Below are 60,948 nucleotides of genomic sequence, written 5' to 3' on the forward strand. Positions count from 1 at the left end.
ACCCCTTAAAAAACAGTTTTCTCACACCCACTAGCAGGTGCATCTGTTCTAGTGGTGGGTTGTGGTCTTGTTTGGGTGGATGCTCACAGAGGTGACGGAGTAAAGGGTAGGAAACGGTGAGTAGTTAATGACCATCTTACTAAAGGACTGCTTTGGGTTTGGCAGGATTCATCTTGGGCTAAAACCGATGGTATCTTACAGTTGTTTTGAATATTGATTAGTCTTTTGAACATTGATTAGTCTTGGAAGTACCATTATTAGACTATTATGTTATGATGTGGTTATCTTTGCATGGAAGGCAAAGAAATAGGTAAAAACCCTATAGATGGAGGATGGTGTTCCTATTGAAAGAACTAAACATTGCCCTTGTCAATTACCCTGGCAAGATCCTAGGACAGGAGAGAAGGATTGAGAAGATAGACCCTGATCAGACTAGCAAAAAGGAGAAACTCCTTTCTTTCTATGGGACTGGTCATGCTTTGGGTGCTGTCCTAGCAGTGGGCATGAGTGACTTCTTTGTAGGTAAGTCAATATTTGGGTGACTGTAAGGCAGTGGGTTGGTCTGTCCCTTCATTAAAAATCACATCTTATATTAGTGCTAAGTTGTCTTCTTGTGCTTCCTCAATGCTTGAATCAATTTCAGTCCAGACTTTCAGCCTGGCCTAAGCAAGGTGGTAAATAAAGAACAGGTCTAGGACATGTTTGGGTTCCGGTAAGAGAAGGGCAGGGCAGATCCCCTTCTGGAGGCAGGAGGGGTGAATGCCCTGGATAACAATGCCATGCACTGTGGAACAGCAGTCCCTCAGGATGGTAGGCAGTGGTGCAGGGGCATGTTGGCTTTATTATGAAGTTCCATTATTAGATATGAATAACCAAGAGAAACTATAGGTGCAGGTGGTTGCAAAAGTCATAATTTAGTAATTTAATAAAAATCATTGGAGTTTAAGCAGGCCATGGTAAGTCAGTCCTCTCTTCCTCCTTTGAATTTGGAAACATTAGAGATTTAGATGATTTTTGAAGATTAAAGCATTAGTTCTATTATTGGTAGAACTCACTTGGACACTGTCATATAAACATCTCAAGTAACCAGTGGATACATTTTGCCCTTTTGGGGCACTGCTCCTTGGGAAGATACCAAGACGGGAACAGTAGGAGGTGTGGGGGTCCCCATTGCCCACCACCTTCTAGGGCAGAAAAAAATGGTCAGTGGGACCAGACATCAAATTCTAGGAAAGGGGCTTGAACCATTGAACTGTGGAGTGTTCAAGCTACATTAATAAACAACCAGCGCTTGTCTGGAGAAATTTGAGTTCAGAGTCCTGCCAGCTCCAGGCTTGGGTCTGGGGATCATGATGGCTTCCAAGTTTATAACAGCAGGCAGTGTCCATTCCTCACCAAGGTAGTGAAACCCTGCAGCCACTTAGCAGCTCCACTCTTCTCACAGCCTGCATCCCTGGGGAAACACAGATTTTCTCCTGGCCTGCTGAGGAGGCTGGGTCCAAGCCTCAGAATTAACTGGGATTGGCCGCCTTAACTCTGTGCTGTACCTTATTTGCATCCAACTCTCTTTCTGGAAGACCTGATGAATAGGAATCTGTCTTCGACAAATGATTCAGGGCCACATCCAAGTGAGCTTCCTACTGCTTCGTCCCCATTGTCCTAACTTCCTCAGAACTCTAGGTCTGCCCAAGTGTGTCCACTGGTTGGAGGAGAAGAACACGTATGTGTCCCTAGACAGGATGCCATCAAAAAGGAAATCCAGAAAAGGCTGAACTTTTGTCCTTCTTCCAAATCACCAACCTTCTTAGCCATTCACCTGCCCTTAGGGAAGGGAGTAAAGGCTCCAGGAACCTTCAGAAACATTCCATGGATGCTGTTCCCTCCCATGGAGGGAAGCACAATGGTCTCTGTGGAAATGTGCACAGATCAGAAATGAACTGGATCTAACAGTTCTGGAGGTGGATGGACACTGGTGAGTGCTCCACAATAATGTTCCTGTTTGAATGCCATCGAACTGTACACTTGAAAATGGTTACAATAGTAAATTTTATGTTATGCATATTTTAGTAAAATAAATAAATGTAAAAAGCAAACCATGTTTTTGAGTTTTGTTTTTGAATAGTTAAAATATTCACGTGATTTTAAATTTAAAGAAAACAGAAACAGCCCCCTCCACAATCTGTTCCCTAGCTAATCCATTTTCTTCTCCAGAGGCAAACAATAATACCAGAATTTTGGTATTCTTCCAAAGAGATTTTATGCATTCACAAATAAATACATTTTTAAGAATGTCTTTACACAAGCAGTATCATATTTTACACACTCTCCTGCAATTTGCTTTTTTAACTTAATGAAATTTCTTGGAGAATGTTCCATATCAGTATATCAGAGTTTCAGCATTCGTAGCTACATATTTTGCCAGTGCACAGATTTCCACAGTTGATTTATCCAGTTTCCCCTGTGGTGCAAAACCAGATGTTTCAAATCTTTTGCTATTCCAAACAGTAGATAGCCTCTCCTATGTCCTTTCTCACCTATACCAACTCATAGAAGAGACATGGAATTGTCTAACTATGGTTTTAATAGTTTTTGATATAGGCAGACTTGACCTTAAGACTGCTGAGTAGACATCAGGAACATGCTATGAACTGACAAGGACCTCAAATCTGACAAGTTGTCCAGAAAAGCAACTATATGCATCCCACTCAGAGACTGTAGCTCCACATGTTTGTATGTATACAAAGGTAGAGAAACTACAAAGTAAACCCAAGAAGATAATGTTTATTTTTCAAAACAGCAACTCTTTCTGGCAGAGGTCTGGCTAGTCCATAACATTTAACTACCTGATTATAAGTGAATTTTGTTGAAATAATTCCTTGCATTTTCCCCACCATGATTTCCCATATTTCTACCTAGACTACTCATTTTGTCCTATGACAACAAAAGAATCCTGCTGAGTTAGCCAGAGAGCACAATAGTACCTGCGTATCATAGGTGACGAAACAGAAGAACAGAGGCCAAGGCAAGTTGCAACTTGTCCAAAGTCACCCAGCAAGTTCATAAAAGTACCTGAATTAAAATCCAGATCAACAACCAAATCCTGTGCTCTTTCCACTGATCTGTATTGTCCTTTTCCTCCAGTGCTCAAAAACAAATGAACTGAAGTGACCCCACTGGCCAGGAGAGCTCGAAGTTTGTGGGCTGTTATTTGATGCTGCTACGCAAGAAAGAACCAGAGGTGAATTTTGAGCAAAATGAATTTTTCACATTGTACATACCAAAACGTTATGAAGTATTCAAAATCTCCCCTATGCGATACAACTCAGGGTGATATCGACTAGAACAGAGAAGTCTAGCACTGCATTCAGAGACCAGAGATGCCAGATAATAGGGATTGAACTGGATGAAAGCAATTCTGGATTTTATATATGGTCAAGGGGAAATATACTCAAACTCTGTACTTAGAGTCATAGTTGATAGAAACAAAGAATTCTTAGAAGTTGGTATTCTCAACCTTGATCTAAGAGAAAGTCTATTCTGAGCATTCCAACAAATTATCCCCAGATCTCACTGAAGTAAAACAATAAAAGTTTACTTCTCGCTTCTGTTGCAATTGGATGTGGTTGTGTGGGGCGAGGGTTAGGGAGGCTCATGCAGTGATGGTTGTGACAGGGATCACATCTGCCCACATCCCATTGGCCAGGGCCCAGCACTGCCTCCCACTGCCGGAGAAGCTGGGAAATGAGTTTTCCTCTGTGTTCCATCAAAATGAGAATTTGGGTGAACACATAGCAGTATCTCTGCTTCATCAACATAAACTGGTTTGGAACTTAAATGGTACGAGTCTGAAGAAATCAGCAAATACGTGAGAACTGGGGCAGAGAAAGGAGCAGCAATCTGAACAGGACCAGAGAGAGAGAGACATTTGCCTATAGACAAGTCTGGGGTTAAAAGGGCCTGGAAATGGATTCCAGAACTCCACCGTAGATCATTTATGGCTTGTGGGACATGAAAAACGTGTTAGGGTTAACTGTGTAACAAACTGTACCTAATTCTTATTTCATAGTTGGAGCCAGTCATTCCCCATTAGCCTTTTTTTGCTGTCTTTATAAAGTCACGGGTTAAAAAGCCCCACTAGGTACTTCTGACATGCTGTCTGGGCTGGCAGAGTCTTACTGGCAACTGAGACCAAGATTCCTAGTCCAGGGACTAGGAGTTCACTGAAATGGGGCCACCCTGGCCAAGCTTCTTCCTGTCTGCGATGCCGCACGTTTCATTTGCTTCCTGGAAAAAAGCAGTGAATGAGCAAGTGTTGACCTCAGGGTCCCTGGAAGAGTTTTTTTTAAAAAAAAAAAAAAAACACAAACTGTGACAAATCTCAGGGAAGCTAAAAAACAAACAATCATAACAGAGGCAGCCCAGCCTCTATGAAAAGCGCTTCGGCTTCATTACTTCAAACCCAGATTCCTGTGAGTCTGGCAACCACCCTACATCAAGATAAATATCTGTCTGCCTGCCAGCCCTAATGCTTAAAAACATAGGTAAGCTCTATTCTCTGAAGGATAAGCCTCTAATCTCAGAAACGTGAATGTCCATAAGGGAAGGTCTGTGCCAGGGAGAGAAAAAGAGAGATTCAGAGCGGGAAGGAGGCAGCTCAAGTGGATCCATGTTATACATTAACATTATATGAAACTCTAGTTAATTGGGCTGTAGAGAAATCGGAACCCACAAGTAACTGACATCAGAACGGTTTGAAAGGCTCCCAGAAGATCTCACCCTTGCTGGCTCTGTAATCACCAGCACCTGCAAAGCTCTGTCTTGCAGAGGAGAGAGCAGAACACACCTGCCAGCTGACATCTGCCTGGAGGAAGGAAAGACAGGGCTTCAACGCAGAGCATGAGAGCACTGGCACCTCTTTTGCGCTCGGTTGTCAGGCTCAGTTGCACTGTACATGGGTCTGCCTGTCAGCCTGCACTGAATCCCACTGAACGGTTCCAGGGCTTACTATCTGCACTCTGTTCTCACAGACATGTTGCCCCTACCTTCGTGCTCCCAGAGGAGTCTGGTTTCTATAACAACAGACCTCATGCCCCCAGCCCACCCAGCGTGGTGTGGTGTGGTGTGTGTGGCCCACCTGCCAATCCACGCTGACTTACTCCAACCCTTAGCCTGGTCCCTCCAGACCTGCAGCACCTGTTTCTATCCAGGCAACATGCTGATCATCAGTATTTCCCAAGAGTGGAAAGAAGAAAATGGAGACTCAGAAAATACATAAATAAAGGCAGAGCTTCTCTAAGGCATTCTAATCTTGGAGCAGTTAGTGTTTCCTTCTCTGCTGCTTTATTTGGTACTTATAAGCTTGCAGCAGGAGTAAGAAGGCAGCTGTCATTTGGCTTGCTATGATGTGTTCCCAATCATCTTTCAGAAGAGAAGCTGAATTCAAGATTTTTAAAAATCTAAGAGCAGATTTTAATGCATTTATGGAGATATACCTTTTGTGAGTTTTCTTCTCTTCCATGTGTAGGTTTTTCTGAGAGACCAAATTGGGGGAAGAGAATAGGTAGGAAGTTGTTCTGTGGGCTTGCAACAATCTGGAAGGAATAAGAGCGCACAATAGAAACAGGAAAATCTTTAAGATCGTGCTTTTTATTTCAAGGGGATTCACATTTTCAGCTGTCCTTGTAAACAGAAGAACCACCTGACTATTGTATGCTCTGAAACAGACCTGCCTAATTCCGATGCAAAAGCAGGGGTTTCTTGCTGTAGGTTGTAAGAGCAACTTCCCCCTGCAGCTGTAAGGCCTGTTAAAAGCATTAGTCCTCTGGGGCTAGTTCCCTCTCTACCAATGGTAGTTGCTAAGAGCAGGTGACCTTACAAACTGTTTTAGCAACTTTTACTGCTGGGAAACATTCTCTTGGGAGCTTTAGAAGCTGGCACAATAAATCTTTGTACCCACTTTGTTTATATTCTGAATAAAAACTTCTGCACTGAAAATAGGAGATTTTCTTTAAGCAAATATAACTGATAGAATAGATTCCTTGCATGTAGCTTTGAAGCAGTTAAAGTAATAATAATAATTGCTTTTGTTTTGATAAGCCTTGGAGGTTCCAAAGGTCTCTCACATTTCATATTCACGGTTACCATGTGAAGTAGGCAGGGCTGACCTTGACTGGCCCCCTATCAGAAGCTCAATGGGTTAAATGGTTTGCCAATGTCACAAGGAAACTAGTTGGCATGAATTGCAACCCAAATATTCTGACAAATAAGTTAGCGGGCTTTCTATCCTTCCATTCTGCTACACTTCAAAGATAATCCTGTGGATTTAAAAAAGGTAATGGCCACTCATGCACAAGCCCCTGGAAAATCCACAGACTGATGAAAGGAAATCTATTTTGGTGATTCAAGGAAATATCGAGCTGCCAATTTTAGAAAAAGCAGCCAATGCAAATAAGCATGATATATTCATATATTCATCCATTTGAAAGAAACCTGATGGCAGGAATTTTCTCCCAACAAGGCAGATTCTAGAATGTATCAGCCTCAGTACAAATGCATGTCATTCTCTGCAACCTTCATGCCTACAGGGAGACCACAGATTCCTTGAGCATGAAGACTGGCCAGAATCTGAGATAATTTAATCCAACCCTATGTTACAGGGAAGGGAAGCAGGTTCAGAGAACAGTGCCTTGACCAAAATCACTTTTGTAATAGGTATCAGAAGTAGGATGAAACCCCAGATCTTCAGACACCACACAGTTCAGAGAGATGCCTTGAGGTTCCAAATCACTAAAGCACCACTCTATTACACTCAGTTCAGTATTTAAGCAGGTGAGTGAAGTCAGGCTTTTTAGCTGGACCTGGAGCAAGTGAAGGCTGAAATCAAAGGCCTTTGACTTGCTCAAGGTTGTTCTGACAGTGGGTGTTCCCCAAGTGCAGACTCTCTGGAAATCAACTCCATCTCTGCTTTGCCCTGGGACCTCAGGATTAGAGTGTGGAGCCAGGGCTGGCTGATGCTTGGTGTGGTATGATGTCTGGGACAGGGTTTGGCCGCGTGCTTCGGTGCTTTCTGCATTGCTTAGTTTATCAGCCAGGGCACAGTATGAGCCCCAGAAAATCCAGGCCAAAGCAATCCTAACCCATGTAGCACGGGGTTGTGGAACCTATTCAGGGGCTTTCTCAGAAGGCTTTCCAAGTCGTCACCAGTAGGTTTGTTTTCAAACCTGGGTCCAAAACCAAATCACTTATAGTTATGTCAGCAGGTTTGCCCAAGGTGTCCCTGATTTGTTGTCATCGGGCTCCTAAAAGAAACACAAAGCTCAGGACTGGCAGACCCAGCAATGGCCTGAGAACAGGGTCAAGGAGAAACTTCCCCCTCACCTCTCTGCTTTAGGAACTTCATCAAACAAAACTGTACTGGGTGGGGGATTGCCCCCACAGAGAAGCTCTGACTCCTCTACCCTAGGACCCTGGCACATGCCCTCCCACATGTCAAGAATGTGGACCATGGGTGGCCCATAGCTGAGTCCCTTCCCAGGGATTGCCCTTGGTCAAAGGTCACTGCCTCCTTCAAGGTTACCACCCCTTCCCTGGAAACAGTCTTGCATTCCACAACTGGTCAATGTAGGGGTACAAAATGTTGGTTCTTAGATTAATTTGGTATATTTTCAAATATCAAAAAGTCAAGGAGCTCTACTGTTCCATGAGGGATTGGCTGTGGGTGCAACTTTGGCCTCTACTGAGGTCTGCCTCCCAGAGCCCTTTACAGGTATAAGTGCTCCCCGGTAAACTACCTGCATGCAAATATTTGTCCCAGAATCTTTTCTCCAGAGAACTTGACCTACCAAAGACACACACACACACACACACACACACACACACACACACTCACTCTTTATCAAAATTTTGCCTCCTTTGAGACCAAAATCTTGATTCTTGTCTTCTGATGGAGACTCCTCCAACGACTTTAGAGCAGATGCCTGGAAGGCTGCTTTCAGACATCTGAAGAAATCTGTATTTGTTCCTTATGGCTGCTATAACAAAACACAACATACTTGGTGGCCTAAAACAAAACACAGGTATGTATTCTGTTATAGTTCTGGATGTCAGAGTCTGAAATCAGTTTCAATGAGCCCAACTCAAGGTGTCAGCAGGACTGGGCTCATTTTGGAGACCAGACAAAGAAACCAATCTCTTATATCTTTTCCAGCTTCTAGAGTTGAATGTTTTGCATTCCTTGGTTCCAGGTTCCCTTCTCCATTTTCAAAGCCAGCAGCATAACATTTTCTACAATGGCCACACTGCCTTATTCTTCTTTGTCAAATCTCCCTCTGCGTCCCTGTGGGAAGGATGCTTGTGACTGCATTTACAGCCTACCTGGATAATTTTACTTCTAGATGCTAGAACTTGCTAGAACTTCTCCCCCTCCTTGTTTTTATTTCTCCTTCTATTCCTTTACCCCCTAAATTCAACATCTGCACTCCCCCTGGAGACTCTGTTGTGTGTATGAAATAACATTATCAGCACACTCCGTCACTGGAGAGGAGGGAAAGGAATGAAATTGTAGTTTAAGCCCAATTGGCAGAAGCCTGTGTCACTTTTATAAAGCATCCTCTGTCGACCTAGAATGATGCTGCATGACCCTTCAGATAGGGATCTAGAAGGCTAATCTTCTCATGCTTATTGGCTGGAAATAAGGCTGATCTTAAATTCGGTTGATTCCAAGAAACGTTCTGCAATCTCATTTCTTCTCTTGCCGCCATTTTTTTCAATAGGTTGTTTCCACTTCTTTTATGGACCTATGTGAGTTTTCTGTCACTTCAATGAACACCCAAAACATATTTACTTAATAAGAGAAAAGGTTTATTTTGACTTACAATTTTTAAAGTTTCTGTCCCTGATTGATCAAGATCTGTTAATTTAGACCTTTGGCACAGCATCGTATGACCAATGTGTGTGGTGTGCCCAAACTGTCCACTTCATGGCAGAGAGAAGAGGAAGACTGGGTTCCCACAATCCCCTTTGGTGGTACATCCCCAGTGACCTAAAGACCTCCCACTAGGCTCCGCCTCTTAAAATTTCCACCCACTCCGGAAAGCACCAAACTGAGGACTAAGCCTGTAACACAAGGGCCTTTGAAGGACATTAAAGATCAGAACTAGCAGGACCATATAGCTTCATCTACATATTTGTCCCCCTTCCCCAAGAATGTGAGCTTCTTTCTACATCTTTCTGTCCCAATACAGCAATTATTCAGGATCTACCTGAGTGAACATGGCCTCTGCAGAACTCTGCTACCTACGGTCTGTGAAATGGCCTATCATCCCAGCCACCCTGGCTGTGCCACACACAAAGGACAGGCCCTCAACACCCAGTGACATTTGGCAGTCAAAGGAAACTTGTGAGGGGCTGGGGATGTGGCTCAAGCTGTAGCACGCTCGCCTGGCATGCGTGCGGCCCAGGTTCGATCCTCAGCACCACATACCAACAAAGATGTTGTGTCCGCCGAGAACTAAAAAATAAATATTAAAAATTCTCTCTCTCTCTCTCTCTCTCCTCTCTCACTCTCTCTTAAAAAAAAATAAAATAAAAATAAATTGTTAAAAAAAAAAAAAAAAAAAAGGAAACTTGTGAATGCAATCTGTAAACATGACAGCCAACGATGTGACCCTGGGGAAAGCCCTTCACATGGGTCTTTCCTTGTTGCTTTTATATTTAGTACAAATAAAAAAACCTGCAACTATTTTTCTCAGTGGTGGGTTATCAAACAGTCATCAAAAAGAGTAAGAAATAATTGTTACTTTTCTCCCTATTAGGGCATATACTCCTTAAATGTGGGTCCACTTCCACCTGACACTTAGCTCTCCCATGCCTGGCTCATGGAATATGAACCAATATTTATTGTACTGAAAAAGATTCAGAAGGAAAAGACCCGAGTATCTATTCTCAGTTCTTAATTTTTTTCCTATATTTATAAGTTTTTAATTAAGAAGTATTTCAACCATATAGAAAGGTGTAGAAAAAGAAACAGATAACCATAAGCCTACCCTCTAGATTAAATATTTCCCCATATTTACTTCAAATCATTTGTAACAAAAGCAAAACCAAAAGACAGCTAAAGCCACAGCCCCCCTTCCCTTTCATCCCTTCTCCATCTTTCTTCCACAGAGGAACCTCTGCCTGAAGTTGGCATGAGTTATTCCCACGCATGAGTCTGTACTTTCAGTAGATATTTATAAATCCCAAGCCACATTTACTATTGTTTTTTATGCATTCAGAATTTACATAAATGGCATCGTATTCTTTTGCAACTTGCTTTTCTTACCCAACAGAATATTTTAGAGACTTATTCTAAATTCTATGTTGTATGAATACAATGTAGACCTAGCTTGTTCATTTTGACTGCTTTTCCGTTGCCTTTAAAATTTTTTTTTAATTTGTTTTAATTAGTTATACAGATAGTAGAATGCACTTATGCACTTTGATATATCATACATAGATGGGATATAATTTCTCATTTTTCTGAGTGTACATGTTGCAGAATCATATTGGTCACAAAGTCACCTATATACATACAGTAATAATGTCTTTTTCATTCTACTATCCTTCCTATCCCCACATTGCCTCCTTCCCCTCCCATCACTTCCCTCTACCTAATCTAAGGTAATGCTATTCTTCCCTAGTGCTGCCGCCTTATTGTGAATTACCATACCCATATTAGAGAAAACATTCGGTCTTTGGTTCGGTGGGATTGGCTTATTTCACTTAGCATGATATTCTCCAACTCCAACCATTTACTGACAAATGCCATAATTTCACTCTTCTTTAAAGCTGAGTAATATTCCATTGAGTATACATACCACATTTCTTTATCCATTCATCTATTGAGGGACACCTAGGTTGGGTTCCATAGTTTAGCCTTTGTGAATTGAGCTGCTATAAATATTAATATGGATGCATTACTGTAGTATGCTGACTTTAAGTCCTTTGGGTATGAACCAAGGAGTTTCCGTTGCTTTTTGAGGGAAGATTAGTTATTGCTTTATTGTCATTTGTTTCAAGGAACATGCTTGGGCACGCATCTTTGTGCTTGTGCATATAATTTCTTAGGGTAAACACCTAAAAGTAGAATTGCTAATTAGTAGGGAACATAGTTCTTGACCCCCTTCAGTATTGACAAATTGCTCTCACGAGTAGTTGTGACTATTTGAACTCCCACTAGATGAGAACTTTCTATTTTCCTGCATCTTTACCATCCCTTGTGGGGCTTTTAAATTTTTCCAATCTGAAAGGTGCAAATGGTATTTAATCATTTTAATTTATATTTCCCTAATTGCTCATGGGGGTAAGAATTTAAACATGCTTACTAGCCAATTTTATCTCTGCAGGGTGTGTGTATGTGTGTGTGTGTGTGTGTGTGTGTGAGTGCATGTGCATATGTGAGAGTCGTTCTCATCCTGTGCTCTTTTCTTATAAATTTGTAACTATTTATTGTGAAGTTATTCTTTGAGTTGCAAACATCTTTCTCAAACTTTACCTTACCTTTCAATTTTGTTTATGTTATTTCCTATTATAAGTAACTTTTAAATTTTATGTAGTCAAATTCATATGTTTATTCAAGACTTTTCTCTGTTCTTTATTTAATAAATCTGTGCCTGACTATATTTGAGATATTCTCCCACACTGTTTTTTAAAAACTCTAAAATTTTTGCTCTCCCATTTAAATCTTTATCCATCTAGAATTTACTTTTGTTGATCTGGAAAAAATAGGGAACTAATTTTTATCTTTTTCTAAAGAGAAAGCTAATTGTCAAGCATAATCCAGAGTTTCTCAGTATTTGAAATGCTCATGGAAAAGTGGGTCAATTCCTAGAATCTCTATACCAGTTTGTCTATCCCTATACCTGTACTAGAATTCTAACATTAGTATAACAAAGTGACAGGTCTTAATAGCTGATGATGTGATTCTACTTTTTTTGGTTTTTACCTTAAATTTGTTATGACATTCATTAGTTCTTCCTCATCCAGTATTTTAGGACCAGCTATTAGATTCCTATGAAAAGCACGATTGTCAGTTCTGTGTAACTATAATTGTTATCTGAGGTATTAGTTTAGCTACATCTCACAAATTTTGATCTGCAGTTTTCCCATCATTATTCTAGTTTTTTAAATTTTCCTTTATGGTCTCTACTTTGACTTTCTAATTATTTAGAAGTGTTTTTAAATTGGTTCTTTTTTTTTTAGTTCCATTTTTGTAACATATTTCCAATGTTGTTGGATTTGAAAGGGAATGTGGTCTGTATGATTCATTGATTTGTTATTTTTAGATACTTGTTGTATGACCAGTTATGTGGTCATTCAAAAAATAAATTCAATATGTATTCTTTAATTTTTAGGCTCAGGAAATGTTATGTTTGAGTTATTGAATATGTGATTTAAATCTTTTACACATTTACTAATAATTTTGCTTGCTTTAAGGTATTTAATGTTGAGCATTGTGTTGACAGTTCACTGAGATTGTGACTTTCTTCATATATTTTTAATTCTGATCATTTGTGGTTTATATATTTTCAGGCTGTATTATTAAAAGTCTATGCTCAGAATTTTTTGGTCTTTTTGAGGGGGGTCCCTAGCTTCTTTGGGTGATAATTTCTCCTCTGTTTTCACCTCTTCTTCCCCCTTGGAAGCAACAGGCCCAGGGCCCTGACACCTTTGCCCACCCCCATCCACTCTGTTCCTGAATTAGGGTTTTACAGCACACCTTTGAGAAGCAGATGATGCCAACTCTGCCCCAGGATACCCCTTACTTGATGCCCACTGCTCTGGGGAATGTTTCCATTAATTTTGTGATTCAAACATTTATCCATCTCCAGGATTTGCTAAAATTGGAGGATGAATTTTATTTTTCATTCTTCTTTTGGATGCTTTGTAAGAAATACTGATTTTTTTTTTTTTTTGCCACCATCTTCACACTGGTACTTTGACTTAATAAAGCTTAATCAATAGCTCTGCTCTCCTCCTGGGCACTACTTTAGAACATATTAATTCTGATCATGCCTTCTTGTATTACAAGCTCTTGTCTAGCATTTTAGTTACACCTTGCTTTTACAACCTCAAAGCTAATCATCATCAGATGGATCCATGCTTGTTTAGACTTACCAGTCTCTGCTCACCTTTGTTTCTTGCTTCTCGTGCTTTCTCCCAGAGTAGAGTTTTAGCATTTCTTCAGCGGGGGGTGGGGGGGGGGGGGGGGTGGGGGGGGTGGGGGGTGGGGGGGGGTGGGGGGATGTGAGTAGTAATTTATTTAAATCTTTGCTTATCTGATGATATCTTTATATTTCCTCTCACTCTTGGATTTTACTTTAGTTTAGCCGAGAATAGAATTGTGAGGTGTCAATTATTTTTCCTCAGCACTTTGAAGTTGTCTCATTACTTGTCTCTGTTGTTGACACAAAGTAGTCAGCTGGCAATTTAATTCATAGTTGTCTAAATTTTGATTTCACATGCTTAGAAGTAAAACCAATCTTGAGACCAGACTTTTAGAACAAGTACATATGTACATACAGATCTATATGTTTGATTGTAGTAATAGGTACATAATGTAACATATAAAATAGAAACATAAAGGAAGATATATATATATATATATATATCTTAAAATCTAATTTATTTTGTTTGTATAAAAAGGATTTGCTTTTCCTAAATTGTTAAAAGTTATAATTAATATGTTAAAGAGCTAAATGCAGATATAAATGTTTTAAAATATTTGGTTTAATATCACTTTAACAAAGTAATAGAAACCTCTGGTTTTATGTTTGAATTATTTTGATAATTGATTTCAGTGACTATAACTACCAATAACTACAAAAAAATTATTACCAAACAAAACCACATAAATGTGAGAATACATGAGGAAAATGGTTCTTTTGACTAAATCATGATACTTATTTTTTATGACACTCATTTTTAAGCCCCACTTACCAATTTCACTAAAGTTTTTTTTTTAATTCAACTTTAGTTCTAATTTTTCCCTGATGTCAATCAATTGTACTTACAAAGTATTTGAAGTTTGTTACATCTTTACGCATTTAAAACAATATGTTCAGCCTCCTCCATTCTTCATTTGGAAGAGTTGTAGACCGGTTAGAAATTCTGTTTCCAAATATTGTTTGTGTTCTTCTTTTGGAAAATATGCAGATATAAGATTTTTTTTCCTCCTTCATCAGTCACACCTTTACATTGTTTTGGTGACAAAAACTAATTACAGAATTATGGAAAATGTTTGACATCCTCAACAGCTGGAATCACTTTTGCTAGCTCTCTGGGCCACTTGAGACAAAATGCTTCCGTTTTCTGTTTCCCTCATTTGAAAAAGGAGGGCTAGCAGATGAGCTCTGAATGTTCTACCAGTCCTCAGATGCTCAGATGCATTCCTCACCCACCCTCACGCAGCCCAGCAGAAAACTCGGCCCTTGGGGTAGATCCAGTTATGTGAGTCATGGCATATCTTGTGGGAGGATGCTGTAAAGGCACCAAGAATCGAGGATAGTCATGTGCAAATCTGGATGGATTTCCAACAAGTAATCTAAAGAAAAGAGCAAGGCAAAAAGAATATGAAAAATATCACCCCGTTTGAATGTTTTTAAAAATCTATAGATGGATGGATGTAAAGTTACTGGTATAAACAAGTTTGGGGTACGGACTGTTTAATGGTTATGAGAAAAGGCACTAGGTACTGGAAGCACACCCTCATTCTCTCTCTCCTCTCTCTCTTTTTGCACCTTTTTGAAGTATTTGAGTTGTGTAATTCAGCACATATTGCATTATACACAAACAGTCTGTACCTAGGGGCTTTATATCTGTGAATTCAACCTGCTTGGGATCAAAAATATTCAGGGAAAAAATTGCATCTGTACTGAACATATACAGACTTTTCTTTTTACCTTATCATTATTTCCTAAGTAATATTGTAAAACAATTATTTACATAAAATTTACATTCTATTAGATATTATAAGCAATCAAGAGATGATTTAAAGTATGTGAGAGGATAAGTGTAGATCATATGCCATTTGATACAAGGGACTTGAGCATCTGTGTAGTTTGGTATCAACCCCCTATAGATAATGAGGAGACGATGGTGTAAATATGTACTCTGTGTATGTGTGTGTGTGTGTGTGTATGTAAAATAGGGTCATATATATGACCTATATAATATATATATTATATACCATGCATGTTTTCCACACTGAAAACAGAGTTTTCTCAACAGACTATATGCTTTTTTTTTCTGCCTTATTTTTTTCTTAATACTTTTCTGTTTAAGAAATTTTTAAAGAAAAAAAATGTAGAAAGATGTAAGGCCTGATAGTTTTTATCAGGCCTTAGGACTAAATACTGAAGACTGAGTGGCTCAAATAACAGATAAGTGTTATCTCCCAGTGCTGGGGTCTAGAGGTCTGAAACCAAGGTGTTGGTAGCACTGGTTTCTTCTGAGGGCTGGGAGGAAGAATCAGCTCCGAGTCTCTCTCCTTCGCTCATGGATGGCATCTTCTTTGTGTGTCCTCATGTCATCTTCCCTCCATGTGCATTTTCATTTCCAAATTTCTCCTTTTTATAAGAACGCCAATCTTATTGGATTAGGACCCACCCTAATGACCTCATTTTAGTTGTGTTCCCTCCAAGAAGACCTTATTTCCAAATAAGGTCACATTCTTAGGTACTGGAAGTTGGACTCCGACATATGTTTCGAGGGGACACAATTTAACCCATAACAGTACCTAATATGATCATAATCCATAGAAGTAGAAGATTTTTTTTTTCTAGAGAAGGTAGCATTGGGCCACATTCTTGAAGGGTCTTCATCTTATAATCGGGAGAAAAGGAGTTAATTTCACAGCCCCCATCTTCTCTTTCCCCAGAACAACATGGGAAAATGAGTCATTGAGAATGACCAGGACACTCAGAAACCTATCTGCCTGGAAACAAATGTTTCATTCAATGCAATGAATGCAAGGAAGAACTTCTGAATACCGGGGATAGCCCTGTGATGGAACTCAGTTATCCCACAGAGAAGCCCCCGGTTATGGGAAATTGAGTCAGAAGCTACAGATGGGATCTTCCCTGGGTGGGAAGTGGATTAGACCAATTCTCATGCTTCTGAGGAGTCCTGTCCAGTGCAGACACCCAAGGAGGGGGCTTTGGAGGGGGACAGGCATAAGAGATTCATAATCCAAAAACACTCCTACTCAGGGAGGAACAAAACCCCAAATACAGGAAAGGAAAGTCCTCTCTAAATCCTGACACAGTGACAATGAGGAGACAAAGAGAACAGGGTTTGATTCCCCAGAGCAGAGCTTTGTAGCCATATTTTCACAGAGCCACAAAGTCCAGGCCCAATACATGGGATCAAGAGTATGGGAATTTTGGCCCAAGATGAATAAACCTGGTCTCAACAGCTGCCACCCACCCTGGAAATTTGTATGTTCAAAGAGTGCGAGCACTTGAGACTATTTCTAGTTCCAGCTGCTCCATGGTATTAATAAAGGTCTAATTGCTCAAACCACGCGGAGGGGACCTGGTATTCATTTTCCTGACACATGGAATATGTGGTTTGTAGGCTGAGCTGTCAGGTTCAAATCACCTCCAGACCCTGCCTATTGTAAGCATATTTCATCGCCAGGGAGGGCTTGCTAAGCTCGGTCAATGGCCTCATTATAGCCAGCATGACAGGTTAGACTCCCTGTCAAAGAATTGTGGCACCCAGCTTCTTCCGGACCCATTTCCCAGGTAATGTATTGTGGAGAAATTTCATCAAATCATCACACCTGAAGATGAAGGAGCCATTTACCTAGAGCATTTAGGTCATATTTATAAAATATTCCTAACTTTCACCAGACCATTGAATATAGAGGATGCCACATTGTAATTCAAAGACACTCTTCTGTAGATAATTAGGCTTCCTTTTCAAATGGAGTTCAATAGGGGCCACGGTGTTGTAGTTACATGCCTGCAGGGAGGCATGAGTAGGCTCAGTTTCTAGGGAACAATGACCCTCTTCTTGCTCTACCCCACATACGTAGAGTGCTTGCTTGCTGTCTGTCCTCAAAATCTAAATGTATGTTACTACCCAATTGCTTCATGGCACTCTATTAAAAATTATCAAAAGCTACTCATCAGTTGTTCCATCCTAGAAAATACCAAAGTCCATAAATGTGTGTGTGTGTGTGTGTGTGTGTCTCCATATTTTGATGAGGAATCTTCCTTTCTAAGTTTATTCACTTTTAATTTCTCTTTCCAGCTTGTGAAGAAGTTCTTTGAGAGAGCATTGTTCCTTATTAGATCTCCCATGCAGGCTTTGGACTTTAATGAATTAAATGACTCTCATGAGAAATATGCCTTGCTAAAGTGTGGGCCTGATCCTAGGGACCCACAGATCCCTGAGTTTTAAGAGAAGCTGGGCATTGATGAGCCAATGCCATCTCTGCAGTTAGACTACTGGGTTTATTGACATATCACATGACCTTGGTCAAGTATCTTAAATTGCTGTCTTGGTTTGCTTACGTGTAAATCAGGAACACTAGCAGTCCTTGTGCATAGGATAGTTGTGAAAACTAGGCAAATTATCATGAGTAAATGCTTTGCAATAAAGACCAGCCATTACTGTTGTCTCCACTGAAAATGATTAGATCAAGTTAAAATGGGGCCCTATTAGCTCAACATCAAGCTCAACATCCGCTCTCAGGGGAGGACAAATAAATGCTGAATTTGCATAGGTGATCTTCATTAGAGGTGCACTGTGTCCAGTGCAGAGAGGGCACAACATGGTCATAGAAAGATTGAGTATGGTTTCCTTTACGGGAGGGGTGCATATGCCATGACTCTGAACAGGAAGTCCAACTCTGTCTTTGAAGAGTCTTGGCCCACTGTAGCCAGGAGTTTAAAGAGACAGATACCCCTGATCAATAGAGAGCCCAGTGCACATGAGGAGAGACCATTCTTTGGTTAAGTAGACAGCAGGAATTTTGCAGAATGTTTTTCTAGAGTCTAGCGGTGCCCCAATCTATGCCGTAGCCAGCAGGGACAGCTAAAGCAGCTAGAGATGAAGACTGTGCTTTAAACCCAAGTTTGATGGAACTGCTAGCAGAGACAAGTGCTGTGAGGTACAGGTCAAGCTTAGCAACTGACATCAAGCCAATATGACGAAAGAGAATTCAGACATGAACACATTCAGATGTGACCTATGCAGAAATATCTGCTTGGAAGAGACCACTGTGCTTACTGTGGTGTGCTATGATCAGCCCTCCAGATCCCCCCTCGGGGATGAAAGCAGCTCTTGTTCCCCAGCCTGGCACATGGCCCTCAGTGCCAGCTCTTTCTGGAATTGCCTAAGATGAGTTGCCTCACTCAGGGACATGTTCCTTCCTGGGACGTCTTGATCCAGTGGCTGACATACTTGGGACAGCCCTGAAGTCAGCTTGTCCTTAGAAGTCCCACCAAAACAGTGAAGACTCCTGAGGGCATCCCTTGAGGCTTGGCCCATCCCTCTGCCCAGCCGTACTTCCATCCTCTCTTTTACCAGCTGGGGACCCCAAGGGCACACCCTCCTGATGAGCTGCCCGCTAAGCTCCTTCCCTAGGGGACTGTGAATCCCAGCTAATCGACACCTCGCCTTTCCTATTGGTGAGTCGGGCCATGTGGCAGGGCTCTGGCCAAGGGGAGAAGGGCTAGGAAATTGCCCAGGGCTCTCCTTCCCTGTCATGGTGCCCCTGGGATCAGTATGTGTAGAGTAGTCCAGACACTGCCTGGAGCTCTTGCATCAGTGGAAAGTGTTAAATCTCTGAGATTTGGCTTGTTTTTTTGTTTTGTTTTGTCTTGTTTTTGTGTTAATTTGTTGTTGTTTTCTTAATAAAGCCTAACTCACCCCATCTTATCGAGTGCATCCATATGCAAAGATTTTTTTAATCCCAGCATGAGAAACAACCAATCATTAATATTTGAACACACTTTAAAATATTGTTTGTCACCTATGTTGGCTGAAGTTAACTGTTAGGGAAGCAACAGTTCATCCTCAGTTCATCCTGCATCATAGATTCAGTTACTCTCAATAAACTAACAAATTCTTTTATTGTATTTATAGATTTTAGTTATTCTCAATGGTAATATTTCCCAATGAACCTTTTTCTGTGTCTTTATAAAGTCTCAAATTAAATAAAGCACTCAGCAAATAAACCTGCGCAGAGTGAAAACAACTGAGAATTGTAGTCAATATTCTGACGCCCAGAACAGAAAAAATCCAAATAAATATAAATATATAGATATGCACATGTTGATTGCCTCTTTAAACCAACACTAATTAAACATCCATTATATGTACCAAGTGACCTGAATCTGAGCCTGTCACTGGGAGCCAGTGTGGTGGGGAGAGCCAGGTGCACAGGTGGCTGAAAGGAGGGACTACTCAGCATTGTCTGGGGAGGGCCAGGCAAGGCTCCTCAGAGAGGACCCCAAGGCTGCAACTTGGGAGAACATCTGTGGTTCACCAGGCACCTGAAGAAGGAGAAGTTATTTCGGGTGCTCTGAAATGGCCCGGTACATTCAGGACAGGAGACGATAAGGTGACTGTGAGGGCAGGACAGGAGGTGTGGCTGAAGGTGGAGAGGAAGTCCAGGCCAGATCCTAGGAGGTCTGTATGTGATGGCATGGAGATTTAGACATTTCCATTTATTTTTTCATTTATTCACTGCCACATTTGTTCTGATCCTTTTAATTACTGCTCTTCTGTGATGATTTATTTCTGAGAGGTAGAATTTGTGGACTCATGAACTTCAGGAATCACTGAAACTAATTTCCACAGTTCATACCAGTCAAAAGTTCATACTAGAGACTCTGAATCCCCAGCTATCACATCACAGGCACTTAGTCCTGGCCCCTAAAGATGCCCCTAGCAATGGTAAGGATTCCTGAAAGAAGCTTTCTTGTGTGTGTTTAAGATGACAGACTCTTTTAGCTTATCTAGGACTTTGCTGGCTTTAGCATGAAAAGTGTCAGAGCCCACCTCGACTTCCCACAGCCCAAGAGAGGGTGAACCAAACCTTACAGAAGGTTTAGGGATAATGGAAGGAGAAGTGGGCCTCAAGAGTACTTCTGACTTGCAGCAACAGCAGCAGCCAGCTCAAGCACACCTGCCAGAGCCATTCTGTGTTCCTGGTGCCAGGTCTCCCTCGTGAAAGAGTCCTGTCCACCCTTCTCCAGAAAGTTTGGGCCCAACTGTCAAATGGTTTCAGGAGAAAAAGATTTCTCTGTCCCTTGGGTTTCAGGACGGCTTCCCAGAGAGGCAGAAACTACGACTGCCACTCAACATTCGTTCTCTTGTTTTCTCAGTAACAGTACTCTGATTTATTTAGAATGGAAAAGTGCCCAGGTAAAAGACTTTGTTTCTCAATACCTCAACCAGCTCTGGAAGTGTTTGAGGACTTCGGAAAGGCAATTTAAGGGAGAATGAGGAAGGACACACACACACACACACACACACACACACACACACACACACTGTTTCTTTCCTCTTCCATTTTTCCTCCTTCCAGGATACAACATTGATAAGATTACTGGAGTTCCAGCAGCTCTCCAGGGACCCTTGAGAACAAGCCATTCGTTAAGGCTAATTAAGAAGGAAGATAGAAAGACGCAAGTGCCCTTGGAGACCAAGGAGCTACCCGGTAGCTCTGACTGCCTGCTTCTAGACTTTCTTTTAGGAAGAGAAGTATGAAAGCCACTGTTATGTGGGGTTTAACTAATTACTCATATAATTGGCTGTTCTTGGGATGATTGACCACGGGAATTTTTCTTAAGGAGCAATTCTAACCCCTACCACAAGGGGGTAGGCTTGCCCTCAGTATAAGAACAGCACCGCAAAAATCCACCATCAGGACACTCTGTAATTCCAATTTCATCTTCAACAGCTGTGCTAGTGACAGCCATAGCACCAATCTGGTTGAGCCCTGCCAATCTCCATCCTATTCCTATATTCTGATTTTTAGCTCCTATAAGCATTCCCCAGAACCAAAGTAAGTATGCAGAGAAGTAGTTCTGACCTCAGTGAACACACAATTAGTATTTCCAAACACAACAATGAACTTCTAGTCTAAACTGTATTTGGTAACTTGACACTTTCCTTGTTATTGAATGAGAAGGTACTTGCCTTACATTGGTGTAAACAAAGGTACCTTCAGGTGTTGCTAGTAAAGGAAGAGTCTTCCCTGAAGTGATTGTTGAAATCTCTACTTCCTACAAGGTAGAAAATCACCTGCAGCATTTAAGTGACTACTTTTCCAATGTGCACTCACCAAAGTTTCCAAAATCTCCAGGCAGTCAGTTTCAGTCCTTACTAGGCCAATGTGAGGGGAGTCGTTTATCTAATTCTCATTCAGGCAAAGAGCAAGCTGCTCTCTCAAAATGAAAGTACAGTAAGAGTTCTATAAAAAACCCACCCACAACTAACCAACCACGGTGTTTGTGGTATGAGAGGTGGTTGGAAAACAGTCCTCTTCTGACACTTTCCGATCACAACACTTGGTACTGTCTGAGCTCTCCTTTTCTATCTGGAGTTCACATCCCAACACTCTAGAATTAAGACGCGGACGTGAAGGAGAGCTAATCACTCTGCATGTCTTTTCTCCATCTCCTTCCGGACGGCACATTAGGTAAGAAAAACAACAACAATAAATGCGCCTATAGAATTGTTTAAAGTACTTGAGAGCTATTCACTTTTTCTTCCCCCATCTCCTTAAAAGTCCAACTGAAAGTTTCTATAATAAAATCGGTGATCACAGGGCAACCTCAAAGAAGAAGAAAGGACCCCAACCAGCTACTCACAGGATGGAAACGGTATCTGCTTCTTCAAAGAGGGTTTAGCACATAAAAATATAGAATGCCTGCTCGATTAAAAAAATTTTTTTTTGTGATATTGGGGACATACTTAGACTGACAAATTATTCACTGTTTACCTGAAATTCATATTTAATGGAGTGTCTTGGATTTTCTCTGGCAACCCTACTTGAGGGGAATGAATCTGCTCTTTGTGGGGAGGGTGGAGGGAGAAGTACAAATTGAGCAGATTCTGGAATCTATCAAAGGGACTGCCCCAGGGAAAGTCACTGATTAAAAACAAAACAGCCACAAACCACCAGGCCTTGTGTGTAGGTTTCTCAGAGTAGCTGATGTTCTTGTCATTTATCTTTACAGAGTCTCAGGTAGCCTCCTGCTCTGGGATTATTGAGATTCATTTAGGGACCCTGACCAACTGGCTGCCAACGGCAACTGAGGAAGACGTGTTTACTTATACCCCACATCTGTGTGTTGGGTACCTTAAGATGTACCTCTGCAGTGGCCTGAGGTGCCATGTGTCCTTTTGGTAGTGAGGCAAGCAACAACAAGGCCACCAGATGCTACCCCAATACCAGCTTCCTTGTCTTTCTAAATGTGCTAAATCAAAACCCCCAGTCAGAACCCACTGAATACAGAGATATCAAGATGTGCCCTGTCTCTTCTGGCTCTAGGGAGGATATGGGTGGACCGTGCTCCATCGTCTGCCTTTTCCATCTGAACACGGGACTTTGCAAACATAAATATATGAGCACACAGAAGAGTGAGTCAGAGTCAGAGGGAATTACAGAAGATCCCCTTCTTCTTTCTAGATCCTTCACACATTGGCCTCACCATTCAGTAGGGCTAGAAGTCTCACCAATCTTAACTTTCTTGAGTGTCCCAGGATGGCACCTGAAGAACGAGGCCCTCCCACCTCTGGAATGCGGTCCTGTTTCTAGTTCTTCCTACCTGTGAGTTGCCTCGCTAGCCCTCAGGCTTGAGTCCCTTCCCCAAACCCTTTTATCCTTTGATCTTGTCTAAATCTTTACCCACCTTTCCATATAGCCGGATCTCTCCATTCCTGTTCACATCCTTCTTCCTCATGCATGATCCCAAGTCGGTTTTATCAGCCGAAATAACACCACTGAAGGGTTAGAGATGTCCATTGCCACTCACACCTTAAATATCCCATCACGATGGGTAGATAGGGTTCCTTCTGGTCATACTTCCATTTCAATATTCCTTCTAAGTCTGATCTGCAAGCACACCAGTCCTTTTAACCCTGGGCCCATTCAGTTGGACACATACACGGTCTACAGTGAGAGACACCTGTTTCCTCACTAGCAAGACGACAGCACCGCCTTTTTGTAAGAACAGACTTTCCATCCCCGGGCAGCCAGAATGGAGAAAGGAGCCAGACTCATTAACTGATACTCCTTCAGAAGGCCAGGAAGAACTCGGAGTGGTTAAATTCTTAGATTTAACATGTGCCCTTCCACAGGAAGAGAAATGGGAGCGGAGACTGGTCGGCAATTCTTCCCACCACACAGCCCAACTGCAAATGTTCATGCTTAAGGTGGATCCTCATCCTCTTCAGTGCTCCCTGATGTCGCTTCTCTAAATTATGACATTGGGAGCTACTGGAAGGTTAATTTGCCATTAGTTGCTGCAGTTCAACTTATTATTTCTTCCTGGCCACCCAGCACTCTCAGGGTCCAATGCTACTGCCTTCTGATGTCTCTTTGTTCCCTCTATGAGTCTTCATCTCTAAGTACCCGTGGACTTCTAGAGCTTGGCACATACTATCCTTGTAGCCTGGAACAGTCTTTTCCCACCCTTCCCTTAGCCAACCCAGATTCTTTCCGCTTATTGGTTAATACCATCTATTTTTTTCCCCCAGCACATTTCAACATATGTGCCATTGAGACACATCTTCCAGTCATATGTGTCTTTAATATGGTTACATTGTTTCCCTTTTTCCTTCTGAGTAACTAGATTCTGGTAATCCCTTCTTCTCTTTTTGCTCAGTGTTCTCAGGGTGGTAGGAGGTTTGCCTCAGCTCTAGGGACAATAGCTTCTTCCTACAATTACTAATGACTAGTTTCCCTCAATTTCTTGTTTTGCTCTTCCAGCCTCCCAATATCTATAAAACAATTCCCTGTAATCGATATCTTCTATTTGAAGGATTTCGCAAGTTTTCTCTTTTCCAGACCATGTTGACTAACTTGCATATATTATGTATGCTACTTTTTAAAAGACCTATCAAATGCAAAGGAGAGGGTTAAGCATTCACGTCATCTTGAGAATTGTATACTTTGGATTGCTCTTCCTTTTTCCTGATTTTTTTTTAAAAAATGTCATTCATTTATCCTGATATTTTTACTGACAATTATTGAACATCTAGTTTGTACCAAAAATCAGTGCTCCTACTGTTGATAAAAAGATGAAAAATCCAGCTCTCGTCCTAAAGCTTGCAGTGAGGTTGGAGCTGAGACTACAGAAGGGCACAGGGTGGGAAGTGCCATGGGAGCACCTGGGAACACCCAACCCGGCCCATGACAGGTGAAGCCTTTCTAAGCTGTCGTGTGTGCACAGCCAAAGGAAAAGGAAAACACAGGAAAGATCCTCTAGGCCGAGCGAAAAGCAAATGGTTAAGCCCAGACCAAGAAAGCAGGGATTTTTCAGGATATTTACGTGTTCCAGTGGTTGGGGAAGAGTTAGAAGATGACAACAGCTAAAACGGGAATGGCAGACAAGAGGTCAGGCCATGAAGGATAGTGTGTACCACACCGAGCAACAGAGTGAGACCTTGTTCTTACAGTGAGGTCCATGGAAAACAATGACCGAATCAAGTCTCCAGTTAGGATGATCCTGCAGGCTGAAAGGGAAGGACGACATATATTTTCTAGAAGCTGCCAAGGGACTGACTGGCTAATAACATGAGTTAAAGTGTTAATGGTTCCTTTTTTCACTCATTAAATATTTAATGGGTATCGTCTACCTATCAAACACTGACATTAACTCTGGAGACAGAAAGAAAAATAAAATTCATACCCTCACAGTGTAAGGGAGGAGAAAGAATCTAAGATACTATGATAAGAATTGTACAAACACAGAAGAGGGAAGTGCCAAGTAGAAGAAAATGGAAATTCCCAAGAAGTGAAATTTCCCTGGAACTTGAAGAACATTCTAGGCAAATCAACAAGAATAATGTATTTCAGGGAAAGAAAGCACCGTTGGCAACAACACCAGGACCAGGTGCTCTTGGTGAGCTCGGGGAATGGCAGAGTCTGACATCCCTAGACCACGAGGTGTATGGCTTGGTTGGAAACTAAGTCCTAAGGCTGCACGGTAAAGGACCTCATGAACTTTGTTGGCAATCAGCCGTTTCCCCTAGGCATCAGGGAATGACTACAAGCTTTTAAAAGGGGTGATACTTGATGAAATAAAAGTTGCATTTTGGAAAATTATGTCTGGAAAATCAAATCGAAGAAGACCTGCAGTGTGGAGACTAGTTTCCACGTCTGAGGCAGGAGGAAGCCCATGACAAGAACTGAGAGGAACAGGCGGATTGGAAGAGTGGAAATTACCTGAGTCTGTGTAAGCTGAGATACCTGGGGGAATTATTTTCCCTTCTGATTCAGGGAGAGAAAAAAAGAGAGGAAAACTCTCAGAGCAAAGGGTCAAAAATTCCAAAGGCAAATATCTCCAGGAATCAGGGAATGGACAGAAGCAAGTGAGGCTGGCTTGGCGTAAGAATATGGCAGTACGTGGCTTCTGAAAGGGGCCGATACCCACCAGCTCCAGCCTGCTGTTGTCATGTGGAAATGCAGTGTGGCTAGATCTTGTGATTTCTCAAGAGAAGCCAGAAATCTAGATATTCCTGCATTATGCACTGTCTTTGATGTGGGCAACTAATTCTATTTTTTTTCTAAATATCATGCTGGCCAAATAAAATACACACTGTGGCTGCATTTGGAATTTGGGTAGTCAATTTGTAACCTCTGATCTGGATGGATTGGTAGGCTTGTTGTTTGAATAAATCCCACCAGGCTTGGCAGGTAGGCACATTGCTTCTGCTAGAACATAAATCATGGGATTAGACCATTTCAAAAGAATGTATTAAACCCACTGACAAAAATTGGAAGATGATACAGAATGTCTAATATGTAAGTTTGGTCTTGCTTTGGTGAGAAAAATTTTACAAAGCTGAACTAGAAAGAAGGAAATTGATTTTCTCTGAAGTAGTCCTTAATTTATATCTTTAAAATGTTAGGGTTGAAAGAACAATGCATTGGAAAAGGTTATAATCTAAAGTCTCTTTCAGGAACGAGCACTAGTGATTAAAGTTAATTATTTCAATACCTATCACAAACAGTATATAAAGAGTTCTCATGAATCAATAATATACCACAATGGAACATGAACAAAGAAAAATACACAATTTGAAGAAAAAAGTATTGTACTTTCTTCTAACCTATAAAAAAATGTTTGGCTTCACTTATGTGAGAAATATAATTTTAAGTGTCACTTTATTGGAAAAAGTTTAAGAGAAATTTGGATAGTACATGTTGGGAAATTGCCATTATATAGACTGATGGTGGAATTTTTCTAATGTTATGACTGCTAAGGAGAGAACCCATTAAAATAAAATAATATATACCCCTTGACCCAGACATTTGTAAGTTAAAGAATTATTAGCCGGGCACAGTGGTGCATGCCTATAATCCCAGTGGCTCAGGAGGTTGAGGTAGGAGAATTACAAGTTCAAAGCCAGCCTCAGCAATGACAAGGCACTAAGCAACTCAGGTGGAACCCTGTCTCTAAGTAAAATGCAAAAAAAGAGTTGGGGATATGGCTCAGTGGTTGAGTGCCCCTGAGTTCAATCCCTGGTATACTCCTCAGAAAGAGAATTTATTCATATAACTATTCACATATTTGTAGAAGAAATATATATATACATATTTAATTTAAATATATTTATATTCTCTATAAATATATTTATAGTTATGTATAAGTAAAATTTATTTATTATATGTAAATACTTACATATGCTTAAATATAAATATATTTAAATAATATTCTAAATATAAATAAAGATACATATAAATAAAATTGTTATAGTATCTTTTGCAATATAAAGTGATTTGAAATAAACTAAATATCATCAATATGAAAATAAAATAAATGGTGGTATGGCCCCAAAATAGGATACACTGAAGGTATTAGAAAGAAGCAGTCTATATTACCAAAATGAACACATCTTCAATATATAGTAAGTTAAAGAGTAAGGTTAAGAAGTGTAAATCATGTAACATTTAGCATTGCAAATAATATATACATATATGCATAGTTTATCTTTAGAAGCTTTGAAAAGTAACTTTAAACGGAATGTTCTGGGGAGGGCTGGCTGGTAGGAGACAGAGATAGGAGTTTACTTTCTGCTCTATATGCTTTTGTATATGTCAAATTATATAATTATATATATTATATATATACATACACATACACACACACACATATATATATATGAGAGATTCACACATTAAATATATAATATATAGATATCAAAATGGTATTGTATATAATATGTAAAATATGTATTGTTCATATTTATGTTGACAGTTAAATGCAATTTAAGAGTAAGTCCTATTAACTTGAAAAAAATCACCAACTTATTGTCAATCTTCTCTAAAATTTCCTTTTACTTTCAAATTTCAAAGTCAAACTTGTGTTCCAATTACAAGTAACTCTACCACAACTTTGGCGATTGAACTGCTTGTAGCTATTTTTCTTTTGCTATCTCAGATTCAGATTCAAACCCTTTAGCTTTTCTATCCAACATGCTGGTAAAAGCACATCCAAAGCCACAAATAAAAAAAAAAAAAAAGAATTGGACCTGGAAGTACAATTCATCTATGTGGAAGTTCTGAGTCAGTTTGTCTTCAGAGAGTGCAGGCAACTCCTGAGCTTTTCTCTGAAGTATGCCTGTAAGTAAAATACAATGATAAGGCACACATTTAAATGACAACAAGCAAAGGGGGGTCTGCTGTACTAGAAGTGAAAATTCTGTGAACTTTGTATGTTCCCACTGTGTGTGAGCACACGCTATCTTTCTCAGACAGACATGGAGGCACACAGAGGACTTCGAAAATTCCATTAGTTTCAGAGTCTGGTGCCAAAAACTTAATAATAAATGGAAGCAAGATTATTTGTTTTCCAGTACTCTAAAGACTGCACAGAGAAAGACTCTTAGAAGAGTTTAGATCACTAACTGACCAAAATAGAATTATTTACCAAATCCCCAAATATTTTCAGAGCCCCTACTAAGTACTAGGGCACTGAGCAACAGGCCATTGTAGGGGTCGCAATGATGGGTTAAGAAGATTATTATCTAATTCCAGGCTTCCCAAAGCCTCCTCTAAGGAGCACTAAGTTCTGAGGAACATTACTATTGTTACAAAGGGGAAAAAAGAATTTTCATAATTATATAAGAATCAGTAAGTAGTGAAGCAGATTTTCCTTGGTATAGGAATTTTCAGTTCTTTTAATATGCTAATATGCAATGTGAACCTTCTAGGGAGGGGCATGGTACCTAGTCTTTTCCCAAATTATTTGAACACAATTAGCTTTTTCGTCTGGGCAGCTGGAGAAATGAATCTCTATTTCACAGATGTAAGAGAAGTAATAGCCTTAATGGAGAGAGAAACATAAATATATATGCAAAAAGTCAAATATCAAAATAAAACTGTCATAAAGCCAGCTGGGGTTAACTGCCCAAATGGCTGGTGTGGATGTAATAAATAGCTTGAGTTCTAAAAAGAAGAAGGTAGTAGTGGTCTGGAGTTACAAAGAGCAGGAAGGGCTAAGGCTGAGCCTGGAGGAGAGAGAAGTTAACTGTCAAGGATGAGAAACAGCTGAGCTATTTAGAGGACCCAGACCTGCTGGCCAGCACAGAGAGCTTATCATCCTGGGAGCAAAGGAGTTAAGCCTAGGTAGGATCAGATTGTAAAGGGCCGTGACTGCCAGGGTGAGTAGTCCAACTCTTACCTTCAAAGGATACTGAAATGTCCAAAGTGGTCTAAGAAAATTTCCCCGGTGCTCATTTGCAGAAAGGATGTCTTCTGCTATCTCAGAGTGCAGACAGTGGAGCAAGAAAGGAAGGTGATGGGATTCAGGAGCTAACTGAGATAAGTTTTAGAGTAGGGTAAGTGCATAGAATATGAAAGGCATTTTGATTGAATGTGACACAAAGTGAGACTGGATGTGAGAACTACAGAAATGAGTGAGTGGCGTGGGGTTCAGCATCTGGATGATGATGATAACGCTATCATTTGCATGGAGAGGATAGTTTCTTGAGACATTGATTTCCATTTTGCTCTCTGAGATTTTCCGCACCATCCTCTCCACCTCCAATCCCTTCTAATTCCACAAAAGCAGGGGGTCTTTCTTATTTCTTTGCTTCAAGAATTTTTCCTGGATCTATCTCTTCTTTATAAAGTTGAAACTTATAAAGGAGTAATGCTGATACCCCAGAATAATGTATAAGAGGAGAAAAGACTTTTTTTCAAGGTCATGGAGGAGAGGGTAATGGATTCCAAGAGAGTAGGAAAAGGATCTCATGAGAAATATGCACCCTGTTCAGCTCAGTGGCTATGCCAGGAAGATGGCTAGCTTCCAAGCAGATGCCCACAGGGTTCACCTGGAGAAAGCAGAAGCTACCTCCTGCCAAGAGGTGTTTCAGATTCCATGCTTCATTTAAAACTGTGACAGAAACAAGTATAGTCAAGGATGAGGGGCACTGGGAATCCTAGTTGCTGTGTTTGACCCACTCTGGAGAGCAATTTGAATCTAGCTAGGATAGCAAGAAGATGCCCAGAACTTCTCCCCCACATTCCCTGAAGGATGCAACCCTAGAAATTTCTCCCACAGATAGGCCAAGGAGATCAGTGCAAGAATGTGGAAGGACAACATGTTTGAGACAAATATTTGTAAGAGTGGAAAATTGGGAACAGCTTAAAATCCAAGAGAAGGTTTAACTATGTTGTGTATATTCATGAATTGAACCACTAAGTGAATGATGTAGAGCAACATGGATAGATTTCAAAAAGCACAATGTTGAATATAAAAACAAGTTTGGGAAGGAAATTTCCATTTACATAAAGATTTCCAGTGTGCACACCATGCAAAGCTATGCTCTGTCTTATTTATTAACATCACACAAAGCAAAAGAGTGAAGCCAGCATGAGATCCACAATCAGTAAAATCGGGATACCGATTACAGCTGGAGGGTAGAGGGCACGTTGGATTAGAAAGAGATCACAGAAGCTTCAACTCTGTCTATAATGATTTTTTTTCTTAAAAAAAAAATTCAAAGAAATTTTAGCAAAATGTTAAGATCTGTCAAAACTTGGTGGTGGGTACACAGATGTTTGTTAAATTAGCACGTCTGAATATGTGAAATATTTTATGAGAGTATTTTAACAGCTCGGTTGAAGTATAATTAATGGCATATGTCAAAGTGAACAATATGATGTTTTTACATTATATACACACCCTTGAAACCACCATGTCAGTAAAGATAATGAACATATCAATCACTCCCCAAATTTTCCTCTTTACTCCTTTATACCTTCTCCCCCCTTCTTTCTCCACTCTGTTTTCAGTCCTTATAAATTTATTTGCCTTTTATAGAAATCTATATAAAAAGAATCAGATAGTATGAGCTCCTTTTTGCTAGGCTTTTTGATTCAGCATAATTATATTGACATCATCTTTGTTTGGGTATCAATTGTTCATTCTTTTTTATTGCTTGGTAGTATTCCATTGTATGGATATGCCACAATTTATCTATTTACCTATCAATGGAATTTTGGATTGAGATTTGAGATTTTATTTTATACATTCTGGACCGAAGTCATTTATCAATAGGCAATTTTCGAACATTTTTTCCTAGCCTACGGTTCTCTTTTCATTTGTTTACTGTTGCTCAACAACCAGTTCTTAATTTTGATAAAGTCCAATTTATCAATTTGTTCTTTTCGGGAATGTATTCTTAGCCTTGTAAATAAGAAATCTTAACTTAATTTGAGGTAACAAAGATTTTTTTCCTGCTTTTTTCTGTAAGTTTTGTAGTTTCGGGTTTTTCATTGAGTCTATGATTCAGTTTTTAGTTAATATTTATTTGTTTATGATGGAAACTATGGACTGGAGGATTTGTTCTGTTTGGTATATGAACATCCAATTGTTCTAGTACCACTTGTTATACATTTGTTGAACACCCTGGGTATATTTCTTTATTTCCTATTCTGCTCCATAGACTTATTTTTCTAATTTTATACCAATACCACATTATCTTAATTCCTACAACTTTAAAAGAAATCTTGAATTCAGGTTGTGTAAATCTTCCAACTTTATTTTTTTGTTTTCAAGGTGGTTTTCAGCATTTCCCTTTGAATTTTAGTCAGTTTCTCCAAAAGTAAAAGCCAGCTCTGACTTCAACTGGGACTGCATTGAATCTATTGATATTTTGGAGAAAACTGACATCTTCATAATATTGAGTTTTCAGATCTATAATCCACTCCATGATGTTTTTATTTAGGACTTCTTTAATTTTTTAGCAGTTTGTTTTATATTTTCAGTATACACATTTTGCAGATATGTTGTCAAATTTATTTCTAAGAATTTCTAATTTTTCATATTATTGAAATAGTTGGATTCTATTCCAAAATGTTTTTAGAATTTCAATTTTCATTTCTTTATGCCACCTTGCTAATTCACTTATTGCTTCTAGATTTTTACATCTTCGTTTCTTCATTTAGGTGCTATTTCTTTTTCCTGTATTTCGCCCAGGCTAGAATTACCAGTACAATGTTGAATAGGAGTTGTGAAAGTAATGTAGTGGTTTAGATGTGGTGTCCCCCCAAAGAGACAATGTGAGAGAGTTCAAAGGAGAAATGATCAGGTTGTGAGAGCCTTAACCCAATCGGTTAATTATCCCTGATGGGATTAATTGAGTGGTGACTGGAGGCAGGTGGGGTGTGGCTGGAGGAGGTGGGGCATCTCAGGTGTGCTTTGGGGTATTCATTTTTATCTGGCCAGTGGAGTTTCTCTCTCTGTTTCCTGATAATCATGTGAGATTCTTCCCTCCACCACTCTCTGGCCATGATGTTTATCCTCACATGGAGCCCTGAGGAATGGAGCCTGCTGTCTATGGATTGAGACCTCTGAAACCATGAGTCCTCAAATAAACTTTTCCTCCTCTACAATGGTTCTGGTCAGGTCTTTTCGTTGCAGCAGTAGAAAAACCTCTCTAAAACAATTGGACCTCTTTGCTTTGTCCCTGATCTTGTGGGAAAAGGTGTTTAGTCTTCCAGCATTAAGAATATGTAAGCTGTAGTTTTTGTAGATGCCCCTTTAAGGTGAAGGAAATTTCCTCCTGTTGCTAGTTTGTGGGTCAGCCTCATTCATTTTAGTGCAGAATATTATTCAGAAGCCAAGATCTGAGCATTGTAGTTGCTCACTGCTGTTGGGATGTTGCATCTCTCAGGCCCTCTCAGTGGGCTAAGCTAGGAAATCTTTCATTCAATACATATACAAACCATGAGTTTTTTCCTTCCTTACCTCATTTGGGTTCTGAAACCTCAGGTCCCTTTCTCGTGTGAACACCTTCCTTAAGCCTCCTGAACCCTCTCTTTCCGTGCCAGTCCCCACACTGGGCTCCCTCTTATGCATTGCACATGTTGTCCTCCTTGACCTTTGACAACTTGTTCTCTGGAAATACAAAGGCTCTCATTTCTCTTCTCCTTAACACAGACACCAAATTTGCTCTACACTTTGTGATGCCTTTTGGATAGAATTCTTCAGGAAGATAAGGAAAAGGAAGGCTAGGACGAATTAAAACTACTTTTTTAAATTTCCAAAACACTCCAGATCTAAGGGGGTTGATCTTAAGGAAGCCCATGAGTTGGGGCAAGGAACATCTTGTTGGCAACTTGAGTCATCTTTAATGCTTTGGCACTGCTTAACCTCATGGGTATCTTAGCATAACCTTTGACAGGCAGGGCTTAGCCCCTACAGTGGGTGAAGTTTAACTCCTTGTCAGCTTAGGGGGAAAGGATTCTAGAGTCAGATTCATATTGATTTAAAGAAAAATAATATTTCTTAATCACTTTGAGTTCAGGGTTGAAAATTATTATTGGCTCCAATAGAGAAACTGGGCAGAGGGAAGTTTGAAGGTGACCCTGGAAGTAGAGCAGACAATTAAAGAGGGGAGGTAGAGCTGCAGAGAGGTCAGCACCAGAGGCTATGGCTTTGGTGAACATTTACCTGTGCTGATAGTTAAAGCCCAGTAAAATAGATGAGATCCCAAGGCAAAGAGAATAGACAAACAACAGCCCTGGACATTGGTACTTGTCTTCGTGTGTGCAGTAGAGGGGGAAGGAGGAAAAGGAAATAGCAAAGAAGGCCTAGACCTGATGTGGCAGGTGGTGAGTCAGCAGACTCCACCAGTCAGGGAGCCAGGGGAGAAGGTGAGGTTAATAGCATCCTGGCTTCAGAGAGGGAAAGCAAATCGAGACTGAGGAGCCATTTGATCCAGTGACTTAGAGACTGCTGATGTCCTTAAAAGTGCAATTTCAGTAAAGTTGTGAAAATAGAATTCCACTTCAGACACTTAAGGAGAGAGTGGGGATAAAGATGCCTCTGAATAAGTATAGATCATTCTAAAAATTTGTCTGTGAAAGGCAGGGGAATTGAGCAGTGGTTTGAAGAGGGGAACATGAGGAATAAGCAGCAGGGTTTGCTGTCAGGAGAAACCGAGGATGTATGTTGAATATTAACCATTTTCCCTACCCTCCAATATTACTAGTGTAAAACATTTGTTATAATTCTGAAGCTTCATATTTAGAGAGCGAATTCACTCAATTCACCCACCTAGTATAAAAATAAAGAAATTTGCATTTGAAATGTAAATGGTCTAAGCAATAAGTGTTGTTTTCAAATCCTTTACACAAATGGGAAAAAAATATGATTTTCTTTCAACGTCAGGGATTCTTGGCTCCTTTTCACTTAACAATTGCCAAGCAGGCAGGAGGGAAGCTGAGATTTGGGTGGGAGAGCTGTGGCAAAGGGCTCAATTTGGCCAATGGTATGGGGGCATAGATGTGGGGCCTTTCTAAGGCCAACCTTTGGAAACTTCTCTGCCGTGTTCTCCAATGTTGGAGGAAGCCTGCTTGTTATCTCCTTGGTGCAGCTCACTGTTCTTCTCTCTATATAATGCCATATGCCTTGCGTATAAGACATTTTCAATAAAGTCTTAAGAAGATAATGCAAAGAAAATCCTGGAAAACTGTCTAGGAGGATACCAATGCCCCATCTCAGCCCAATAGCAATTTGAAATTGATTTGGAGAGATCAATCTGACTAGAAGCAGGAAAACAAGGTTAACTGAAGATAGACTATTTTTCTGTTCCTGTATGTGCAGGAGAATGATAGAGGCTCAAAAACTGGAGTGGGCAGAGCTCGATATGGAAGAGAATTGTGATCTACTCTTCCTATAAAAGCTCGCTGCTCATTGTGTGGCCCATGGAACAGTCATACTGGCATCACCAGGGAGGCTGCTAGAAAAGCAGTTTCTCAGGTGCTAACCCACACTCACTGAATGAAAATGTGCATTCCCAAGTGATTTGTCTACACGCTGAAGTTTGGAAAGGATTGTGTCTAAATATTCAGGAGCTGTGAAATGATTGGTGCATTGAGAAGTTCTCTAGAGACCAGACAGCTAAGGCAAAACTGGTCTCTCTGAAAGAAAACATCAGAGAAATATCAAACAGGAATTAGTCAACAAAGATTCGGAAAGAGAATCTGGAAGCTAGAGAAATAGAAGTCTTATCAGACTATTCACTTTGGCAGAATTTGTGGACTAAGAAGAGATCAAGTTTATCTAGGACTGAAAGGCTGGACCAAGAACAATAAAGAATTTTGCCTACAGCTGGGGATGTAGCTCAGTGGTGGAGCACTTGCCTAGCAAGTACAAGGCCCTGGGTCCAATTCCCAGAAGAATTTTGCCTAAGTCTAGGCCTGTAAATACCCTGTATACCTAAGTGAGGACAGTACATACAAGAGGTAAGACTGAAGAAGGAAGAAGTGACCAGAGAATGTGTTTGACTGGAGAGCTAAGCCAAGGTCTGGGCACACTGCCGCAGTCTTGGCTGGGCACAGAATCACGAGCCACTCACACCTTGTAGATTCAAACAGCAACTCTTTATTCCCGAACTCACACCGGCCTCTACACATGGTCAGGGAAAATCTAAAATCTGCCCGCACAATTCACGTCCCAAATACTTTCTGAATTCCACGAGAACTCAACGGGAACTCAGGCAGCAGGAATGCCCTATTCCCAGCAGCAATAACCTTAAACCTGGAACTTCCTTAAACCCAGATTATCTTAAACAGGGAACGCCTTAAACTTGTCTTAAACCAGGAACGCCCTAAACCCAAGGAGCGGGATACTTCCTCAAACCTGGATCCACCCTCGTCCTTGAGCAGGGTCACCTTTCTTAAACACACATGCAAGGTCACAGCGGATTTCCAAGGCAAGTCCATTTAACATGGGGTACGCTGGCAAGGAAATTTCGATGTGTCATTCCTACTTGGCAATGGCCCTCAGCAGCACACTCTATAAAGCCACCTCATGAGTCTTCCATTTTGATTTAAGAACCCTCCCTCAAAAGGTCAGATTTATTTCGAACTTCTTCAGACTGACTGCCTCTAAGCATAAGCAAGATACACCAGAATAGAATCTTTAGGAGTGTGTGAGTCAGCTTTCCGTCACCGTGACAAAATACCTGAGATAATCACTTGTCAGGAGAAAGATTTATTTTGGCTCATGGTTTCAGAGATTTGGGTCCATGGTCAGTAGGCTCTGTTGCTTTGGGGCTTGTGGTGAGGCAGTTCATCATTGTGGGAGCATGTGGCAAAAGAAGCTGCTTACCTCATGGTGACTGGAAAGTAAACATAAGCAGCAGGAAGGGTCTGAGTCCCAATATCTCCTCCTAAGGCATGACCTAACTTCCTCCCACGAGGCTCCACCTCTTAAAGGCTCACCATCCCCAGTAACTCTATGGGCTGGGAACCACAACTATAACACACAAGCCTTTGGGGGACAGTCAAGATCCAAACTACTGCAAGGAGCATCATCTTCACTGAAAATGTTCTATTTTCCTGTGATTACAGGAGACAATTTCTCCCAACAAGGTAAGGTGTGGTGGGAAGTTGGTTGACAGGAGGCTCCTTTGGGGACTTGGGTAACAGACACTTTGCCTTTGGGACAGATTGCACTGCAATCATCTCAGACCAGTTGGGCATCTAGAGGACCTGGGCCCACAACACTCCTTTCCTTATCCAACTGCTGTCTCACTGTACCATGCATTCAGGTCTCCAAATTTTGCCTGAGCTGTCCCCACTGGCTGTATTTCTCCATCCTCCGGTTTTAAAATGTTTACTATCATCAAGATTACCTGAGAATGCCAGTTTTAAGGGTAGATTCCTGCTCTTCCCCCTCCAGGGCCCTGAGGGATTCTGATAGTGAGGTCCAAGATCCAGAAAATATATTTACAATGATCCCCACAAAGTAAGTCTGCTACCCATGTTCCCAGTCTAGATTTTCAGAAACCTAGTTTAACCCCTTCCTTCTGCTTTACTCCTTCATAGCCTGGACTCTGGCCTGCCAGGGAGGTGGAGGTGGCAGCGTGGAGACTGTTAGATGTGTGCTAGATCTTATGTAGTACCCATTCCCTGTTCTATCCTCCCCTTTGCAGCCTGCTGCACCCTCCTCACCCCTTCCTTCTGCCCTCCCTGCCTCCCAGTGACCACCAGACAGTCACAGGCCATCTATCCACAAACATTCGGCCCTCACCAACTCTCTTCCACTCTGTCTATCCCCGGACATGTTCCCTATCTCCAATTTCACTTTTGGAATTCTCTCCTTAGTTTCAGCCAGCTTTCAGTCTTCTACAGCTTCTCTAGGTCTCCAATTACATCTTCAAGGGCGTATTTGTAAGCCTCTTCAAACTCCTCTTCCTTGACCTCATGGCCACACCTGCCACTGCTGGTCACCCTCTTCTCTAAGCACTCTGGCTCTGCCAGGGTGGTCATGTTCACAGCTACACCACATTTTGCCTTTTCATGTAATAGACAAGCTCAATTCCTGCACTGTAGACAGATCGCAAGATTCAGCAGGCATGCCCACTTGTCATTGCCCCATTATGCATCCTTTAATCCCCGAGACCTGGCACACCACTGGGGGAGCCTAAAAGATGATTTATCTTCACAGTTGATTGACTTAGTCAAGAATGCTCAAAGGTAGAGTCTTATAAACAGGACCAGTTGCATAATTTGCAGAGCCTAGTATAAAACAAAATGTGGATCCCTTGTTTAAAAAAACGTTAAAAGAAATTTCAAGCCAATGACAGCAGTTCATTAAACAAAGGCCATGACCCTTTTAAGTGCAGAGCCCTTGCAACTGCAGTGGTCACACGCTCAGGAAGCTGATCCTCCTGAGCCTTATCCTTGATCCAGGCTATTAGCTTGGCAACTATCAGGACCAGAGAAGTTAATGAGAACATGGGAAGAAGTTGCCAGTTAGTTTTCCCAGGGAACCACCCCTCCATGTACACAGTCTTCACTTCTCACCCAGTCAACTCTAACATGGACCTTGTCACTGGAAGGAAGGGGGAGCACGTGAATGACAGGGAGTACAGAGCTCCTCCTCAAAGTGTAGAAGAAACTGCTCTAAGAGGGAGGTCAGAGCGTCATCACTGTTGTTCATAATAAGTGGGATGCAAACTAGTCTGAAATGTCATCCTAAATGCTGTGCTCCAGTGTTTCCTCACTTCAAGCCCTTAAACCCCTTAAGACCAGACTGGAGATGGGATCCAAGCAGCAGCAAGTCTCCCTGCTTTCTTTGGGACAGAGCCAAAAAGAGATAAAGAAAGGGTTGTATTAGGCAGCAGTAAACAGGCAAGCAACCAGCAGTCCTTTAATAAAACAGACCTTTATTGGGGCTAAAATGGCCCTGGGCTGACCCCACCCTAAATCCTGGCAGTGTCCAGGGACAGGAATTTAGAGGAACAAAAATGCAGGCATTTCAGGCTGCACCCCCTGCATACATAACAGAAGGCAAGGCAGAAACCAGCAAGCAAGGAATACATAAATACCATTATCCACTATTGCAGCCCCAACTTATTTTTTAGTCTGGATGACTCTGCTCTCTTGCCTTTTCTGCCTCACATTTCTGTCCTGTGTGTGACTCACAGGAACAGCCTGGGGACAATGAAATATCCTAAAGCCCTAAAATAGGTCCTCCTCCCTCCCTCTAACGTCAGGACGAGTTTCCTAAGGCATTTGTTTCTTCCTTTATTAACCAGGCATGAATGACAATATTGCCTGGGTTGAACAGCTCATCTCTGTCACTGGTAAACATAAAAAATGAGTCACATTCATAGAAAAGCATGCCAGGATTCCATTGATTAACATCCCTTGCCCTAACCTCTCTTTGAAATTAAAAACACTTTCAATGACACTGAACAGAAAAGGCATCACAGGAAAAATATTTCTAAGATGGGGTTGTCATTAAAGCGTGCCCAAAATAGAACTGTTTTTATTTAACCATCCTCACTGCACTGGGCCCTCCCCCTGCTCTGGCAGCTCTGGTGGGCAGTGAGGCTACATGCAGTGAAATCACAAGAAATGCAGAAAGTAATTCTGTCTGTTTGAATTTTAGAAGCTTCAGAAGCAGACCTATGGATAATGCCTAGTTCATGGGTCTCTTTTCCCTGCTGCAAGCAATTTTTAAGGATGTGGTAGAGCCAGATTTAAAATCTGTTTTGTAATTTATAGGCACATGTTTGGATTTGCTAACTAGACATCTGACTCTGCCCCTCTGCCAATTTTTTTTTTTTTTTATTCTGTCCCCTCAACCTCATCCCTACCTGAACTCGAAGTAGACCTCCGTGATTCCAGCTTTGGACCCATATTTCATGTGGACACTATTGCCTTTCCATTTTGAAAACTGGCCCTTGAGGGCCAGGCTTGTGCCGGATTCGTTTGACGCTGCAAGCACAGAGAGGTTGTTGGGTATGATTTTGTGTTTTAGATTTGGGTGCCTTCACCTGGGGCTACACAGCATCCTCTGCATCCCCTCTTCAACCTCTTCCTCAAGATCTGCCGCCATGTGGCCGCCCCCCTCACTCTCCCTTCTGTCAGTCTCACAATCCTTTCACCTCTACAGGCCGCTGGTGACTTCTGCCAGCCTTGTCCGCCACTGCCTTGGGCCAGCACTGCTATTCAGCTCCCCACGACCCCTTGCTCTGATCCCCAATTCTGCCGGAAGACCCGAAGTCTCTTTCAAGGCTAAATTGAAATGTCACCTTCTCCATGAAGTGTTTGTTATTCTTTGCATTCGACTTAACTTGTGACAGAGAAAGCCAAACTCGAGTTCAAATCCTAACTCTTTCACTTACCATCTATGAGAACTCAGCAATTTTCTTAATATCTGTAAAGCTCCATCTAGTGATTTTCAAAATGAGAATGATTTATTCTGCCATCAAAGGCTTGCTTTGAATATCAAAAGGAATAATGAATGTTCAAGTACCTATGTAATTCCTGGCACACTTACCCGTTATTATTGTGGGCTTTTCTGCTTTCATAGGACATTATTATGGCACTTCCTCCATTGGTCTTTTTTTAAAAAAATATTTATTTTTTCATTGTAGTTGAACACAATACCCTTATTTTATTTTTTTTTATTTTTATGTGGTGCTAAATATTGAACTCGGGGTCTTGCACGTGCTAGGCAAGCACTCTACCTCTGAGCCACAACCCCGACCCCTCTCCATTGGTCTTTTAATGAAGATATTTGTGCCTTTGTCTTTCTCCTCTACTGAATCACCACAGCAGGAACTTCATTTGTTACATTACTGTAGTCCTCAAGTACCTTGCATTCACCTCTTACTTGACACTCAGTATATGCTTATTAAATGTGTGTATGCTCAAATTGTCTGCTTTGCTTTAATAAAACTGACCATTAGTTTACCTAATTCCCCATGGGAGAAACAAAGCTGAAAACCCCTGTCAATATTTAGATTTCTTTCCTCATTTTTTAGATTTCTGTCCACATGATTTTGAATTTAATCCAAATTATGATACAGTGGTAGTAAATTATAACATGTGTGTATCTATTAATATTTAAATTTTTTATTATATCATGCTTCCAATGTGCCAAGAACAAATCTCAGTACTTCACATGACCCACACAACAAACCTGGGAGATAGATACTATATTAATCTGCATTTTATAGTGAGGAAACTGATTTTATAGTGAGAAAACTCTTTCTCATTTTATAGTGAGAAAACTCTTCTTCTTGGAGAAGAAGCTCGACTGAAGTTTTTCAGTTAGGTCCTTGTAAATCTGGATCCCAACCCATGAAATACGATTCCAGATAACAAGATCTTCTCTACTGCCTAGTACCTCCTCCAATTTGCTATTTCCAGATAAATCATAAAGTAAAAAGCAAATGAAACGGATCCAATCGATTACTATTTACAACCAATATGACCTAATTCATCTGATGCTTTGTGTAAGGTAGGAGACCAGATGAGTTTCTATGATTGAAATGACTGACAGATGTTTTGCCCACACAGCTGTTCCTGCAGGGTCTGGCAAGTCGTGTTGGGTCTCCTGGAGGTCCCCTCTCATCTTGCCTATAGATCCATGTGTAACTTGCCAAGGAAGGCAGAAGTAAGACAGCAGTAAGACATAGAGGTGTGCAGCAGCAGGGGACACACTCTAGCAGGAGACCTTCTGCAGAAGCACAGGACAAGGAAGCCTGCCACAGACTTGTCTCAGTCAATGTGACATCTAACAAGTACCTTGACCCAAAGCTGAGAGATGAAACAGTGAGACTCATGGAGTTGATAGCAGCTGCCTCAGGTTTGAGGAGCTCAGAGCCATTTCGAAACTGTGGATATCCCTCAGGCTGCCCTGGGGCTTCAGGGGCTCCAGACAGATTCATTGCCTGTACATCACTGCCTTTGCCAAACTAAGACCACAGGACATCACTGAAGTCTCTCATGGTGCTTCCCAAAATCCAGTGGAGGCAAATCACTGGAACTCTTGTTTAAAATACAAATTCTGACTCAGCAGGTCTAGCGTTGTCTGAGATCCTGCATTTCTAACAAATTCCTGGGTGATGGACCACATTCTGAGTTACAAGGGCCTGTGGAATACTAATCTCAGGAGAGAAGTTATATGAAATGTGCTTTCTTAAAGGCCGTCATGTGTTGCAAATCTTTGAGAAGGGTCTGTGATATGCAGAACTTCTAGGATTTGGCCAAGGAACCATTTTTAGTAGGATGTCTGTTAGTATCTCTATTATTTAAGATTAAGTTTCAATTTTCAGAAACAAAAAATTCAGACTAATGGGGACCTTTTCCCTTTGCCTATAAAAGCAGTCTTGATAGTCTAGTCTTGGCATGGTTCCTAATAGCCTCAGGGATCCAGGTTCTTTCTTTTGTCTTGTTCTGCCCTCCTGGCATGTGGCATCCACTCATGAGCAAGATAGCTGCTCCAGTTTCAACTATCACAAACACATCACACTAGCAGGAGGAAGGAGGACCAGGAGAAGGATGCACACACTCTCCTTTCCAATTAGACTCCCAAGAAGGTACATACACTCTATGCTTTCCATCATTGCCAGGAAGCCTGGGGCGATGTGGTCTTCCTTCTGAGCAGCCATTTTTCACAGCTAAACATCAAGGATACCAGTACCAACAAAGGGAGAGTGGACATTGGAAAACAACAAGCCATTCCATCACAGCCTCTTAAAGAACTAGTGAAAATCAGGAAATGATGATCTGGTCTGATCCTTTAACTTTGCACAACTGGCTTCTGGATGAGTCCAGAGAAATGTTTGAGTTTCTTGACTCCCTAGAAATTCCAGGTCTTGCTCAATCAGTCCAAGTTTCCTCTCAGATGACATCCTTCCTTTCCCTGGTGGCAGAGGAGAAGCCCCAGGGAGTCTCTACCTCAGCTCCTGGAATTGCAGCCTTGTGAGGAGCACAAGGTTGATGGACAGTCTAGGCTCAGAAAATGCATTAGTGTCACAAAAAAAAAAAAAAAAAAAAGCAGAAACACTGGAGAATGAAACCATGGGTTGTTAGTTTGCATTGATAGAAAGCAGCATCAGAAGTTAGAATATTTGAGCATTTTTATAATAAGCCCAGCCTCTGTGAAGGTGTCTCTGTGCCTCCCTCAATGCTCTGTCCTTACTTGGCTGTCTTTAAGTGTTGATGACCTGCTGTGGGAGGCGGCAAGCCTCCTTCTCTCACACTGACTCACTGAACAAAGTCAGTACAAGCTTCTCAGCATTAAATGAGAAAGGAATTGAATGGGAACTGGAAAGAGGGGGCCATAACATTTATTGACTGCCTCCTGTGTGCTTGTATACTAGCTTAGGTGTGGATCTACTTATTTAATGCTCATTATAGTTTATGACACAGACTAGTAATGACCAAGCCAGGAGTTTCACCAGGTGTCTATGTCTCTAAAATCCATCTCCTTTGATCAGGATGGAAATCAAGGGCCTCCTGCCTTGCTCCCTTTCTTTGTCTCCCTGATCCACGCTTTCTCCTACCACATTCTTTCACACACTGACTTTGTGTTCATCGTTTCCCAGTAATTAGTAAATTATAACCCTCGCATCTCAAATTCTTGACATTCATTTGCTGTTTCCCAGTAATTCATTCCATTTGGTATTTGCTTTGAAAAAGAAACCCAAGTACTCGCTAATGCGGCACACACTCCCTGGCCTGGATGGGGCTCTTCACCTCATTTATCACGTTGTGCTGCTGGTCCTGAAGTCTGACAGGCAATTCAGGCTTTCTGAATGCAATTCAGGCATTGATTTTAATCTATAAAGCTTTAGCGTCTGGGCCCTGGCTGCCATGGAAATGAAATAGCTTCTTGGATACTTTTTCACATGTTGCTGCTAACTGTTCTGAAATGTGGGGTCCGAGAGACGTTTCTGGACTTTTTCTGATGTAAAAATGTCCAATATGAATAGTTTCTAAACTTTAGCCATCACTGTGAGCATGGAAGAGAAATTCCAGCCAAGGGCAGATACACAAAGTATGCCTACCTTCATGGCCCTACACACTGAATCTGTTGATAATGACTACTTGAAAAGAAAATTTAAAATGCAGACCACATGGTGGCCAATGCATTATGTCCACGTATGAATATGCCACAATGAATTCTGCATATACATATATACATGTATATGATAACAATGTACTAACTGAAACAGCAATAATATAGAAGGGAAATCAGCAAGCAGATCAGGAGGAAGGAGGAGAAGAAGGATAGGGAAAATTCTGGGGAATAAGCATGATCAAACTAGGTTATGTGCACATATGAATACATGGCATAATGAATTTCCTATTATGTATAATTATAATGCACCAATAAAATTTTATTTAAGTTAAAAAATAAAAACCAAGAAATCTTTAAGCCCAAGCAGGACACTGGGTGCCAGGAAGCCAATGGAGAAGCATGATGTTTAGACTTCGCTGTGTAACTTGCTTTTCTTTCCCCTGCACAGGGGAAGTCGGTGGCAAGGAAATGATCCTAAAATGTGTGCATCATGGAGGGGAGGGTAGACAGGAAGAGTGAAATCTTGGTGCTTATACTGACTGTGCGGTGGCAAGCAAGGAGCCGTCAAACCATGAAAATACATGGAGGAAACAAATGCAGATTATAAGTGAAAAAAGCCACTCTGTGTGATTCCAACGAACTGGCATCTGGAAAAGGCACAACTATGGAGACAGAAGATCAGTGGTTGCCAAGGGTTAAGGGCGGGGAGGAGACTAGATGGAGCTCAGAGGATTTTTAAAGCAGTGAAACTACTCTTCAGACACTGGGTATGTACATGTTAGTGTGTATTTGTTCAAGCCCATGGAGTGGACAGCACCAAGAGCAAACCTATGCAAACTCTGGACTCTGGGTGCGAAGAGTGTGTCGATGTAGGTTGATCAGTTGTAACTTTCGTGGGGAATATTGATGATGGGGGAGGTGATGCATGTGTGGGAGCAGGAGGTGTATGGGAAAGAAATCTCTGTACCTTCCTCACAATTTCTCTGTACACATAAAGCTGCTCTAAAAAAAAAAAAAAATAGAGTCTTTAAAAAAAAAAAAAAAGACTGGGGTTAAAAAAAAAAAAAAGAGTGGTGGCAGCGTGCCCAGGGAATATGACACCACCTTTGTTCCAATCGGCCACAGAGGCTGGGAAAGGGGGGAGGAGATCAGAACTGTAAAGGGGATTTAAATGCTCTCCACCACAGTTCTGCTTTCATTCTCTTCACCAGAAGGTTCTGGCTGTCTGCCCTGACTACTCACGTGGCGTTCATTCCAAAATGCAATTCCTTGCTTCAGCTTTTTAAATTCTGATGACATTGGCATTAGCAAAGAATGTGACAAAGCAGTTGACATGTTGACATATATCCCTAAAAGGATAGAGCTTTAATTTTTTTTAAAGTAAAAATGTGTCCAAAAGTAAGAAACTTGAGTAAAAGTAGAAAAAAGATGAACCAAAGGCATTTTCGAACAGCAAATGACAGTTAAAATCCACTTGTGTAACTTCATTTTCCCATAGAAGAAGGCTGTTAGACCATGACTCATTACAAGGAGTTGGATGGAACACTAACTTAATTGGGTCCTGCAACAGAACTTCATGTAAAATGTTCAGTTGTACCTGTAACTTAGGAGGGAGATGTCAATCTCAACTCCCCTGAACAGCGAAGGATAAACTTGACTGCAGTAATTCAGGAGCGTCTACTTGTCTTTCCCAATTATCGAAGTTCAGGTTAGGATGTAAAAGTTCTACCAGCACCAAGAACTACAATTTTAATATCACAGATGTTCTTTTTAGGGTTTGGTTTCAGCAAGGCCAGGCCAGGTCGGGAGCCGCACCTGACAGGAGAACATGCCAGCTCAGGTACATGCTTGCTGACTTTTTTCCAGAGTTACAGCTCCATTTGAATGATATCAAAACAACTGTGATTAAGTCAGTTCCATCAAGAATCCCTCCTGGCAGTTGCTTGGAACATAAATACAGAATGATTGTGTTGTTGTTGTTGTTGTTGTTTTCACTTTTCAAATGTAAATTTGACTGTGGCCTTAGAAATGTGTTATCTAGGAGTGAGCAGCAGTGGGCAGGAAAGATAAACTTGCTCTGTATCTGCCTAATTTCAAGCCGGTTCCTTGTAAAACCAATCAGGGTTTTACAGGGATGGTGAGGGAACTTGGGATAATAAATTGAACACTGGCTGAGCCCCTGACCATCCCTAAGCATCATCAGGACCCCTTGTTCTTGGGGGCTTTGGTGCCTGTCTCCCTTGCCCCAGATCCTCCTTAGACTCGGATAGTGCTCTGTTGTAAGGTAAGCACCATGGGCCCTTGCCCATGCTCAGACTGCAGATGTGCTTCTTGCCAGAACTTTCTTGAGCTGAGATGGTGACAGGCTGCTTTCAACCCCACCACCATGCAGTACCCACAAGGGACCTAGGATTACCCAGAGGTGATGAGGCGTTGTCCTAGTTACTCAGGGGCTCTCAAGAATGCTTTCTCTCAAGCTCACTGCCTTCGTATCAGGAAAAACAAAGAAGGGTATTAAAGATAGGGGCCTTCTCTTTCCTCCCAGAAAAAGACCATGCTCTTATTCCCAGCCAGACTGTTGGACGTTCACAAACACCAACTGAAGCTTGCAGGAATTCTCCCTTCTGTGAGAACAGCACTGACTTTCAGGGATGGGACCCCAGCAGTCTTGTTTTTGTGATAGGACCTTGTTCCTTGAATACTGGGCAGATCCAGGGAAAAAGAATCCCAAGATGGACCAGCAAGACCCAATTTGCTATCCACAACTGATCACCTGAGGGGTAGGTAAAAATGCAAGCAGATTGCTCACAACTAACAATTGTCCTTTAAGATGGTCAGAAACTTGGGGCTGGGATTGTAGCTCAGTGGTAGAGCATTTGTCTGGTACATGTGAGGCACTGGGTTTGATCCTCAGCACCCCCATAAAAATAAATAAATAAATAAAGTTCTACATTCTTATAAAATGGTCAGAAACTTAAATTCGGACACCTGTCCTGAGTGGGTCAGTCTCCTTAGATTATTTCTACAGAACTAGGACTGAAAGAATAGGATGATCTCCTCCCTAAGGGAAGAAGCCACCCGACATAGGACTTTAGCCTTGTGAGCCATCCTGCTCCTACTAGGTCAAAGATATTGGTCCACAAGTCGAGGCAGTGGTGCCTCTTCTTTTCGGCGAGAAGCAGTGATGAGACACAAGATGGGACATTTGATCTTTGAGGCCCAGCTTGCCCCTTCTCCCCCCTGTTGGCAAAGACATGAAGCACCCCCTTACCCTGCCAGTAAATTCTCTTTTTGCCCTTGCTAGTTAGTGTTGGGTTTCTATCACTTGCAGCCAAGTGACACATTGGCAAATTTCTCATCCTGACAGCTGGCCTGTCCCATAATTAGATGACCCTTCTTGTGTCTTTTGCATCAAAGCTCCATTTGTCTCCTCCTTCCTGGAGGGTGCCTCTGAGTCAAGCCTGCTGGGTGGGCCACCCAGGTGTTCAAGGTTTCTGGAGGACACCACTCTCCTGGGGCCCTACGTTTTCCATAGCACTCTTTTCCTTCATTGCAGGTTACATTTCTGCCTTCTCTCTGGGTAGAATTCTGGGTTCCTTGACTCAATCATTTCTGCCCCTTGGATTGCATCCCTTTTCTGTGAACGGTGAAAATAGTAAATATACCCCTTCCTCCATCTAAGACAGTTGACTTCCCTGCCCCCAAGAACCCTTTCTCCTTTGTTAGTATTTTTTCTTCCTTTTCCTTTCACTTTCCTTTTTGACATTAGATACAAACCCACGAACAGTTAAAAATTATCTCTTCTTTTTAAAATTTTTTAAAATTTGTTTTAATTAGTTATACATGATGGTAGAATACATTTATGCACTTTGATATGTCATACATTGATGGGGTATAATTTCTCATTTTTCTGATTTTATGGGTTATAGAATCACATCAGAGAGCCCTGCTTTAAGGCTTTATTTTGGAACATTAGACCTTGCTTTCAATAGACTTTCAGAGATCTTATTTCTAAAGGTTATGAGTGGAGGTCCTTTACATGCTCAAGGTAAATACTCACATAGCGGATATTTTCTAGGTTAAGGTGGATTTGAATTTCTTGCCAAGGTTGGCGAAATTAGTGGGAGACAGAATTCTTCTATAGAAGATGAAGAGGGCTGATATTCACTCTTCAGGCCTTAAATTGCTACTAGAACCTGGGTACCAACAATTGTCTTGGCCCATAAGATGCATAAATCTGGGACATTGAATCAGAGGTTACTTAAGCAAAGAAGAAGGGATCATGGATTATCCCTCTGTCAGTGGCAGCAAAGTCAGCAACAGCCACCAGTTTGGGGCAGTCATGGTTGTACTGCCACCATGGGATCCAATGCCTACCAGCAGGGGCAGCAGTATCCAAATTGGGCATCTGTGGCATTGACTCTGGCTGTGGTCTGGCTGTCCAATCCCACTTTGTGCTTCCTCAATTTCTGCACCCTGTTCTCCAGCCTGCCCCCATGATTCTGTTAATGTTCCCAGTGTCCTTTTAGCACTTCCCTTTTTCTTTGAGATTACTCCCAGAAAGCAGCTATAGATGATATACCTGCCTTGGATTCTCTATGGGTAATCATTTGCTTTGTTTTCTTTGCAGCACAAAAATCTGAAATATATAATTGGGAAGGCTGTCATGTAGGAGCTACTGACTTGACGAGAGAATGAGGCTAGCAGATTCCCCAGTTGCATGACTCAACACAACTTTAGTTTCTCCTCGAGAGATGATAAGACTACTTGTTTCTTCTGGGTGGGCAGGAAGCACAGCTGTTCAACTGAAGCTGTGACAGAAGTAAGAGAAGTGCAGGGAAAGGAAGAGATGCTTCTTACCCAGAAAGTAGCTTTATAAATGACTTAAGTCCTGTGCTTTAAAAAAAAAAAAAAATTCATCAAAGCTGTGACAAATCATTTCAATGTGCTGCTCTCATTTTATAGGGGAAATTATATTCTGTAGTGATCTGGTGACTTTCGGGTTTATCAACTAAACCAGAATGACACTGACAGTGAAAGGTGATGGTATGAATGAAAATTCTGAGATAACAGACACAATGGTCTCCCTAATTAGTGGAGTGGAGATTTAGAGATTCTAGAAGGTCTCACTCCGGGTCTATCAGGCAGTGAGATCGCTATGGTGGTGCTGATCCCACAGCATTCCCTCATGTTCCTCAGCCACATTCTGTTTCTTTCTCTTCAGGACCAAAGCTGCAGACTGACAAGTGTCAACTTGCCTGCCCCTGGCCCACACCTCCCTATTCATGCAACTAGCAATCCATTCTGCATTTGCACACATTCCTACAGAGGCAATTTCCATAGCAACAGTAGAACTATAAAAAAAAAAAAAAAAAGAAAGAAAGAAAGAAAAAAAAAAACACCTGAACTATGTTTTAAAGATAAATCACCCTTTAAGAAGTCTTCCATTCCAGGGAGTCACAGGCCATGGCCACTTCGAATTTCTTAGTCCTTTGTCACATATTTACATTTGTACATTTCTAATCCCATTTCACTGTCTTTTTTTTTTTTCAATTTAATTAATTACAAACAGCTTCACTTTTTAGCTGTCATTGATGGACAACTCTGATTCAGAAGTATTTGAATCAACTAAAAGCAAGGAGAAAAAACATTGTGTGTTTTGAGTACCTACTACAAACCCAACTCTTTTACATACATTTTTATCTCATTCCCCTAGAAATCCAGACAGAACAACGACACCTCTGCAGCACAGGGTGAGCCCTGTGCAAAACTGGCAAATTTTATACACAGCATCCTAATCCTGTGTCTTATCACCAAGGAAGCCAGAGAGAAAGAAGGGATTAGAGAGGGAGTCTATGAGTCTATGTGGGGAAGCGGATGGAAGTGAGAGGGGTGGGTGACGGACGAAAAGGCCAGTGTGAGAGCTGAGAACACGGGGCTCAGGCTGGAGGTTCAAATTGCTCTTCTCATCAGAGAAGAGGGAAAGGAAAGGGGGAAGAATAGTCTGGATTCATTTTTCCTATCTGAGGAGAGCTGTGCTCTGTAAGCAAAGGGTATTAAGTAATTGGGCCTTGCTTCCTTGAAACCTATCTGTCAGCCTCAGGGAAGTCTATGCTTTTTTAGTTGAAAGAAATTTGTACCTAGTGCTATATTTTTTTAAGTGGGTGATTTTTCAGTTCCCCCAAAAAATCTTTCAATTTTCCTGAGACCATTTCTTTCTCTTTTATTTTCTGGTTTTATGCTTAGGAGCTGAGATGAGAAATATCTGACTCACTTGGAATGGAAAATTCAACTCACTCATTCATTCATTCACACAAGAAGTATTTACTAGTCTCCTTCTTGAGATAGTCATGGTGGTCTAGACTGGGAAAGGTGAATAGACCTGGCCTTATTCTCTCACAGCTTGTCATCCAATTGAAAAGAATTATTAATAAATTAATCAGTTTTTAAAAAAACAATTATATTAATTAAAAGCTGATAAAAATGATGGGGAAAAGTACATAAAAATGTTCAAAGTGCTAGAGAGTAGTCCTTGTTCCCACTACATTCGACCATTAAGATCTATCCATTTGGAGGCTGGGGTTGTGGCTCAGTGGTAGAGCGCTTGCCTAGCACGGGTGAGGCACTGGGTTCGATCCTCAGCACCACATAAAAATCAATAAATGAAGATCTATCCATTTGAAGATTGGAGGAATCAACACAAGAGCCATCCAACATATAGAGTGAATAAATTCAGTCAGATTGTTTTCCTTGGAACAGCTTCAGGAAATCAGTGTTCTAAGGAAGTAGGAAGATTTGTGGAATTGAGGGAGAGTAAAGGAATAATTAAAAACATTGGACATTGTTCGGTGGGCAAACCTGGTTCTGGAGATCCAGAAACCCTATTTTCAGCAAGAAGGTACCAGCTGTCAGAGAGGGAGTGAGTAGGACCCAGAAGGAGAGGCTGAGAGACCGGAAAACAGAACTGGTCCAAGCAGGGCCTTAGCCAACACTGTACATACCTCAAGAAAGGATGAGTACAAAATACAGGGAGTGATCTTCATTCATTCATCATTAGCACTTGAGCTATTCAAAGCTAATTTTCAATAACTTCATGATTAATAACAGACACAGGTGTTTGGCACTCTGTCTGAAACCAAATGGCATCTTTGTTTTATTTGAGGTTTTCCAGATGGCTGTGTTGGATCCTGCCAACCACACCAGATGGGAAGGGTTCCCTTACCTGAACTGAATTTGCACATCCCTCCAGTAGTTCTCTGTCGAGCTGGGCTCCTGAGCGAGATATATAGGAAATGGTTGTGTTAAATGACTTAATCCTTGGTAATAATTTATATTGGGCTATAGATATAATTTCTTTCTTCTTTCTTGCTTAGTAAATTAGATCAAAAAAATATGTAAACTTAGAGTCTCTCCCTCATTTTACTTTATTTTAGTCTGAAGCTTAAGCCAGAAACTGGTGTAAGAAGCCAGCCTATTGGTTTGCTTCCCTACAGCTGCGACTTGGTCCTGCATATTCCTCTGGATTAAAAACAGCTCCTAAAACGAAGACTCAGCCAACCCCATTTTGCCATTCTGGAGACAGAAATAGAAAGAGAGGGAGTTCCTGGAATTACTTGTCATTCATTCACCCTTTCCACCACCATCTCCATTGCCAAGTCCTGACGGGTATGTAGACCCTCAGCTAAACCCATGGGAAACTCCTCCCTGGGTTAGGTTCAGGGAAGAGTGTTTGCAAATGCTTCCTGACTCAGGGCCCACTGGGACAGTTCCTATAAAGGCTTTGTCTTTTCCTCCATAAAGAATTGATATGGATTTCCTCTCCTTATTTCCTCTTCTCTTAAGCATGATTCTGAACTTCCTCTTGGAATCTGAATCTCAACAGGATTTTATCTTATGTCACTGGGAAAGCTTATGTATAATTCAACTTCATTTCAATTTAAGAAGTGGCAAGGAGATCCCTCTGTGTGCCTGGAGTCGAGTGATCTTGGGACTGAAGGACTGTGCCTCACCACATTTCATCTACCAAGCGGCTTGCTGACAGCCCTTGCAAAATAAAAGTTAATCAGTCATTCAAGTGTAAGGCAGCTTCTCTGCTGTCAGGAAATTTATAATCTGGGGAAAGGGATAAAGACATATAAACATAAAAATAATAGAAAGTTGTGTAGTCCAACAGGAAGTGTTTTAGGCTGGAAGTCAAGAGCCCGTATCAGAGTGGTAGTTCTGCCATACACAGACGTTGACCCAAAATGACCTCTCTGAACCGCAGCTTCCTCATCTGTAACATGAGGGAGTTGGGCTAGATAATATCAGAAGGAGTCCTTCTCCTACAAACAATGTTCAAAATCTCTCGTTTCCATCTTCACCAACTGCTCCCACTCAAACTACCACCATCTAAATCCCCTTCCACTGGGAAATCTTCAGCCTCCCTGCTTCATGTCTCTCCATCCTAGAATTCATTGTCTCACCAGGGTAATCTTTGGAAAACACAAATCTATCTTGTCACAGGCCTCTCCTTCACTGCCTAAAAATCCTCCAACAGCTCCTAACTGCTATTAGACATGGAAGGCATAGCAGCTCTTCCTTGCTCCCCATAACTGATCCTCCCTCCCCGTTTCCTCTCTGACCTTGCTTTCTTGTGCTATCTCCCTCGCTCCACCATGCTGTTACTGCCTTCTTTTCCAATCCATGTCCAAACTAATCGTATGCTCTTCTATCCAGAAAATTCCCTTTCCAGTAAGACCCATATCTTCTGGGCTTTTTGCCCTAGTCATACTTTCTTCTCTCTCTGTTCCTCAAAGTAGGACCAGGGGACCAATGAGATGCAACAGAAATCATGATTGGATTCTAGTCCATTCCAGAAATTAAGTGGAGGATAAACTTATATGGTTTGGGAGACTTATGAAGGCAGGAGCATAAACAACAGGCTTGGGCCATGTTCCATGGTAAAGGAATATCTAGTACATGGTTTATTAAACCCCGTCCTTCCTTTCTTTTTTCTAGGACACATAGCTTCTTTTGTCATGAAGAAGAAGATAGGACTCATTATGGCTAAGCTGGTTGCTAGGCTCCGTGTTTGGTCTGTTTGGTCTGAACTAGACAGTAACATATTTGGTATTGTGGCTGCTGGTGGTCTTTTGAGCACCATACTTTATTCTCCAAACCCTTCTGTGCTCTATGCTAGGATGCTATCCCCAAGCAGAGTTTCTTTGGGTTCTTAAAGGTTCCCAGGGATTTCTAAATGCAGAAATTTCTGGATTTAAATTTGTGGGGCATCCCAAGTAACAAACTAAATTTATTTGAAGATTCTTCTCTTTAATCCTTTTAATTTATCAAGGTTTGCATTCCACTTCATAGGAAATTAGTATTTGTTGTGATATTAAAATGACATTTTAAAGTACTATCTGCATTTTAGAGAATGGAATTTCGAGTCAGAAAGGTAGAATTTGACTTACTGTTCAGCTACTCACTAGTTGTATGACCTGGCCACGTGTCTTTTCTTCTCTGAGCTTTCACACGTGTCCATCATACGACTGCATGGTAATTATTCCATGGAGTGTAGCACCCTGAGGGCCACAGTCTCTACCTTTTACTCCTCTGCATATCCTTCTTATAGACTAGAAGAGGGTCCTATCCCCAGAAGTCACTTTCTATGATTCATCCCTCTACATCAGACACAAGTGCACCTATGGTTATCCCATTTTTACCACTAGATGGAGAGCATGTATCCTAAAAAATTTTAATTCATTAGGAAGTAAGAGAGCAAATGTTTGTCTATAGCATCTTCACCAAAACAACTTATTTATTCATGATGATATTATTAAAACTGTCTCTCAATACATACAATTATAAGGTAACTCACAGAACTATTTATTCTAAAAATAATAAAAGGGCAAAGGCAAGGGAGAAATACTAACTTCAGGATAGTGATTATCTCCAGGGATGGCAAAGTGGAATTGGGTGAGAATAGAGAGCTCTAAATGTATTTGATAGCTCATTCCTTATTTAAAGATATAGGAAGCAAAAAATGTTAACTCTGGATGAATTCTCAGTGATGATGGTGGTATTTGCTGTTTCTGTGAAGTTTTTCAAGACTGCAAATTTTTTTTAAGTGGGGAGGAAGATTCAAAGGTAAACTATATGTCTACTCATTTTATCTCTGTGTCTACTGAGTTTTTAAATGTTCTCCTTGAGAGATGTGCAATCTACAACACAAAACAACACAGCAGAAAACCTGGTGACTCTGTACTGGTCTCTCACATGGCCATCCTTAACCAAACCATAAGTCTTCTAAATGTCACAACTTAAAATTCTTGGCTAGTTAGTTTTTATCTCCAAATTAGATTCTTTTAAACTAATCTGTGCTGGTTTTTATTGCTATGTAATGAACTACCATGACATTTAGTGCTATAAAAGAACAATTTTGTCATGTTCATAGATTTTGTGGGACAAGAATTTGCACACCTTCCTGTGGGGACACCTTGTCTCTGCTCCATGACATCTGGGGCCTCAAGTTGGAAGACTCAAGCTGGAGGGTCACTTGATACTAGGAGGGAGTTGATGGCGGGGGCAATACTTACTAGCAGTTGTCTTCCCTGATGTGTCTGGTGGTTGATACTGGCTGGGGCTGTCTACTGAGCCACATACTGGTTACAATCAAGTGAACACGATTGGTCCCAGCTCTCCGTGGAGTGATTGTCAAAGACTGTGCAAGAGTATTTAAAACCATCACAATATGCTCTTAACTCTGCTATTACAACAAAGTGGATTGAGAAAGCTGGACCTCACTTCCTCTTTGTCCACTCAAATGACCCATATGGGGGAGCATTTCAATGTATTTTTTAAAATTATCTAGGAACATGTCTGGCCAAGTTCAAGAAGCTTAAGTATAAACTAATATGGTTATTTTTTTTATCAGCCTTGTACCTTGGGAAAGCTGTTTAGTTATTTTTTATGACCATTAAACATGCAAGTATTCATAAATAACACATATAATAAGATTCTCATCACCAATGGAATATTCTCCAGAGGGGAATATTGTCTATTGCTGCATAATAAATTACTGACAACTTAGTGGTTTAAAACAACAAATGCATTATCTCACCGCTTTTGTGAGCCAGGAACCTGTGAACAGCTTAGCCCTGCAGCTCTGCCTCAAAGTTTCTCATGGGTGGCAGTCAAGATGTGGGTCAGACTGTCATCTGAAGACCTGAGCAGGGTGAAATACTGCTTCTGTGTGACTCACTAACATTTCCTCACACGAGGCCCTCTTCACAGGACTGCTTGTGCATCCTCATGCCATGACACTGGCTTCTTCCATAGTGAGCAAATCAAAGAGAATGAAGAGGAAGCCACTGGTACCTTTACATTCTAGGCTTTGTAAGTGACAGTCACCTCTGCCATATTCTTATTCATTCGAATTGAATTACTAAGTCCATTTTATACTCCAGAGGAAGGGAATCAAGTTCCATTGGAGGCATGTTAAAAACTTTTGATTATATATATTAAAACTACCCAAGGGAGATTGAAGAAAGGTTTCTCTCACTCTATCCTGAGGGGGAATCTGCCTTCAGACACCCATCTTCACTTGGGCAAAAAATGTGAGAAAACAAGTTATTTCCATAGGAAAAACTGTAAATTAATTTCCATACGGCCATTTAGATAAAAAAAAAATCTACCTGGATTCATCCATTCTAGTCTGTTCCTTGCTTTAGGATGACAACTATAATCATTGCCAATAAAAAGGGGTGAATGCTTTGTGTGTTTTATTTTGTATATAATTGTGGTAACATTATGGAAGTGTAGGTATTCCAGTGCATATTCTGATCACATCCTCAACAGTAGGGTGAACGTGGCCACTCAAGTCATCTAGACAAGTGTGTTGTTCTTTATATTCCATTCTATTACATATCTTTCAAACCCCCGAACTTGAATGGTCTGGATGATAGATGAGACTGTGCTTCAGGCCAAGGTTGATCGTAAGATGCAGAATTGCCATCTTCAAAACGCAAAACTCAGTGAAGTAAAATGCAATCCTGAGAGTTTCTCATCTGTAGTGAGGCATAGCAGAAAAGATGCAATTACTCATTTATCTGAGAGAGGGAAACTTCAGTGGCACGCAATCCGGATATCTAAAAGGAAGACGGGCTGCAATTCCTAATGTGGGAAATACCAGTCCTTAGGATACGACAGTGAGGCCACCGACAGGAAGGTGGGGGCGGCTCCCTTCAAATAAGAAGGGTTGAATTGTATCTGGTTCTGGATCTAATTCAACTTGACTACTGAGCAGTAAGATAAATTGAACCCACAGAGAAAACTGAAAATCGCATTTTCCTGGCAAGTCTTTCAATGGGCTTAGTGTGTTTAGATTTATGGGGGGTGGGGAGGGGTAATGACTTTTTCTGCCTTGGTTTTTCACTTTTTTTTTTTTTTTTTCCAGGACTGATTTTCCATCTGGCCTAACCAGAGCCTGAGGTGACTGAATCCAGTGGAGCCAATAGGTTCGACTTGAGCTTGCTTTAAAGCATGCTTAGAACAGGGAAAGACAAATTGGCTCCTTTCTGAAAGGCCTATGGAGCAGAAGCCTGCTTCTCCCTCCCCAGACCACAGCCTTGAAAGAGAAAACATCCTGTTCTTCCAACTCCTGGGAAGCCATTGCAGTGGAGCAAGAGGCTCGGTGGCCGTCTCCCACTCAAGAAGCTCACTGATTGGCAGCCTTAAGGGCCGGGACCTTGTCAGGCCGAGCTGATTCCCATCCCAGGTCCTGGGGTGCCAGGCAGGGTTAGATAAGGCTGGGCTTATCCACTCAGCTCCAACAGCCCCGGAGAAAACAAAAGAGCAGCACAAAGTTTCCACACTTGGGAAGAAGTCAAGGTTAGCAAAGCACTAGACCCAGGTATCTGGCCTCTAGAGGTGACAAAGGGACCTTACAACTGAAAGTAACAAGACCAGGTGGGGTCAGGGACACTCTTGGAGTGCTGGTAACCAGAGGCAGGATAGGCTCAGGAGAGGCAGCCCTTGCCCGCATGCCCTGTAGACTATCCCACACAGCTGCCACCTAGAGGAGAAGGGAGACAAGAGAGCAAAACCAGAATTAGCTGAATTTTAAGATGAAAAGACTGAGAAAACACAGAGGATTTCTAGAAAGAATCAGGGTCGCATGGTAATAAGTGGATTATGCAGCATTAGGAAAAAATAATGTTATATATTTCTTGCACACACTAGTTTGTGGCTTAGGAAAATTCAAACATGCTTATAAACCTGCCAATGCCTTGCCCTGTCTGCCATACCATGCAGAGAGAAGGGGCTGTTTGGGGTGAGTGTGTCTCTCAGAAATTTAAGAGACAGCTAGAATCGCAAGGCAGAAAGTGATCGTAACTGAAAGTCTTCTAGAACACAGTTCAGAAAATATTATTTTTTTAAAGGGCCAGATAATAAACATTTTAGGCTTTTCCAACTGTATAGTCTCTGCACCTCTTCAGCTCTGCCATGGCAGCACAAAACAGCCATGTACAATACATAAATGAGTGGGCCACGCTAGGTTCCAATAAACTTTAATTATGGAAACTGAAGTCTGAATTTCATGTCATTTCCACGTTTCTCAAAATATGAATATTCTCTTGAATTTTTTTCAAGCATTTAAAAATATAAAAACTATCCTAATCTCAAAGGCCATAAAAATACAGCCAGCTTTATATCTGACTTAGAAAAGCAACCAACCGTTCACCTTCAGACTACTGCTGCGGGAGCAGAAGACATCTGTTGAGCCCTAAGTCCTGAAAGACAGGGCCCATGTCTGTTTTCCTTCCTTGGGGTAAACGTGGTATCTGACACAAAGTAGGCATTAAATTGCTCTTCATTGATTTCATGACCGAAAAGCCTTTTCGTCACTTTAAAAACTGTTTTGTTGTTCCATGTAACTTAACAAATGTCTGCAACGGTGATTTATTTATTTGCAAGAATCACCATGAGTCAATAGGAGACTTTCATAAATAAATAAACAAATGGTAAAAATTCAGTGTGGGTCCATGGGAAACGGCAAAACCATTGTGAGTTCTGTTTAAAAGAGAACCTGTTGGCACTAAGAACTAAAAGGGAAGTAACTGCAAATACTGTTCCTGGTAATAAAGGAGCCATCCTGTGCCTTTCTCCTGATATTAATTCTGTGCCTTCCATTTGGTCTACAGAGGTGTCTTCTACCATTATGCCCATGGCATGAAAAAGCTACCTGGGTAATAAAACCCTGGGAACCTTATCAGGGACCCACTACATGGGAGGAGTTACTGCTGAAAATCTTTCTGCTGTGTCCTAAATTGGCAGCACCTTTCCCCATTAAGCCACACAACTTCTAGGCAGAACTGAGCAAACTCAGACAAAACCACATGGCTTAGGGCTGCCTTTATTCAGCATTTATCCAAATAAGCTTCATCGGGTTCCTTTTTAAGTTTTCCTTTCTTTTTAAAAATCCCAAGTGAATTTGCAAAGGGAAGTATTGAGAATGTGGGGGGAATTGGGGATGATAACTAGTGTGTTGGTACCAAGAAGAGGCAAAAGAAAAAGATCAAAGATTAGTTTCTCTAAGCTGGGTGGCACCTTGGCACGGAATCCTGGGAACAGATGCCGACTGATTTGAATAAAAAAAGGAGCAGAAGTAACCAAAGATAAGAAATAATTGGCTAAAAGATATAAAACCAGACTTCTGACTGGGGATAATAAAGTTTTCCAAAGCAGTTGTTAAAATAGCTGACTTTTAAAAATCAACCTCAAATAAAAAAATTAGGAAAAGAAATGCATTGTTAAATATTCTCTACCTCCAATTGAGAATTAAGATGTGGGCAGAGAAGAAGACACCCTTTCCAAAGTCTCAGCAGGACAAATCAATCTTGTGGAGGCCTTTGTGTTCCTAAGAGAGTGATGTCAGCACCCATCGCAGGAAGAAGAAAGAAATGTTTGCACTAAAGGTCACTTGAGAACTATAAAGAAAAATGTTATTTGTAATGACTTAGAAAGGCTTCCAGGAAGAAGAGGAGTCAACTTGCTGTTTTAGAATGAAAGGAAAAGAAAAAAAAAAAAAACAACAATGCTCCCAGTTAAAAATAGTCATTTAGATATTCCAGAAAGTCTATGAAACTGAGGGGAAAGAATCCAAGGGTACTATTATGGGAAAATAAACTATGTTATATTAATGAACTGTTAAAAGTATGTTGTGCATTTACATATGTATGGGTCATAAAAATAATTGAAAAAGTTTTTGACAGTAAGAAGGCAGGGACTAAGAGACCCTCTACCCTACATCTTGATGGACCCTGAGAATTCTTAGGTTAATCAGATAGTCAGGGCTCATGGAGACATCCAGATCAGAAGACCTGAAGTCACATTTCAGCTCTGTCACTTCTAAACTGAAAACTGCTACGTGTCATTCAACCTTTCAAAGCCTTAGTCTCTGTTACTGATTTAAGTGAAGACAATGAGTGTCCCTTGTGAGTCATTGTTAAATGAAGTTCCTACACAGAGTGCATACATGGCAGGTGCACAACAGAAGTAGACTTGAACCTGTTGTATTTGAAGTAGGTTAGTTGCCAACTGCATTGAGCATGTACTATGTGTCAGTCCTCTATTTAGACTGCTTTGGTCTTCTCAGCAGCCCTATGATCAGGGACAACTGTCACCCCCTGTATACAGATAAAGAAACTAAGGCTCAGAGACACTAAAAAAATTGCTCACAGTGCAAGCTAGTGAATGCCAAGCCAGCCAGCCCAGCTCCCTGCCTCCACATAGGAGATGGGGAGGTGACTGAACTTGTACCATCTTCTTCTTCTCTGTTTCCATCAAGACATAAGGAAAAAGATAAGGAGATTCTCCCCTCTCAATAGCATAGACAGCTACTAATCTCATTCCAATAATCAAGATAAGGAGAATGGACTTAGGCAGAAAGGATTCAAGAATAACAAATACTTTATGGTCCATGCAGTGTTTGAGGTGCTTTATTATGTGGAATCAATTGTCTTAAACAACCCTCTGAGACATGGACCACATCCTCTCCATTTTATGGAGGATCCAACTTAATGTGCAGAGCCATTGTAATACCAAGACTACTCTCAACCACTATGCTATGCAATAGCCCTAAGTGTTCATGGGAAATTGGTTTCAAAAGCCCCTGTAAGTTCTCAAATTCTCAGGTGTTCAAGGACCTTATAAAAAATAGTGTATTTTGTATAAAACCTACACACATCCTCCCATATACTCTGAATCACCACTGCATTGTTTATAATACCTAATAAACTACAGACATTATGGAAATAGTTGTATATGATATTGCTTAGGGAATAATGACGAGAAAAAAGTCTATAGATGTTTGGTACTATGCAATACTTAAAAATATTTGCCACCTGAAGCTGGTTGAATCTGTGGATGCTGAACCCTTTGCCTTTCAGCTTTGGGCTTCTAGAGGCAAGACAACAAGCCATTATTGGTGCCGCCCCAGCCAGGTACTGGTGGTGGCAGGAGAATGGTCAGCAAATGTAGCTTTAGGGGAAATTATAAATTGAAGCTGGAAGAAAAGTAATATTTATTGACAGCTTATAATTTAAGTGAGTAGGGACATTTTAAGTTAATAATATCCTAACTGGAGTTCCAAATTCTTGGACTTCACCGAATATAATAATAGGGGCCTGTAAGCTATTTTCAATATTTCAAAAATGCCTATTAGTGTGTCACTAATCATATAAAACAGTCTTTGTGTATGGTAATGAAGACTTAAAGAAGAAAACTTTTAGGGAAAAACTTCATAACCAGACTTGAGAAAGATTTCAAGGATTTATAATTCTGGAAACAAGTGAATTTTTGTCCTGTGAGAATTGAAATAATCCCTATAGATGTCAAATTTACCCTAACAGAGAAGATAACCCCATTATCAAAGAGAATTCAACAAAACTCAAAGACTTGAGGAAAGAAGTTGTCGGCAGACATGAAAGGCAATTTTAGCCATTTACTTAGAATTGCCAGTCACCGTAGGAGCAGAAGAGGCATTTTTCTGCCAACTGGTTGAAGCTCATGCCAGAATAATCCTGCTGTTTCTTAATTGTCCTAAAAGCTTGTAGCCAGCAATTTCCCTGCCAAGCCTGACCTCACTTTCATGTTTTTTTTATAATATGCAGATCACGAAGTGTCCCATACAGGATAGGAAAAGGAGAAATTATTTCCTTGGCCTTACTCTCTTTGGAACTCACCATATTATAATCTATCTGTATAGCGTGTCCCTGTAAAATAATGTATCAGTGGTCATCTCAAAACCTTGAGTTTTATTTTCTTTCTGTACAACCATCCTTGAGCACCTTTCAAGGTATGATTTATCCTCATGGAAATCCTTTATGATCCTTATAGAGGTAAGGGAGGGAGGCAATGTTACTCCCATTGATGACAGAATTATGACTGCCCCACATAAAATTCTATGTGTGACATAAGTTGCAAGTTGCAGAATGAAATAGAGTGTGCTCCCATTTTTTCATAAAAGGCAAAGTGGGGAACAGTGTGGGTGTGCACACGCATGGGCAGTTGCAAATGGAGGTGGGGTGTGAAAGATCTTGCAGTATTCACTGTAGTATCACTTAATGACTCCCTCCCAAGGTGGGAGTGAGTGAAGGGGCTATCACCAAAGATATTTACTTGTACCTGGGTACCTCTGCTTTTTAAATGTTTCATAATAACATATGATGTTTCTATAGCTTCAAAAATAATTTGGGAAAGTTTTAAAATAGGTGACAGATATTCTATGAAATTGGTGGTCTTAGCTACTTTATTCAGTTGGATTCATATTTCCCAGAGCAAATTTAAAGAGATATTGGAAAAACCTCCCTCACCTCTGGAAGCAAATAGTTGCTTG

At 41.0% G+C, this 60,948-nt stretch overlaps 1 long non-coding RNA gene across 1 annotated transcript; it reads left to right on the forward strand.

Annotated features, from left to right (window-relative positions):
- Positions 1 to 35,945: 35,945 nt before the first annotated feature.
- On the forward strand, positions 35,946 to 56,487 carry LOC113188841 (uncharacterized). Its single transcript, XR_003301590.2, has 3 exons — positions 35,946 to 36,115; positions 43,519 to 43,837; positions 55,507 to 56,487. It is a non-coding gene; the product is annotated as an uncharacterized LOC113188841 (long non-coding RNA).
- Positions 56,488 to 60,948: the final 4,461 nt, after the last annotated feature.

Source organism: Urocitellus parryii, chromosome 5, assembly GCF_045843805.1.
Source record: "Urocitellus parryii isolate mUroPar1 chromosome 5, mUroPar1.hap1, whole genome shotgun sequence".
In the NCBI taxonomy this organism is placed as follows: Eukaryota; Metazoa; Chordata; class Mammalia; order Rodentia; family Sciuridae; genus Urocitellus; species Urocitellus parryii.